The 71,695-nt window shown below is 47.9% G+C and overlaps 3 protein-coding genes and 1 non-coding gene across 4 annotated transcripts; 2 read left to right on the top strand and 2 right to left on the bottom strand.

The window, feature by feature from the left end:
* Positions 1-14,474: 14,474 nt before the first annotated feature.
* Positions 14,475-16,431, bottom strand: LOC123100433 (F-box protein At5g49610-like). Its single transcript, XM_044522372.1, has one exon. The coding sequence runs from the start codon at positions 16,002-16,004 to the stop codon at positions 14,679-14,681; it is 1,326 nt and encodes a 441-aa protein (XP_044378307.1). The 5' UTR covers positions 16,005-16,431; the 3' UTR covers positions 14,475-14,678.
* Positions 16,432-40,172: 23,741 nt separating this feature from the next.
* LOC123098807 (G-patch domain-containing protein 1) lies at positions 40,173-44,554 on the bottom strand. Its single transcript, XM_044520882.1, has 11 exons — positions 44,321-44,554; positions 43,674-43,758; positions 43,475-43,554; positions 43,331-43,352; positions 43,153-43,246; positions 43,017-43,083; positions 42,787-42,877; positions 42,075-42,232; positions 40,952-41,230; positions 40,757-40,870; positions 40,173-40,597 (listed from the first exon to the last, which is right to left on the bottom strand). The coding sequence occupies exons 1-11, from the start codon at positions 44,396-44,398 to the stop codon at positions 40,541-40,543; spliced, it is 1,125 nt and encodes a 374-aa protein (XP_044376817.1). The 5' UTR covers positions 44,399-44,554; the 3' UTR covers positions 40,173-40,540.
* A 171-nt stretch (positions 44,555-44,725) lies between these two features.
* On the top strand, positions 44,726-44,797 carry TRNAH-GUG (transfer RNA histidin (anticodon GUG)). Its single transcript has one exon. It is a non-coding gene; the product is annotated as a tRNA-His (tRNA).
* An 8,267-nt stretch (positions 44,798-53,064) lies between these two features.
* LOC100415846 (beta-carotene 3-hydroxylase, chloroplastic) lies at positions 53,065-55,155 on the top strand. The gene is made up of 6 exons (XM_044522371.1): positions 53,065-53,678; positions 53,794-53,853; positions 53,976-54,182; positions 54,434-54,559; positions 54,637-54,693; positions 54,802-55,155. Exons 1-6 carry the CDS (start codon positions 53,325-53,327, stop codon positions 54,889-54,891), a joined length of 894 nt encoding a protein of 297 aa, XP_044378306.1. The 5' UTR covers positions 53,065-53,324; the 3' UTR covers positions 54,892-55,155.
* Positions 55,156-71,695: the final 16,540 nt, after the last annotated feature.

The raw sequence follows: 71,695 nt of genomic DNA, 5'->3' as shown, positions 1-71,695 counted from the left end.
GCGCACTGGGGTTGCCCTGTGCGCCAGATGGCTATGGCTCCAACGCACAGACGCTTCGCGTCCCTGGAGTCAGCTTCACCCCCCCCCCCCACGACCCAATGGCCGTGCAGATTTTCAGAGCCTCCACCACCTGGGAAGTGCGAGATGGGCGTTCATGCAAGTTCTGGACAGACCCCTGGATCGAGGGCAAGTCCATCTCTGAGATTGCGCCCCTGGTTTTCTCTATGGTCTCTCGACGGCATCGCCGCGTCCGGACGGTGGCTGAGGGCCTTCCCGGGCGTGCGTGGGTGCAAGACATCGCCGGCGCGCTCGGCCCCGCCGCCCTTGTCCAGTACATTGACCTCTGGCGCGCTCTTCAAACCAGGACCCTCGCGGCCGGGCACGACGAGCTGCGCTGGAGGTGGACAGACTCCGGCGCCTACTCGGCCAAGACCTGCTACCGTGCGCTCTTCCACGGCTCTATCTCGGATGCATCTTGGAAGCTTACCTGGAAGACATGGGCCCCCCTCCGCATCAAAGCCTTCATCTGGCTGGCCCTACAGGATCGGTGCTGGACGGCTGATCGCCTCGCCCGCCGTGGGTTGCCTCATAACGACCGGTGCGTGCTCTGCGACCAGGCCACAGAGGACATGCACCATCTATTCGCTGCTTGTCCCTTCTCCCGCCAAATTTGGCACGAGGTTCTATCTTGGTGCAGATCAACCGCTACGATCCCGGACTCGGACACGCCCTTTGTGGATTGGTGGATCGACGCGTGCTCCACATTGCCCGCTGCTCTACGCAAGGGACTAAACTCCATCATTGCCCTCACCGCCTGGGCTCTCTGGAAACACCAGAATGGGTGTGTCTTCGACCAGCTGCACCCCTCCATCGCTAGCTTGCTTCGGTCTATTCAGGAAGACGCTCGCCTATGGGCTAGCGCCGGCGCCAACGGCTTGGCGACGATGATCTCTGAGAGATAGGCTCTAGCTTGTTGTATCGGGGATGAGCAGCCCTTACCCCAACTGCTCCTGCTACTTGAGCCCGCACCAACTTGTGTACGCGTGGCCGTTGTAGCATACACCCTCTGTATTTTTCACCCTTCCTATCAATGCAATGATACGCAATCTTTGCGTATTCGCGAAAAAAAACAATTACAATTGTAATGAAAAATATTCGATTTGCCATGGTTAAAAATCTGATTACATAATTTGCCATGTCCGCTGAAAGAATTTGCCATGTTTCCGACAACATAATTTGCCATCATAAACATCAATTTTTTCATGATTAAAAATCTGACAACATATTTATATGAAAATCCAAAATAAAATTATATTGAAAATCACACTTTGTGCTTCGTCTGCCGATGATTAAAAATTGCATTAAACGAACATCAAACAAAGGAGACGCATGCAAATGTGTGTTGGAAATATGCCCTAGAGGCAATAATAAATGGTTATTATTATATTTCTTTGTTCATGTTATTGTCTATTATTCATGCTATAATTGTGTTATCCGGAAATCGTAATACATGTGTGAATACATAGACCACAACGTGTCCCTAGTAAGCCTCTAGTTGACTGGCTCGTTGATCAACGGATAGTCATGGTTTCCTGACTATGGACATTGGATGTCATTGATAACGGGATCACATCATTAGGAGAATGATGTGATGGACAAGACCCAATCCTAAGCATAGCATAAAAGATCGTGTAGTTTCGTTTGCTAGAGCTTTTCCAATGTCAAGTATCTTTTCCTTAGACCATGAGATCGTGCAACTCCCGGATACCGTAAGAGTGCTTTGGGTGTGCCAAACGTCACAACGTAACTGGGTGACTATAAAGGTGCACTACGGGTATCTCCAAAAGTGTCTGTTGGGTTGGCACGGATCGAGACTGGGATTTGTCACTCCGTATGACAGAGAGGTATGTCTGGGCCCACTCGGTAATGCATCATCATAATGAGCTCTATGTGACTAAGGCGTTAGTCACGGGATCATGCATTACGGTACGAGTAAAGAGACTTGTCGGTAACGAGATTGAACAAGGTATTGGGATACCGACGATCGAATCTCGGGCAAGTAACATACCGATTGACAAAGGGAATTGCATACGGGATTGATTGAATCCTCGACATCGTGGTTCATCCGATGAGATCATCGTGGAACATGTGGGAGCCAACATGGGTATCCAGATCCCGCTGTTGGTTATTGACCGGAGAGGCGTCTCGGTCATGTCTGCATGTCTCCCGAACCCGTAGGGTCTACACACTTAAGGTTCGGTAACGCTAGGGTTGTAGAGATATGTGTATGCGGAAACCCGAAAGTTGTTCGGAGTCCCGGATGAGATCCCGGACGTCACGAGGAGTTCTGGAATGGTCCGGAGGTGAATAATTATATATAGGAAGTAAAGTTTCGGCCACCGGGAAAGTTTCGGGGGTTACCGGTATTGTACCGGGACCACAGGAAGGGTCCCGGGGGTCCACCGGGTGGGGCCACCTATCCCGGAGGGCCCCGTGGGCTGAAGTGGGAAGGGAACCAGCCCCTAGTGGGCTGGGCGCCCCCCCCCATGCGCCTAGGGTTGGAAACCCTAGGGTGGGGGGGCTTCCCACTTGCCTTGGGGGGCAAGGCACCCCCCTTGGCCGCCGCCCCCCACCCTAGATGGGTTTGGCCGGCGCCCCCCTCCCAGGGGGCCTATATAAAGGGGGGGAGGGAGGGCAGCAACATCTCAGCCTTGGGCGCCTCCCTCCTCCCCTGCTACACCTCTCCCTCTCGCAGAAGCTCAGCGAAGCCCTGCCGAGACCCGCTACATCCACCACCACGCCGTTGTGCTGCTGGATCTCCATCAACCTCTCCTTCCCCCTTGCTGGATCAAGGAGGAGACGTCGCTGCACCGTACGTGTGTTGAACGCGGAGGTGCCGTCCGTTCGGCACTCGGTCATCGGTGATTTGGATCACGGCGAGTACGACTCCGTCATCCACGTTCATTGGAACGCTTCCGGTCGCGATCTACAAGGGTATGTAGATGCACTCCTTTCCCCTCGTTGCTAGTATACTCCATAGATGCATCTTGGTGAGCGTAGGAAAATTTTAAATTATGCTACGATTTCCAACAGTGGCATCATGAGCCAGGCCTATGCGTAGTTACTATGCACGAGTAGAACACAAAGAAGTTGTGGGCGTTGATGTTGCCAATTCTTCTTGCCGCTGCTAGTCGTTTCTTGTTTCGGCGGCATTGTAGGATGAAGCGGCCCGGACCGACCTTACACGTACGCTTACGTGAGACAGGTTCCACCGACTGACATGCACTAGATGCATAAGGTGGCTAGCGGGTGTCTGTCTCTCCTACTTTAGTCGGAACGGATTCGATGAAAAGGGTCCTTATGAAGGGTAAATAGAAATTGGCAAATCACGTTGTGGTCATACGTAGGTAAGAAACGTTCTTGCTAGAAACCTACAAACCACGTAAAAACTTGCAACAACTATTAGAGGATGTCTAACTTGTTTTTGCAGCAAGTGCTATGTGATGTGATATGGCCAGAAGATGTGATGAATGATATATGTGATGTATGAGATTGATCATATTCTTGTAATAGGAATCACGACTTGCATGTCGATGAGTATGACAACCGGCAGGAGCCATAGGAGTTGTCTTTATTATTTTGCATGACCTGCGTGTCATTGAATAAACGCCATGTAAATTACTTTACTTTGTTGCTAAACGCGTTAGCCATAGAAGTAGAAGTAATCGTTGGCGTGACGACTTCATGAAGACACAATGATGGAGATCATGGTGTCATGCCGGTGACGAAGATGATCATGGTGCCCCGAAGATGGAGATCAAAGGAGCATGATGATATTGGCCATATCATGTCACTATTTGATTGCATGTGATGTTTATCATGTTTTTGCATCTTATTTGCTTAGAGCGACGGTAGTAAGTAAGATGATCCCTTATGATAATTTCAAGAAAGTGTTCACCCTAACTGTGCACCGTTGCGAAGGTTCGTTGTTTCGAAGCACCACGTGATGATCGGGTGTGATAGATTCTAACGTTCGCATACAACGGGTGTTGACGAGCCTAGCTTGTACAGACATGGCCTCAGAACACACGCAATACACTTAGGTTGACTTGACGAGCCTAGCATGTACAGACATGGCCTCGGAACACGGAGGACCGAAAGGTCGAGCATGAGTCGTATAGAAGATACGATCAACATGGAGATGTTCACCGATCTTGACTAGTCCGTCTCACATGATGATCGGACACGACCTAGTTAACTCGGATCATGTTTCACTTAGATGACTAGAGGGATGTCTATCTGAGTGGGAGTTCATTGAGTAATTTGATTAGATGAACTTAATTATCATGAACTTAGTCTAAAATCTTTACACTATGTCTTGTAGATCAAATGGCCAACGTTGTCCTCAATTTCAACGCGTTCCTAGAGAAAACCAAGCTGAAAGATGATGGCAGCAACTATACGGACTAGGTCCGGAACCTGAGGCTCATCCTCATAGTAGCCAAGAAAGATTATGTCTTAGAAGCACCGCTAGGTGAAGCACCAATCCCAGAGAACCAAGACGTTATGAACGCTTGGCAGCAGCGTGCTGATGATTACTTCCTCGTTCAGAGCGGCATGCTTTACAGCTTAGAACCGGGTCTCCAAAAGCGTTTTGAGAAACATGGAGCATATGAGATGTTCGAGGAGCTGAAACTGGTTTTTCAAGCTCATGCCCGGGTCGAGAGATATGAAGTCTCCGACAAGTTCTTCAGCTGTAAAATGGAGGAGAACAGTTCTGTTAGTGAGCACATACTCAGAATGTCTGGGTTGCACAACCGCTTGTCTCAGCTGGGAGTTAATCTCCCGGATGACGCGGTCATTGACAGAATCCTCCAGTCGCTTCCACCAAGCTACAAGAGCTTTGTGATGAACTACAATATGCAGGGGATGGAAAAGACCATTCCCGAAGTATATTCAATGCTGAAATCAGCTGAGGGGGAGATCAGAAAAGAACATCAAGTGTTGATGGTGAATAAAACCACTAAGTTCAAGAAGGGCAAGGGTAAGAAGAACTTCAAGAAGTACGGCAAGGGAGTTGCCGCGCCCGGTAAACCAGTTACCGGGAAGAAGTCAAAGAATGGACCCAAGCCCGAGACTGAGTGCTTTTATTGCAAGGGAAGTGGTCACTGGAAGCGGAATTGCCCCAAATACTTAGCGGACAAGAAGAAGGCCGGCAACACCCAAGGTATATGTGATATACAAGTAATTGATGTGTACCTTACCACTACTCGTAGTAGCTCCTGGGTATTTGATACCGGTGCGGTTGCTCATATTTGTAACTCAAAACAGGAACTACGGAATAAACGGAGACTGGCGAAGGACGAGGTGACGATGCGCGTCGGGAATGGTTCCAAGGTCGATGTGATCGCCGTCGGCACGCTACCTCTGCATCTACCCACGGGATTAGTTTTAAACCTCAATAATTGTTATTTAGTGCCAGCTTTGAGCATGAACATTGTATCTGGATCTCGTTTAATTCGAGATGGCTACTCATTTAAATCCGAGAATAATGGTTGTTCTATTTATTTGAGAGATATGTTTTATGGTCATGCCCCGCTGGTCAATGGTTTATTTTTGATGAATCTCGAACGTGATGTTACACATGTTCATAGTATGAATACCAAAAGATGTAAAGTTGATAACGATAGTCCCACATACTTGTGGCACTGCCGCCTTGGTCACATTGGTGTCAAGCGCATGAAGAAGCTCCATGCAGATGGACTTTTGGAGTCTCTTGATTACGAATCATTTGACATGTGCGAACCATGCCTCATGGGTAAGATGACCAAGACTCCGTTCTCCGGAACAATGGAGCGAGCAACCAACTTGTTGGAAATCATACATACCGATGTGTGCGGTCCAATGAGTGTTGAGGCTCGCGGAGGATATCGTTATGTTCTCACTCTCACTGATGACTTAAGTAGATATGGGTATGTCTACCTAATGAAACACAAGTCTGAAACCTTTGAAAAGTTCAAGGAATTTCAGAGTGAGGTTGAGAATCAACGTGACAGGAAAATAAAATTCTTACGATCAGATCATGGTGGAGAATATTTAAGTCACGAATTTGGTGCACACTTAAGGAAATGTGGAATAGTTTCACAACTCACGCCGCCTGGAACACCTCAGAGAAATGGTGTGTCCGAACGTCGTAATCGCACTCTATTGGATATGGTGCGATCTATGATGTCTCTTACCGATTTACCGCTCTCATTTTGGGGCTATGCTTTAGAGACTGCCGCATTCACTTTAAATAGGGCTCCGTCGAAATCCGTTGAGACGACACCGTATGAATTATGGTTTGGGAAGAAACCTAAGCTGTCGTTTCTAAAAGTTTGGGGATGCGATGCTTATGTCAAGAAACTTCAACCTGAAAAGCTCGAACCCAAGTCGGAGAAATGCGTCTTCATAGGATACCCTAAGGAAACCATTGGGTATACCTTCTACCTCAGATCCGAAGGCAAGATCTTCGTTGCCAAGAACGGGTCCTTTCTGGAGAAGGAGTTTTTCTCGAAAGAATTGAGTGGGAGGAAAGTGGAACTTGATGAGGTGATAGTCACCCCTTCCGAACCGGAAAGTAGCGCAGCGCGGGAAGATGTTCCTGTGGTGCCTACACCGACTGGGGAGGAAGTTAATGATGATGATCATGAAGCTTCGGATCAAGTTACTACTGAACTTCGTAGGTCCACAAGGACACGTTCCGCACCAGAGTGGTACGGCAACCCTGTCCTGGAAATCATGTTGTTGGACAACGGTGAACCTTCAAACTATGAAGAAGCGATGGCGGGCCCGGATTCCGAGAAATGGCTAGAAGCCATGAAATCCGAGATAGGATCCATGTATGAAAACGAAGTATGGACTTTGACTGACTTGCCCGATGATCGGCGAGCCATAGAAAACAAATGGATCTTTAAGAAGAAGACGGACGCGGATGGTAATGTGACCATCTACAAAGCTCGACTTGTCGCTAAGGGTTATCGACAAGTTCAAGGGGTTGACTACGATGAGACTTTCTCACCCGTAGCGAAGCTGAAGTCCGTCCGAATCATGTTAGCAATTGCCGCATACTATGATTATGAGATATGGCAGATGGACGTCAAAACGGCATTCCTTAACGGCTTCCTTAACGAAGAGTTGTATATGATGCAGCCGGAAGGTTTTGTCGATCCTAAGAATGCTAACAAAGTATGCAAGCTCCAGCGCTCAATCTATGGGCTGGTGCAAGCATCTCGGAGTTGGAACATTCGCTTTGATCAGATGATCAAAGCGTTTGGGTTTACACAGACTTATGGAGAAGCCTGTGTTTACAAGAAAGTGAGTGGGAGCTCTGTAGCATTTCTCATATTATATGTGGATGACATATTATTGATGGGAAATGATATAGAATTCTTGGAAAGTATAAAGGCCTATTTGAATAAGTGTTTTTCAATGAAGGACCTTGGAGAAGCTGCTTATATATTAGGCATCAAGATCTATAGAGATAGATCAAGACGCCTCATTGGTCTTTCAAAGAGTACATACCTTGACAAGATATTGAAGAAGTTCAATATGGATCAGTCCAAGAAGGGGTTCTTGCCTGTATTGCAAGGTGTGCAATTGAGCACGACTCAATGCCCGACCACGGCAGAAGATATAGAAAAGATGAGTGTCATCCCCTATGCCTCGGCCATAGGGTCTATTATGTATGCCATGCTGTGTACCAGACCTGATGTAAACCTTGCCGTAAGTTTGGTAGGAAGGTACCAAAGTAATCCCGGCATGGAACACTGGACAGCGGTCAAGAATATCCTAAAGTACCTGAAAAGGACTAAGGATATGTTTCTCGTTTATGGAGGTGACGAAGAGCTCGTCGTAAAGGGTTACGTCGACGCTAGCTTCGACACAGATCTGGATGACTCGAAGTCACAAACCGAATATGTGTATATTTTGAATGGAGGAGCAGTAAGCTGGTGCAGTTGCAAGCAAAGCGTCGTGGCGGGATCTACATGTGAAGCGGAGTACATGGCAGCCTCGGAGGCAGCACAGGAAGCAGTCTAGATGAAGGAGTTCATTACCGACCTAGGGGTGATTCCCAATGCGTCGGGCCCGATGACTCTCTTCTGTGACAACACTGGAGCTATTGCCCTTGCGAAGGAGCCCAGATTTCACAGGAAGACCAGGCATATCAAGCGTCGATTCAACTCCATTCGTGAAAGTGTTCAAAATGGAGACATAGATATTTGTAAAGTACATACGGACCTGAATGTAGCAGATCCGTTGACTAAACCTCTCCCTAGAGCAAAACATGATCAACACCAGGACGCAATGGGTGTTCGATTCATCACAATGTAACTAGATTATTGACTCTAGTGCAAGTGGGAGACTGTTGGAAATATGCCCTAGAGGCAATAATAAATGGTTATTATTATATTTCTTTGTTCATGTTATTGTCTATTATTCATGCTATAATTGTGTTATCCGGAAATCGTAATACATGTGTGAATACATAGACCACAACGTGTCCCTAGTAAGCCTCTAGTTGACTGGCTCGTTGATCAACGGATAGTCATGGTTTCCTGACTATGGACATTGGATGTCATTGATAACGGGATCACATCATTAGGAGAATGATGTGATGGACAAGACCCAATCCTAAGCATAGCATAAAAGATCGTGTAGTTTCGTTTGCTAGAGCTTTTCCAATGTCAAGTATCTTTTCCTTAGACCATGAGATCGTGCAACTCCCGGATACCGTAAGAGTGCTTTGGGTGTGCCAAACGTCACAACGTAACTGGGTGACTATAAAGGTGCACTACGGGTATCCCCTCCATCGCTAGCTTGCTTCGGTCTATTCAGGAAGACGCTCGCCTATGGGCTAGCGCCGGCGCCAACGGCTTGGCGACGATGATCTCTGAGAGATAGGCTCTAGCTTGTTGTATCGGGGATGAGCAGCCCTTACCCCAACTGCTCCTGCTACTTGAGCCCGCACCAACTTGTGTACGCGTGGCCGTTGTAGCATACACCCTCTGTATTTTTCACCCCTCCTATCAATGCAATGATACGCAATCTTTGCGTATTCGCGAAAAAAAACAATTACAATTGTAATGAAAAATATTCGATTTGCCATGGTTAAAAATCTGATTACATAATTTGCCATGTCCGCTGAAAGAATTTGCCATGTTTCCGACAACATAATTTGCCATCATAAACATCAATTTTTTCATGATTAAAAATCTGACAACATATTTATATGAAAATCCAAAATAAAATTATATTGAAAATCACACTTTGTGCTTCGTCTGCCGATGATTAAAAATTGCATTAAACGAACATCAAACAAAGGAGACGCATGCAAATGTGTGTTGGAAATATGCCCTAGAGGCAATAATAAATGGTTATTATTATATTTCTTTGTTCATGTTATTGTCTATTATTCATGCTATAATTGTGTTATCCGGAAATCGTAATACATGTGTGAATACATAGACCACAACGTGTCCCTAGTAAGCCTCTAGTTGACTGGCTCGTTGATCAACGGATAGTCATGGTTTCCTGACTATGGACATTGGATGTCATTGATAACGGGATCACATCATTAGGAGAATGATGTGATGGACAAGACCCAATCCTAAGCATAGCATAAAAGATCGTGTAGTTTCGTTTGCTAGAGCTTTTCCAATGTCAAGTATCTTTTCCTTAGACCATGAGATCGTGCAACTCCCGGATACCGTAAGAGTGCTTTGGGTGTGCCAAACGTCAAAACGTAACTGGGTGACTATAAAGGTGCACTACGGGTATCCCCGAAAGTGTCTGTTGGGTTGGCACGGATCGAGACTGGGATTTGTCACTCCGTATGACGGAGAGGTATCTCGGGCCTTCTCGGTAATGCATCATCATAATGAGCTCTATGTGACTAAGGCGTTAGTCACGGGATCATGCATTACGGTACGAGTAAAGAGACTTGCCGGTAACGAGATTGAACAAGGTATTGGGATACCGACGATCGAATCTCGGGCAAGTAACATACCGATTGACAAAGGGAATTGCATACGGGATTGATTGAATCCTCGACATCGTGGTTCATCCGATGAGATCATCGTGGAACATGTGAGAGCCAACATGGGTATACAGATCCCGCTGTTGGTTATTGACCGGAGAGGCGTCTCGGTCATGTCTGCATGTCTCCCGAACCCGTAGGGTCTACACACTTAAGGTTCGGTAACACTAGGGTTGTAGAGATATGTGTATGCGGAAACCCGAAAGTTGTTCAGAGTCCCGGATGAGATCCCGGACGTCACGAGGAGTTCCGGAATGGTCCGGAGGTGAAGAATTATATATAGGAAGTAAAGTTTCGGCCACCGAGAAAGTTTCGGGGGTTACCGGTATTGTACCGGGACCACCGGAAGGGTCCCGGGGGTCCACCGGGTGGGGCCACCTATCCCGGAGGGCCCCGTGGGCTGAAGTGGGAAGGGAACCAGCCCCTAGTGGGCTGGGCGCCCCCCATGGGCCTCCCCCCATGCGCCTAGGGTTGGAAACCCTAGGGTGGGGGGGGGCTTCCCACTTTCCTTGGGGGGCAAGGCACCCCCCTTGGCCGCCGCCCCCACCCTAGATGGGTTTGGCCGGCGCCCCCCCTCCCAGGGGGCCTATATAAAGGGGGGAGGGAGGGCAGCAACATCTCAGCCTTGGGCGCCTCCCTCCTCCCCTGCTACACCTCTCCCTCTCGCAGAAGCTCGGCGAAGCCCTGCCGAGACCCGCTACATCCACCACCACGCCGTTGTGCTGCTGGATCTCCATCAACCTCTCCTTCCCCCTTGCTGGATCAAGAAGGAGGAGACGTCGCTGCACCGTACGTGTGTTGAACGCGGAGGTGCCGTCCGTTCGGCACTCGGTCATCGGTGATTTGGATCACGGCGAGTACGACTCCGTCATCCACGTTCATTGGAATGCTTCCGCTCGCGATCTACAAGGGTATGTAGATGCACTCATTTCCCCTCGTTGCTAGTATACTCCATAGATGCATCTTGGTGAGCGTAGGAAAATTTTAAAATTATGCTACGATTTCCAACAATGTGCTCATTGTACAAGATTTTACAGATAGTAATAATCATTCGCCTCTTGAGACGGGGTCTAGAAATGACAGAAGAAACAGCGGTTGAAGCATCACCCCATGCAGTATAGGTTTGCAATCCATCACCACCGGTCTAGAGAGCTAGAGAAACCGGTCCATGCCACCGAACATCACTAAGGAAGACATCGATGTCACTGCACCAATGGCCGGTCAATTTCTATCTTCGACAAACAAACCAATTGCCAAGATAAGAGAGCCAATAGATATGGTGACACAAACTCATTGATGCCAGATCGGACATCGTCGAGGTAGGAAGAGGCCGGATATACCTTATTCCAACATGTCATCGTCTCCACCACATCGCCGATGCTGTCGGGAAAACAAAAACATAAAGAAAAAATGGACACGTCCACACTCCTCTTGCGTGAGGGAGACCTTTGGTGGTGGTGGCAGCTAGGGTTGGTAAACAGTGCTCTCGCGATGCCTTCACTGCTCACCCATCTAGTTCTCCTTAGGATCGATTTGACGAGGTTTATAAAAACAATGAGATGGTAAATGTCTCCAATTTCGGGTATGGGGAAGGACCCCTTCGAGACAGCTCTCCCACTAGGAATTATTTTTTAAAGAACCAGAGCCCTCTTGATCCCTAATCTTCTACAAGAGTGATGTACATCCAATGTGGATACGTGAGAGAAGTGCTGAGGAGCCGCAAATACTATGTTGAATAGCGTTATGCCGGTGTAGAGTGCACAACCACACCCAAGCAACGACGGTTGTATTCTTGGTTGCGTTGGTTGAGTGTCAGTCGCACGCAGGAGGTCAATGTTGGCGACTCCTTGAATAAACACGTTTGGTTCCTGATTTGTATTAGTATCATCGGCTCACACCCTGGTCGCAAGGGCGACACAGTGGTGAAAGACGAGCATAGGAGAGAGGGACATATGATGGCTACAAATCGGGAAAGGTGCTCGTCATCAATGGTTATTGTACATAAGGCAGGGGCGGAGCTTCATTGGGGCCGAACCGGGCCATGGCCCGCCCATGATTTTTGTGATTTTTATATACATATGCACTGAACCAGTCCATCACTTTGCACTACAAATCGAGCCAAGCCTCCAAGGTCTCGCACGAGTGCACAGGAGCAGTTGCCGCTAGCCGGCCAGGACTACGTCAGCACCGTTGGCAGCTCAAGCAGGCGCAAATATCGCGGCGTGCAGCCAACCACCATCCCATATCCACACAGATCGCACAGCCTCCTCGCAGCTAAATGCACACATGGAAGACTATGCGCGTGCCACCTCTCGACCTTGTCATCCGCTGCCACCTCCTGTGTTGTACTGCCACGACGCCGCCCTTCCGGGGCTGCTTGCTTCTTGATGCCTGCTTCACGGCTCTGCGCGAGCTCGCCATGGTGCCACCCGCCCTTTTCTTCGGGCTTCAGCCTATGCGTCGGCCAGTCATGTCCCTGGCCCTTGGGATCATGTCGTTGTACCATCCAGATGCCTCCGACCCCTACCTCACTGCTGCAGTCCGTTGTGTTACCAACCAGGATTGCCAGTTTGCTGACAACGCTGAGCAGATCTCGATGTTCACCTCTTGACAATGGTGCCACTAGTAATTTTTAATTACTCCATGGGTAGTGTGTTTATGTTGTCCATTGGTTAAACTAATAATAATTAATGCATTTTTTACCAATTTATATGTGGAAATAGACTATAAAGAGATATTTTTTATTTGAGAATTCACACCTAATGCTTATTTTTTTTGTTAACTGTGTTTGAGTGTATGAAGATCAATGAAACAAGTTTGTGTAGTAAGTTAGAAGAGTGTATGAAGATCACTGAAACAAAGAAGATGACTATCTTGCCGGTAACTTGTTTGTATATAGGCTGGAAATTGAGTGAGAACAAAAGGTACAGTAGTGACTAATGCCTAAAATTTTATGCTCTTCTTTACCTTGGCCTACCGAACTTTTTCTTTGAAATTTTGCCATTGAGAGAAGGTACGACGCCTGCTGCATTGATCCATTGCCAGTTTGTCTATGACATGCCATTGAATCTTCTCGTCTAAGGTGGCCAATCTTCTTCCTCTTGGCCAAGATACCAGATGGGAGGCAACACAAAGTCCATGGTGTGGTGCTATGGAAGTTTGTCCATCCAAGTAATGTTGTCTCCATGGACGACGAGACAGGGTTATTGAGGGAGCTGCTAGGGACCCAATAGCAATCTTCATCCGCTTATTGGGTTACTTTTTTTACAAAAAAAATTCATGGATCAATTTACTATGATCCTGTTTTGAGATGTTGTGTACAATCAACTTTCGGGATTAAGGTTGTGTTTGCTTTGGGGTATGTTTGGATGGTTGTAGGTATCCCCGACCAACTGGTTAGGATAGTCATTTTTTCCTTTTGATTGGCTGGGTAAGATGAATCAATATTTTGTTTGGTTGGAAGGATGTGAAAGGTGGTTGGGGATAACTATTTGAGTGTTTGGTTTAAGGGGTGAGGAGCGGATACAGGTTGTGATGACCTTTTGATTGAGGTAATAAAATTACCCCTCGACCATGATAAATTTCTAAGTTGAACTAAACTTCAACTTCATGTTTTTACAAAACATACCAACAACTATAATAAGGTGTGGTCCCTCAAGGCGTTTCTTCCGTTATAAAAAAACAAGAGATATCAAATAGCCTTTTCAGTTAGTTGTTGAATCTACCATTCAACATGAATATTTTTCTTTCTTTATTGAAATTGGTGATGGTGTGGCATAAGATGACGATGGCAAGTGATGGAGACAAAAAAGTTGTGGTGATCCTGGTTGGTGTGAGCGTGCATTTCCCATCCATATCTCTCAGTGGCAGTGGTGGAGCTTGCGCTAAAATCATTGGGGGGGGGGGGGGGGGGGCATTGGCTGCGTGGCAAACAAAATCAATATATGCTGATTTTTAGTGAAAAATGGTCCAAAACAATGATATATACACAATCTTTCTTTGAGTTGGGGGGGCACCTCCTAGGTTGGCCCCATGAAGCTCCGCCACTGCTCAATGGTGCTCTAAATTTTCATAAATTTTCAGTTACACGATGATCCATCGTGGGTGTCTCATAGATTTGGTTTTCTTCTACTATTTTCTAATTAAGAACGACCAGGAAATTATCTGGTACAAAACAAATAAAATAACAAGTTTGTATGGTTTCAAAAACATGTAGCTAAATGAATAAAATAACAAGTTTCTGAAAAAGCGTAGGCGCCTAAGATTTTGGAAATGAATGACTAATAATCAAATAAGCAGTCACAACCATTTGTATCGCTTTTCTATTGGTTCTCTTCTCGGTCTCCCCAACTAGGGGCAACCTTAAACCAAACAACAGAACGTCACCTATCTTTCACATGATTGTACAACAACAAAGACTACAATTGTGGAAACCACATAGCAGTAGTGTGGACGCACCAAAGTACCAAAGCTTCAACATTGCAAAATGTGTGTGAGAGCACTCTGGCTAAGAAGTGTACATCATAGAGAGGTCGGGCCTTCCTCGAACAAAATGAAAGCGGTTCAAGGCTAGAAGCGATGTCGTATGGAGGACAATTGATCAAGCATGCTCAGCAAATCGATGCACTGGAGCAAGGCTCTCTTCAAATAAACTAAATCTTGAACTTGGAGTGACGCCTTCAAGTGATGCGTGTGTCTCCTCGATTGAAAGAATGGTCTCTAGAGATTCAGAGCTAAGGTCATAGGTGTGAGCCTTCTTCCGAAACTCATCGTACATTATGTGCTCGCTAGTAATGATGATTATCTTCTTCCCTAACCTGCCATTGCCGCTAGTGGAACCGATAACTCTCATAACCTCCGGCCGACATAGATCTCTCGCCACACGCCCGAACAAATGAACGGCATGATACAGTGACCAAGCACCGGAGCTACGGTCCGACAATTTCCAGATCTCCAAAATGCAACCACCGGTATTACCATCATATCGAAGGTCTCGGACCATACATAGTTGGTTATCCATCTGCACAAGATGCCCTTCTAATTCCGCGTTGCGATAGGGGATGCTCTCTGGATCTGATGCCAATAAGGGTGCGGGCGATGTCCAGAACGGCGGCGGTCCGATGAAACTGAAGGTTTCGTCTGCAAGAGAAAATGATATCACAGCAGCCCTTGGCCTTTTGGAGGAGAGAGGGTGGAGCGACCAGTGTAGGGAGCCGTTTGCAAACACAGGCGGTAGATTGTGAAATTGTGCATCACTAACAGCAGCACCCGCGAACCTGCGCAATCCAAGGGGCACTCCTCCGCCGGCGGGCGGCCTCCAGCTATCCATAGGAGAACCACCACCTACGTGGTCTCCATGTGTGTACACCTCACACCTGACGGACTCGATGTCATCGTGTGTCCCTCCGATTAGCCTGACCACCTTGTACCTTCTTGTCCGGGCATCAAACCCCAGCCCGGCAGATGCATGCCTGAACCCGCGAGGGAAAGGTGGGAGACGTGTGACGGCTCGTGTGGCCGCGTTGCAGATGTAGTAGGCCGGCGCGACGGCGTCGAACAGAAGGTTGAGGCCATGGCAGGGTGCCGGCATGAGCAGCTGCATCGAGTCGCCGCAGGCAGAGTCGAGGGTGAAGAGCTTCAGGTCATCTTCGGGGCCTGCTGACAGGGAGACTGAGCACACCTCCGTCGAGGAGTCGGACGTTGCTGTGGGCGAGACGAAGAGCAGCTTGGGCGGCGCTGCCTTGGGGGTCGCCATGTGGAGGCCGCGGAACTGCTCCGTGGAGAAGAGCGCCGCCCAGGAGCGGCAGACGGCCCGGAAGCGGAGGAGGGATTTGGCGGGGAGCCGCAGCAGCACCTCCATGATCATCTCGTCCGGGAGCCAACCACCGCCGGATACATCGGCCATCATCCTCTTGCTGCTACTCATCGTGTACGTACGTATCCCAAAGGGCTCAACTCGAATCGATCAATTGGTCGGCAATAAAATCATCACACGGTGGACGACCTCGATGATCATTTGATATATATTTTCAGTAAATAATCATAGAAACTGACTATTTCTCCGCACGCAGTAACAATCATGGACTTCTGCAAATCGATCTGGTAGTTGATGCGAACGGGCTAGGGTTTGCTTCCGTACCGTACCACCGGTAGGAATCGATTACGGATCGACCTTCAATCTCGCAGCCCCCTCGCCTGGAGCAGGAGGGCAAAGACTCGATTTTCTACTCTGACTGGGATGGAGTTGGACGAACGGAAAATTTTGCCGGGGGAAGACGATGGCAGCAGCGAGACGAGATGAACAGGTGATTAGCTTTTGCGACACGGACGATCGACACCCCTCCTTCGTGTCAGACAAGAGTTCCTAGCGAGACCTCGTCTCAGATACGGTAAGTCCTATTTGACGCCCGTTGGCGTCAAACGGGCGTCAAATAGTTGAGGCCACGCCCGCAGGCGAGGTGAGCTGGGCCGGGCCAGTAGGCGGTTCCTTGCGCTGCTGCTGCTTCTCTTTTTCGTCTTTTTTCTTCCTTTCTTTTTCTCTTGCTTTTTCGGGTTTTACCCTTTTTCTTCCGGGTTTGGTTTTTCTCGCAATGATTTAAAAAACATTTTTCTGTTCAAAAGGATCCCTAGCACCTCGACACTGCGGCAGCGAGCGAGATGGAAGAGGATGGTGACCTGGATGCCTGCGAGAAGAGCCGACGAATGGAGCACGGTTTGTCCAGCAACACCGGCGGATAAACCACGGCGGATCTAGTAAGTAGACTGATGGAGGTTCAGCTTTCTCAACAACCCGATGAATTACGCTGAAAGTTACTAGGTCTGGAGTATTTACAGTTAGATGTTATCAATTCAAGCTCGATTCCTAGTTCCAAACATGTTTGGGCTGTCAAAGTCCCTTTGAAAATCAAAGTGTTTATGTGGTTTGTCCATAAACAAGTTATTTTAACCAAGGACAACTTGACAAAGCGTAATTGGACAGGACCTACTAGGTGTAGTTTCTGTGATCGGGATGAGACGATCAAACACCTTTTTCTTGATTGCCCGCTAGCCAAAGTTTTATGACGGACGGTCCATATTGCTTTTAATATTACTCCACCGAGTTCTGTCAACACGTTATTTGGAACGTGGCTTAACGGGATAGAGCCCGAATTAGCGAGACATATTCGCGTAGGAGTCTGTGCCTTGTTGTGGGCACTCTGGAATTGCAGAAATGATTTGGTTTTCAACAGGACAACACGCATTCATTTTTTGCAGGTTATTTTCCGAGCCACGGCGTTGATCCGTTCGTGTTCGCTACTCACTCCGACGGAGGCCATGCAACGTTTGGTTACTGGATCTATTCGCTGGGAGATGGTAGCTCGGGATATCTTCAACCGGTTTGGATGGCGGTCATGTAATAGGATAGGCAATTAGTTTACCTATCTCTCTTTTGCCAGCCGGTTGTGGCGTCCTTTATTTGGCTAGTTTGTCTTCTAGCCCTTTTAGCTCTGTGTGAGCTCCTTTTTATTTTCATTTGAAGACTTTAAGACCTTGTTGGAACCTATTTATTTGTTCAATAAGATGGCCGTATGCATTGTTCTGATGCAGAGGCCGGGGAATCCCCCCTTTTCGAAAAAAAAAACCACGACGGATCTGGATATAGACATAGAGGAGTGAAAGGAGGAGACGGACGAGGGGGAAACCTCGATGGAGGAGACCACGGAGGAGTCCATCGGCGATCGTGGAGGACAACCGGGTGGAAATCAGTCACGGATATGGAGTTGGAGGAGATGGAACAGTACCGTGAGAACCGGATATATCTAGTGCGCAGCCGATCCGGCGACTTCGAAGATAGGAGTCAGGATACTATTTCTATCCTATGTGATTTTCATCTTTCAGATTGTATAATCAAACATCACATTATATAACTATTTACAGCCAGCTGAATCAAATACTTATTCTCCAAGAGAATATCACATGGAAATCAACATTTGGTGAAACCAGTGAAAACCACACATAAAAGATGTTTTGAAGTTTTGAAAAAATCTTAGAAAAATATGAGAGGATGATGTTCTATTAACATGCGAAATTCCAAGTTCAAACACATTAATGGAAGTGAGCTATATATGAAAATAACAAAATTATCATTGAATAGTGCCGAACAGTAACATTACTATTCATTGTTGAATTCGTTTTTACATACCTCACGTCTCGTAATATGTTTCAACTTAGAATTTTGCATGGCAATAAAATATGGCCCTCTTAACATCCTGTGTTTTTTAGATTTTTTAAAAACTTTCAAATATGGTTTCCATGAAAAAAATTGAATGTTGATTTCCATGTAATATTCTTCCTTATTCTCCCTCCATGGAACAACTAGAAACCCATCAACCAGTCAATAAGATGATTCATGGGCTTGATCGGATAGAAGCATTTGTTACAAGACCTGATCAGATCAAGATTTAGGTATATGACGTGCATTTTGCTTGTTTGGTGCATGCAGCTACTTTTACATTAGAACCCATGCCACGAATGCCCGGTGTATTCAGCACCCTGCAGATCTACTCGATCAAAGTCATGAAGCTGCGGCGCGGCCTTCTCTCATTTCCCTTGGAGGTGTATGGCGATGTCGCGCCCGAGACAGCGTGGACCGTAACCGTAACCTTCTCTTCGGCCGTTCAAGGGAAAATTGTCAGATCATCCCCCAAGATGTACGTGTCTTCCTCTTCCTCTTTTACTCATCCCCCAGTTACATTGCATTCGATTTGCTACGGCCCAGTCACAAATAGTTACTAATTAAGTCGCCCCCAAACGATTATTATGCTTGCATTGCAGGATCCATTCTTGCCGCTCACTGGCCCATCGCGCACAATCATCTACGTTGACCCCGTCTCTTTCGAGATTGGACTCAAGGTGAAGGGTGACACTAGAGAGGCTAATAGAGCACTAATCACTCCCCTTCCACATGTGTATGTTTTGGAGGCTGCTGTGGTTGGTGGAGGGTCAGAGGGCACGCAAGCACTAATCATCAGGGATAAGGTGCAGGTCCCTCCCCTTCCACCTGTGTATGTTTCACCGAGGAAGGAGTATAAAAGAACGAAGACAGTAAAGGATAACCAGGAGCCGGACAGCTCGGAATCAGCTATGGACCAAGGAGATGATGACATGACACGATCCAAGAACATATCGGCGACCTCCAGGATGGAGGATCGCCGGAAGCAATGAAAACCCTGTTGGAGATCGTTGCAGAAATTAAAAAATTTCTACGCATCACCAAGAACAATCTATGGAGTCTTCTAGCAACGAGAGGGAAAAGAGTGCATCTACATACCCTTGTAGATCGCGAGCGGAAGCGTTCAAGTGAACGGGGTTGATGTAGTCGTACTCGTCGTGATCCAAATCACCGATGACCGAGCGCCGAACGGACGGCACCTCCGCGTTCAACACACGTACGGTTAGGGAAGACGTCTCCTCCTTCTTGATCCAGCAAGGGGGAGGGAGAGGTTGATGGAGATTCAGCAGCACGACGGCGTGGTGGTGGAAGCAGCGGGGATCTCGGCAGGGCTTCGCCAAGCTCAGCGAGAAGGAGAGGTGTCACGGGAGGGAGAGGGAGGCGCCAGGGCTTGGGGTGCTGCTCCCATGCGCCTCCCCACTATATATAGGGGTGGAAGGGGCTGGTTTCTTGCCCTCCAAGTCCATTGGGGCGTTGTCAAAGGTGGGGGAAAGAAATCCCATCATTTCCCTTCCCCACCGATTGTTATCCCCCTTTTTAGGGATCTTGATCTTATCCCTTCGGGATATGATCTTATTCCTTCTAAGGTGGGATCTTGGTGCGCCTTGACCAGGGGTGTGGGGCCTTGCCCCCACTACCCACGTTCATGTGGATCCCCCATGCAGGTGGGCCCCACTTCGGAACCTTCTAGAACCTTCCCGGTACAATACTGAAAAATCCCGAACATTTTCCGGTGGCCAAAATAGGACTTCCCATATATAAATCTTTACCTCCGGACCATTCCGGAACTCCTCGTGACGTCCGGAATCTCATCCGGGACTCCGAACAACTTTCGGTTAACCGCATACTAATATCTCTACAACTCTAGCATCACCGAACCTTAAGTGTGTAGACCCTACCGGTTCTGGAGACATGCAGACATGACCGAGAAGACTCTCCGGTCAATAACCAACAGCGGGATCTGGATACCCATGTTGGCTCCCACATGTTCCACGATGATCTCATCGGATGAACCACGATGTCGAGGATTCAATCAATCTCGTATACAATTTCCTTTGTCAATCGGTACGTTACTTACCCGAGATTCGATCGTCGGTATCCCAATACCTTGTTCAATCTCGTTACCGGCAAGTCACTTTACTCGTACCGTAATGCATGATCCCGTGACCAAACACTTGGTCACATTGAGCTCATTATGATGATGCATTACCGAGTGGGCCCAGAGATACCTCTCCGTCATACGGAGTGACAAATCCCAGTCTCGATTCGTTCCAACCCAACAGACACTTTCGGAGATACCCGTAGTGCACCTTTATAGCCACCTAGTTACGTTGTGACGTTTGGCACACCCAAAGCACTCCTATGGTATCCGGGAGTTGCACAATCTCATGGTCTAAGGAAATGATACTTGACATTTGGAAAAGCTCTAGCAAACGAACTACACGATCTTGTGCTATGCTTAGGATTGGGTCTTGTCCATCACATCATTCTCCTAATGATGTGATCCCGTTATCAATGACATCTAATGTCCATAGTCAGGAAACCATGACTATCTGTTGATCAACGAGCTAGTCAACTAGAGGCTCACTAGGGACATGTTGAGGTCTATGTATTCACACATGTATTACGATTTCCGGATAACACAATTATAGCATGAACATTAGACAATTATCATGAACAAGGAAATATAATAATAACCATTTTGTTATTGCCTCCAGGGCATATTTCCAACAAACCCTAGCATGGAACTGTCGTGGTCTGTTTTCGACCACGGCAGTTCGTGAACTCTTGGATACCCAAGAGCATTTGAAAGTCGATGTGATCTTTTTGTCAGAATCACATTTGAATAATGAAAAGGCGGAGTCTGTGAGAGTTAAGCTAGGTTTTGAGCGGTTCCACCTAGTGCACAGTGATGGGCGGGCTGGAGGTCTTGTACTCTTCTATAATTTAATAAATGAAGTGATTTTGAATTACTCTTCGGATAATTTTACAGATGGTATTGTGATGAATGGGAATGCCCCATCTTGGCGGCTTACAGGGTTTTATGGAGAACCTAGTTGGGAGAGGAAACATTTCTCTTGAAATTATTTGAGGGACATCCATGCAAGTAATACTGGACCGTGGATGATTATTGGGGATTATTGGGGATTTCAATGAAATCACAAACATGAGTGAAAAAGAAGGAGGCAATGCTAGGCCTGAACAATATATGAATTAGCTGGGCTAGCTAAGTTCTCCCCTCCTGATGTATGGTTGGATCCCCCCCCCCCCCCCCGGGAAGTCTTACCGTTGATTGTCTCTGATGCTACTATTGTAGCAACTTAATAAAGAGGAGGTTTATGTGTCAAAAAAAGAGCACTAATCACTCAAGTCTTAGTCCTTTTGATACGCAATGGTTCAACAAATTTTGAGTTATCTATGCAAAACAACCACACTTGGGACTAGGGTAATCATTTAGTACCAGATTCAAGCCAGGGCACAAGAAACCACCAGAATTGCGCCTAATGCGTAACGCGGAGCACTGATGCTGGGATTTGGCCGCGAAAACAGTTTTTCTCACCATTGGGCACACCTGTCGGGCTGATGTGACGAAGACCAAAAATTTGACCAACTGATGTGGCAAATAAGACTTGGTCCCCACCTGTCATTGACTAGAAGGTCGTCTCCTTCATATCAATGTTTCGATGGGGCATTCCATCGAGCACCTTCTGGGCGACAAGAGAGCGGCTTCCGGAGAGCAGCCCCGTGCTTCCCGCGCCCTGAGCACTCGCCTGCTGGCCGCAGACGTCGCCATGGGTGCTCTGCTCTCGGGAAGAACGGAGATCATCGCCGGCCCCCAAGTGTTGTGCATGGTCCCGAGCATCTCGATGAACTCCAACCGCGCCATGGCGACATCCCTCGCGAGCGCACCAGCGAGCCAGCACGAGCAGCGCGGCGAGGCCCTTGGTGAGCTGTGCATCGTGTCAGCCTGGAACTTGATGAAGCCGGGGGCGTTCCACCTCCGGCGCGGCGTGGACCCTGACCTGGGAGACGCGGGTGGAGGTGGGGGACGGGGGACGCCATGGGTAGCGGCGATGTAGCAGTCTGGGCGACGGGCCGAAGAGGCGCGCGGCGCGGCCGCCACCGCCGAATAGAAAAGAAGATAGAGGGGGTGGAGGTGGTGGCGGCGGACGCCATGGGTGGCGGTGAGGCAGCAGTTTGGGCAACGAGCTATATGGGCACGCGGCGTGGCCGCCGCCGGCTGGCCCTACCCGCGCCTCCTCCCTTTTCTCCCTAAGAAATATGCCGGTGCGTTGCAACGGCAGAAAAATATATACCACTGAACAAATATGTGCTTATTTATCAATCATTCAAAACAAAAAATGATCGTACTAATGAACTTAGAACAAATGATCAAGTACCTTAAGTTCTAAATAGAATAAAGCTCCTTGGCATGCAATGTTTGGTTGTTTGTATGTGTATTTTTCGGTCTTTTGATGGAGGCGTTTTATTAGTAGTATCGGAAGTCTGCTTTGCATTGTCATTTTTTCTTCTGCTCCCAGGCCCTTTATAGATTCTTGTTGGAATCTTAATACAACATCAGAAACTGCTATTGTCAATCAGAAAAAAAAATACACAAAAGAATAAAATTAATTTTGCAATTGAAAACATTTAGGTTAGTGACCAACCTACTATCGATTGCGTCGGTGATGTTCCAGTCGAGAGCCACCCACCCGCCACAAATCCAGGTCATCTGATCGCACACCTTGCCATTCTTCCACATGCGGTCACCTATATCTAGTGAAAACACATGAATTAATATTCAACCAAAATGAACATCAATATTTTACCTACATGCACATTTATGCTTGCATGCATGTTTGGTGACTGAAGATGTTACTCTTATACAGCGATATGAAATACAGCCAAAAAGAATTCATGTTAGCAAAAAAATTGGTACATAAGTCAGCGTGAAACATGAGAATTAATATTACACCCATATGCAGTGAAGTTGTCACCATTTATTCCGCTAAAAACAATGTGTCGTGCTGGACCGAAGATCCAACTCAGTTATAGGACATTTTTTTTCATGTCATTTTGAACGAATAACAAATTGAAACTGCACATGAAAAAATAAATCAAATCAAGAATAGCATGCAAGCTTTTTTATGATAAAAATAGGTGCAAGATAGGGGTACCTTGCACCACTCGCAGCTGTTTATGCGAAAATCATTCAGATGATCTAGAAGATAAAACTGAAGCAATACAAAAGAGAAATCATGTGCAGATGGGTTAAGAACAGACGGACCTCGCAATAATAATACACTGGAGATAATAGATGGATCTAGCTAGCTGGCACAATAAGACGACGTAGAGGCTCTTGATGGACAGTATGCTGACAAGAGAACCATGCAACTGGACATAATAGCTACCGCTCGGTCCCATAATGTAGTACGTAAATACGATCTCAGACTAATATACTTTACAGCTGCATGCAGCTGAAGCTGAACTCATGGCATACTGCCATCCACACGCCGAACAAAACCAGGCAGTCAGGCACTCAGGCACATCATCCCATCCACGGGGATCACGGCCATGGTGTGGCGCCGCAACCACGTGCGCCTCCAAGAGGACCGTCGTGGCCTCCTCCGCTGCGCGCTTTCCTCCGGCTGCGCCTTCTCGTCCTTCTCGTCTACGGACGCAATGCTCGCTCACCACTGCGTTTAAAGCGGCAGAGGAGCTCGGCCTCGCCTACAGCCTGTGCGCGAACTGCCGCACGAAGCGGGACACGGCTTCATCACGAAGACGCCTCCGGGCGTGGCATGAAACGCGTCGCGGACGTACTCCAAGAACCGGACGACCTCGACGCTGCCAGATGCATGTGGGCTGCCCGAGGACCTCGACATCGAGGTATGTGCGGCTCTTGTTGGCTGCAAGAAACACGAACGTGCGCCTACCATCGTAGGTGTGATGGTGCCACCGGTGGTGCTCCGGCGCGTGGTTGATGCAGACGGCCGCTAGCACACGGGCCGCCGACGGAGCATCACATGGCTCGAAAGTTGAAGGCGTGCTTTGATCGAAGTCAAATTTAACCGATCGATTCCGTTGTTCTGCTCTGATTTATAATATAATCTCTTCGGAGTTGTAGAGAAGTAGGATTGGGATTTTTTTCTTTAGGAAAAAAAGGAGCGATTTATACAGAAATCTCTTGGGGGTTGTAGAGAAATTAGGACTGGGCTTTCTCCTACGAGCCCTATGCAGCAGCACCGTGACCCAGCTACCCAGGTGGGTTCGTTAGCCCAAAAAGCCCAATGATCTAAACGTTTTTAGTTAACCGATGACTTACGAAACTGGACGGCGAGGTGGACGGACGAAAAACGGATGAAATTATGGTGGAAAGAAGCAATAGCCCCTTTATTATTAGGTAGAGATAGAGAGATAGAGATAGAGATGGGCACCTCCCGTCAATACGTCCGCGCGCTTGCCTTCAGACCAACTGTCGCAGGGGAGGGAAGATACGAGGAAGAAGAAGAAATAGGAGAAAGAAGATGGGTGGCTGATTGGTGGGTCCCCCGTCCACCTCAGCGGGTCAAATATTGACTTGGATTAGTCCTCGCCACGTCAGCCTGACAGGTGGGCCCAATAGGTCAGAACGACTGTTTTCGTGAGCAAATTTGACAATCAGTGCTCCGTGTTACACATTAGGTGCAATTCTGGTGGTTTTTTGTGCCCTAGCACAAATCTGATACTAAGTTGTTGCCCTAGCCCCAAATGTGGTGGTTTTGCGTAAATAACTCACAAACTTTGCACCGTATAGCTGAACTTTCAGCTACTTCCTGAAACGGTCCAGGTCACCATCATGAGTGTTCGTGTTCGTAACAGATCATGTTGGCCTTGTTAATACGGTGGACGTGTCGTTTGCTGCAACGACACCTCGCTTGAAGAAGCCATGATGCTTGATTCTTCATACGGGGATAGAATGTCGGTGGATTAAGATGGTTATTTTGATCTGTCGAGGCGTGTTGTTTCGGTGCAAATATATGGGTACCTGGCGGTTGACTTCGAGACCCACTCGCCATCCGGCGATGGGAGAGAAGTCGTTGATGTACATTCCATTCGATTCATGACCAGGAAATGCGGGAGGAGTAAGGGTTGTGTCGCCTGAACAACGGCTTGGCTGTGGAGTTGTTGTCGCTTGGTCCCTCGTTGTCCCGTCCAAGTCATATATGCGGCGGTGAGAAATCATTATCTGTTTAGTCGTTAATCTAAAAAAAATTGTTAATGTTTTACCATGGTGTCTGGGACTCTCGTTGTGCTTTTTTTAATAAATATAACTCCCTCTCTTTATTAGCTTTTGATAACTATTACATCGTTCAACGAAAGAGGGTTAGCTTTGGTGTAGCATCATCTATCCAAACAGACAAAGGAAAACTCATAGCCATTCTAGCCAACTCATGAGCAACTGCATTTGCTATCCTATTACATTGATCAAAATAAGTACATGGAAACTCGCAAGCCAGATTATAACAATCATGAAAGATAGTAGCCACTATTCCCAAAGAATGACCTCCATTGTTCATTGTCTTTAACATCTCGATATTACCAGAGTTTGACATCAATTTGTTGCAACCCATGGTTATAACCCCCACCTTAGAGCCATCCCTTCAGCAGAGAGGGCATCTTAACATGTATCGATTTTCCAGTTGCCCGCAACTATAAAGTTTCCGGAGTTGTCCCGTAAAACAGCACCTGCCGAGGGCTTCAACCATCCATCCACCTTAGGTGTTGCCTTGAGCGCCAAAGAAGCAACATAATTAGCAGTAATAGCTCGGATAGATGATACCATCTGCTTTGCATTTTATGTTACTTCACCGTGAACAACTCTCCTCCTCTCCCACCAAATGTACCACGGAGTAATGGCCACTAACTCATGAATAATTAACCTGGCTGAGGAGCTCAAATTCTTGTGCTGGAGTTTGGACCAGAAAATCAAGAACCAGTTCTCCTGCTCTATCAGTACCACATGCTTTATCGATAATTTCTTCAAGCCCTAATAGACGCCAAACCTCTGAAGCTCTCCTTCATCTAAAAAGGAGGTGTCTGACATCTTCCGCTCCTATGTTGCACACCGGGCATCAGTAGCGGAGCTAGCGAGGGATTACTGGGGAAGCAAATAGCAAAATATAATTTTCTAGAGGGGCAAAATACTCTATTTCTCTTAATTTGTGTCATCCAAAACAGTGTTTCTTCACAAAATATCTAGGGGCTGGGAGGGGGGCATGGCCCTGCAACTCAACACATAGCTCCGCCAGTGCCGGCCATTGTCCTAAGACCTTGATATGCTGAATTGCCAAGTTAACATGGCAGGGCCCTACAGCTCAACACATAGCTCCGCCAATGCCGGCCATTGTCCTAAGGCCTTGATATGCTGAATTGTCAAGTTAACACGGCAGGGAAGAGTCCCTCTAAGTGTTCCCCAAAGGAAAACTTAACTTTGGCAGAGCAGTGTAATTTCCAGATTTTGTCTCAAATTCCATTGGGACCCATAGACTCCACTCCATTAGTAAGCCTCAATTTTCTGTTGTGCTGATGATTTCACTCGAGAGCGGATAGAGAACACACCATTTTTGTTAAAACTCCATGCAACAAAACCGTCCATCTCATTTGTGGGTTGTTCCCTCCCACTGATCACTTGATCACTTGTTTACCGCATGCTCCCTGCTAAATCAACGAAGCCGGCAAAACTTGATCTTTCAAAAAATATTGTGGGAACTGGAATAGCCATAACATGTTGAACATCCGCAGGCGAAAATGTCTCATTCACTAACTCCTCGCCACATTGCCCCGTTACCGGGTCGATAAGGTCACATACTTTTGAGATGATACCATGCCCACGGGGGGTAATAATTTTCCGGTCCGCTATACTTGGCACCCATGCATCAGACCAGATGTTTATTTTCTCACCATTTCCCACCCTCTAGATGTGTCCATGCTTACGTGTATTTACCCATATCTGGGTGGCTGTGTGTAACACCCCGGATGTAACTTTCCATATTGGTAACTCCAACTCTTGCCATTTTCGGCTATGTGTTATGATATTCCCTTCGTGGTCGGGTTTTGTCTTTTGTTTTGCATTTTTTCCATGTCATGCATTTTATATCATGTCATCATGTGCATTGCATTTGCATACGTGTTCGTCTCATGCATCCGAGCATTTTCCCCGTTGTCCGTTTTGCAATCCGGCGCTCCCATCGCCTCCGGCGCACCCCTCTTGTTTTCTTTCGTGAGCGGGTGTCAAACATTCTCGGAATGGACCGAGGCTTGTCAAGTGGCCCTAGTATACCACCGGGAGACCACCGGCCAAGTTTCGTTCCATTTGGAGGTCGTTTGGTACTCCAACGGTTAACCGGGTAACCGGAGATGCCTTCTGTGTGTTGCAGCAAAACCCCCTCTCTAAACAGCCCAAAACCCACCAAACTCTCTTCCATGCTGTAGGTCGTTCGATCACGATCGTGTGGGCGAAAACCGCACCTCATTTGGACTCTCCTAACTCCCTCTAGCTATATATATGCACCTCTCCCGAAATACATTCGCAGTCCAACCCTAAAAATCGCCCTCCGGCGCCGCCGGACGTGTCCGTACGTCGCCGGACAGATCCGCCGCCGCTCCCGGCCAATCCGGCACTGCAACGTCGCCCTCCTCTCTCTCCCCGCACCGCCGGCCGGCCGGGCCCGAGGCCGGCCGGCCCACGCCGCGACCGGGCCCTGAGCCGCCCGCAGCCGCCGCCGCCTGCCTCCCGCGCCGGCCTGCCCCGCCGCCTCGCCGCGCCGCCGCCCGATCGCCGGTCGCCTCCTCTCCTTCGGCCGCCGCCCTCTCCCTCCTTCCTCTCCCTCCGGTCGAGCGCCGTCGTCTCCTCCCGCAGCTCCAGTGCCGGCGACGAGCCCGAGCTCCCTCGAGCCGATCTCGGTCTGTTTTGACCGAAGGTTGACTTTTCCCGAGACCCCGAAATCTTCTAAGTCTTTAATTTCACCTGATGTTGTTTTCTGCCATGTCCAGTAATTTCACCAAGTCTGCGAACCTGTTATCTTTTACACTTTTGCCAAGATTGTTTGAGCTGTTATGTTGTGATCTAGCCGTAGCTCAGTGTTCATCTTTTGTCAAGCATCTCCTGTAGATTGCTGCCATACACTTTGTTGATACGTTGGAGTGCTGTAGCATTGTTACTTGTTGCATTCTAAGTGCTATCTTGCTGTTAATCGCAGATTCGTGTCATTCTTGTTTTGCTTGCCATTTGCAAACCGTGCATCCGTTTCCGGTGATCTTTATATCGATTTCGACCGAAATCATCTCATCTTTCCAGTGGCATGCTTGGTTTGCCAAGTTACTGCCTTGTTCATCATTTTCCTCCCGGAGCACGCATACGCATCGCATATCATATCGTGCATATCATTCATGTATTGCATCATGTTGCTTGTGCATTTCCCGTGATTGATTGTGGTTCCATTGCTCGTGTTCTTGTATTGGGTAGAGCCGGGAGACGAGTTCGTGAACGAGGAACCTGTTGAGTACGCTTACGAGGATCAAGCTTTCGACAACTCTGAGAACCTTGCAGGCAAGATGACCACCCCTCGAATCACTTCTATCTTTGCTTTGCTAGATGTTCGCTCTATTGCCATGGTGCACTACCTACCACTTGCTATATCATGCCTCCCATATTGCCATGTCAGCCTCTAACAATCCTTTCCTAGCAAACCGTTGTTTGGCAAAGTTACCGCTTTTGCTCAGCCCTTCTTATAGCGTTGCTAGTTGCAGGTGAAGTTGAAGTTTGGTTCCATGTTGGAACATGGATATGTTGGGATATCACAATATCTCTTATTTAATTAATGCATCTATATATTTGGTAAAGGGTGGAAGGCTCGGCCTTATGCCTGGTGTTTTGTTCCACTCTTGCCGCCCTAGTTTCTGTCATACCGGTATTATGTTCCTTGAGTTTGTGTTCCTTACGCGGTTGGGTGATTTATGGGACCCCCTTGACAGTTCGCCTTGAATAAAACTCCTCCAGCAAGGCCCAACCTTGGTTTTACCATTTGCCACCTAAGCCTTTTCCCCCGGGTTTTCGCGAACCCGAGGGTCATCTTTATTTAAACCCCCGGGCCAGTGTTCCTCTGAGTGCTGGTCCAAACTAGAGCCACTTGCAGCGCCACCTTGGGGAAACTCGAGGATTGGTTTTAGTTATACGTAGTGTTCATCCGGTGTGCCCTGAGAACGAGATATGTGCAGCTCCTATCGGGATTTGTCGGCACATTCGGGCGGCTTTGCTGGTCTTGTTTTACCTTTGTCGAAATGTCTTGTAGACCGGGATTCCGAGACTGATCGGGTCTTTCCGGGAGAAGGTTTATCCTTCGTTGACCATGAGAGCTTATGATGGGATAAGTTGGGACACCCCTGCAGGGTATTATCTTTCGAAAGCCGTGCCCGCGGTTGTGAGGCCGATGGGAATTTGTTAATGTCCGGTTGTAGAGAACTTGTCACTTGACCCAATTAAAATACATCAACCGTGTGTGTAGCCGTGATGGTCTCTTCTCGGCGGAGTCCGGGAGGTGAACACGGTTTGAGTTATGAATGACGTAAGTAGGAGTTCAGGATCACTTCTTGGTCATTACTAGATGGCGACCGTTCCGTTGCTTCTCTTCTCGCTCTCTTTTGCGTATGTTAGCCACCATATATGCTTAGTGCATGCTGCAGCTCCACCTCATTACACCATCTTTTCCTATAAGCTTAAATAGTTTTGATCTCGCGGGTGTGAGATTGCTGAGTCCTCGTGACTCACAGATTCTACCAAAACAGTTGCAGGTGCCGACGATGCCAGTGCAGATGATGGGATCGACCTCAAGTGGGAGTTCGATGAGGAACGTGGTCGTTACTATGTGTCTTTTCCTGATGATCAGTAGTGGAGCGCAGTTGGGACGATCGGGGATCTAGCATTTGGGGTTATCTTATTTTCATTTGGATCTTGACCGTAGTCGGTCTATGTGTGTATTTTGGATGATGTATGAATTATATTTATGTATTGTGTGAAGTGGCGATTGTAAGCCAACTCTTTATCCCATTCTTGTTCATTACATGGGATTGTGTGAAGATGACCCTTCTTGCGACAAAACCACACTGCGGTTATGCCTCTAAGTCGTGCCTCGACACGTGGGAGATATAGCCGCATCGTGGGCGTTACAAGTTGGTAACCAGAGCCATCCCCGACTTAGGAGCCCCCTGCTTGATCGAATCGCTGGCGTTGTTGAGTCTAGAACAAAATGTTTTGAGTCTTAGGATTATATATATCGGAGAGTAGGATTCTTTTTACTCCTCAGTCCCTTCGTCGCTCTGGTGAGGTCTCCTGACGTAGAAGTTTTGACTCTTCTCTCCTCAAATTTCACTAAAAAAAATTTAGGATCACGCGGGTATCTTGGAATCGTTCCGATGGTTTTGTGACGAGAACATTGTTCTTGGTGCCTCCTGACATTTAGGGGTTGTGGCAGTGTCCCGGGGAGTTGAGCTCCGAGGTGTTGTCGTCACAATTTTATCGTTGCAGTTCTGGAATACCTGAGTTTCGCCGACATCGAAATCTCTTTTATGCAGTTGTTGGTGAGATCACCTCGATGCCACCCAGTACTGGGGCGAGAGTTCGGGAGTATTGCCATAACTCGTATAACGGATGTTTTTCGAAGGTTGAGGTAAATGATTTCCGAAGGTTTCTTGGTTATGTGTTGACGGATGGATACAGCTGGATCTAGGGATTGCTAGTTTGGGTGATATATTTTGTGTCCCCTGTATCCCCAACACCAGATTGCATAACCAGAAAGTTTCGGGAGTTTATAAGTGGGAATTCAAGTAGCTCTTAGGATATCTTTCCGACAGACGCATGATATGGGATTGGGGTTCGACGTCTAGTGGTCCGCCTGTACACGGTTGGTTTTACAGTGGTCTCGTAGTGTCTTAAAGAGTCCTTGGCTATGCCGACTCGGGGACGCTTCGTATGTCATGTGCACAGCCTTGTACATGATGGTGTTGTACGATCGAGCCCGTGTGGGCCCCACCACGAAAACTTCGGACGAAATCTCTATCATATGTTTGTTCCGGCTTATTCTGCAAGCCAATACTTTGTTTTGTTTTGAATTGTGGTATTCGAGTTGCTTCGAAGTCATATGTTGATTTCCATACCTTGTTCTAAGTGGCTCCTCAACTTATGGAAGTGTGATGATTTACTATGGAATTCATTCGTTCATCCTCGTTCGAATGTTTATTGTGAAGACTATATGTTGCAATTTCTATCCGTTGATTCTACTTATCTATTTGTCTATCAAGATGCTAACGGATGTCACCCTCTTCAGGATGGCTCCGCCAACGCGTCAGAATCCGGATCGCAATGAAGGGAGTCAAGCGAACCCTCCGCCACCACCTCCGCCTCCGGAGGCATGGCAAGCTATCGTGGCAGCCACCAACGCCAATGCTCAGATGATTCTGCAACTCTTGCAAGAACGCACCCAAGGGCAAGGCAATCAAGGAAATCAAGGCCAAGGCAACAATCAGCCTCACTTCGCTACCCTCAATCAGTTTCTCGCAAATCAGCCCAAGTATTTCAGCTACTGTGCGGAGGCCACGGATGCCGATGATTGGCTCGTGGACATCAACAAGCATTTTGAATGTAGCAATGTCAGGCCTGAGGACTATGTCAAGTTTGCTTCTTTTCAGCTCAAGGACCAAGCTGCTGATTGGTATCAACAATACAAAGATTCCAGAGGAGGTCGTGTGATCACTTGGACTGACTTCTGTCGGGACTTCAAAGCGCACCACATTCCACAAAGTGTTGTTGAGAGCAAGCGTGAGGAGTTCCGCAATTCAAGCAAGGCAACATGTCAGTGTATCAATTCAACATCCAGTTTCAGAAACTTGCTCGCTTCGCTAAACAAGACGTTCCTGATGAAAAGAGCATGATCTATCACTTCAGAGGTGGCCTTAGAGAGGATCTGCAGTTAGCTCTCGTTCTTGTTGAGACTACTCAGTTTGATCAATTCTATAACATGGCACTGAAGCAAGAGGCTGCTCAGCTCAAGTGTGAGGCTTCTAAGAAGAGAGTCAGAGACGCAGTTCAGTCTTCTTCTTCCTCACTTGTGGCAGCTAAGCAACAGAAGTTCTGGTTGCCTCCTCCTCCGTTTTGTCAGCCTTACCAGCAGAAGAACAAAAGTGGCCATGGTTCTTCCAACTCTTCCAACTCTGGCTATCAGAACAAGTCTCAGAATCAAGCTCCAAAGTCCAATGCTCCTTATCATCGTCCACTCTCAGAGGTGACTTGCAACAAGTGTCAGCAGAAAGGTCACTATGCTAACAAGTGCTTCAACCAAAGGCGCCTTCCGCCTCCTCCTCCTGTCAGATCTTCCAGCAATGCAGTGGTCAAGCATAATCCAAAGTCTGCAAAGGTGAACATGATGAATGCAGCTCAAGCGGAGGAATCTACTGATGTGATTATGGGTAATCTTCCTGTTAATGATATTCCTGCAAAAGTTCTTTTTGATACTGGTGCATCGCTTTCTTTCATATCAAGACCTTTTGTTGCCAAGCATGAGTTTGTGACGGAAAAGATTCCTATCCCGTTGAAGGTTGTGTCTCCGGGCAAGCAAATGACATCTAATAATTGTGTCCCGGATATTTCCATCAAGATGGGAAACTATGAATTTCTGTCTTCTCCAGTTGTTCTTGGTGACTCGGATATTGATCTAATTCTCGGGATGGACTGGCTTTCTAAGCACAAGGCTCAACTTGATTGTGCTGCCAGGGAAATTCAATTGACACACTCTTCTGAGGAGGTGATTATTTATGCCGCTCGTGATGAAACCATTCGGTTATTTTCTCTCAATGATAAGGGCGAATTGGATGCCATCTCTCAGATTCCAGTCGTTTGTGAGTATCAAGATGTCTTTCCAGAAGAGCTTCCGGGTATGCCTCCTCACCGGCCAGTTGAGTTCGTTATCGATCTTGAGCCAGGCACTGAACCCGTTTGCAAGCGTCCATACAAGCTTGGACCCAGGAGCTGAAGGAATTGAAGAAACAGCTCGATGAACAAGAGCGTCTGGGTTTGATCAGACCGAGTTCTTCTCCATGGGGTTGTGGTGTTCTTTTTGTAAAGAAGAAGGATGGCACGGACCGACTTTGTGTCGACTACCGTCCATTGAACAAGAAGACAATCAAGAACAAGTATCCACTTCCCAACATCAATGAGCTATTCCAGCAACTCAAAGGTGCTAAAGTATTCTCCAAGCTTGACCTTCGTATGGGTTATCATCAGATTCGCATTCGTGAAGAAGATATTCCCAAGACAGCATTCAGAACAAGCTTTGGTTCTTATGAATATACTGTCGTGTCTTTCGGCCTTGTCAATGCTCCTCCAACATTCTCTCGGATGATGAATTTCATCTTCAACCCCTATACCAATGAATTCGTCCTGGTGTATCTCGATGATATATTGGTCTTCTCCAAGAATAAGAAGGATCATGCCAAACATTTGCGATTGGTGCTCGACAAGCTCAGAGAGTATCAATTCTATGCGAAGTTCTCTAAATGTGAGTTTTGGCTTGATGAAGTTCTTTACCTTGGTCACATCATCTCTGCCAAGGGCATCGCTGTTAACCCCGAGAAGGTGTCCGCAATTGTGAATTGGGAACCTCCTCAGAATGTCAAGCAGCTCCGCAGTTTTCTTGGTCTTGCAAGCTATTGCCGAAGATTCGTTGAGAATTTCTCTAAGATTGCAAAGCCTCTTTCCAACCTCCTCCAGAAGCATGTGAAGTATGTCTGGTCTCCTGAGTGTGACGTTGCTTTCAACACTCTCAAAGAGAAACTAGTCACAGCTCCTGTCTTGACTCCTCCTGATGAATCCAAGCCATTTGAAGTTTTCTGTGATGCTTCTCTCCAAGGTCTCGGTGCTGTGTTAATGCAAGAGAAGAAAGTTGTGGCCTATACCTCTCGTCAGTTGAAGCCCAATGAGAAGAACTACCCCACTCACGATCTTGAGTTGGCGGCAGTTGTCCATGCATTAATAACGTGGAGACATCTCTTGTTGGGAAGACAAGTGGACATTTTCACCGATCACAAGAGTCTCAAGTACATCTTCACTCAGCCCAACCTCAACCTCAGGCAGACTCGATGGGTCGAAATGATTCAAGAGTACAATCCGAGTATTGAATATACTCCAGGCAAGGCCAATGTCATTGCAGATGCTTTAAGCAGGAAGGCTTATTGCAACAGCTTAATTCTCAAGCCATTCCAACCGGATCTTTGTGAAGCTTTCCGCAAGCTGAATCTCCAAGTTGTTCCTCAAGGCTTTCTTGCCAACCTCATAGTCTCTCCTACTTTGGAAGATCAAATTCGTGAGGCACAACTCCTGATACCATGGTGAAGAAGGTGAAACGTGGTATCGACAAGGGTCTTTCCAAATACAAGTGCTATCGCATTGATGACAGAGACACTTTATTCTTCGAGGACCGGTTTGTGGTTCCTAAAGGTCATCTAAGGAAAGTCATTATGAACGAGGCGCGCAATTCTCTTCTTTCCATTCATCCTGGAAGTACGAAGATGCACCATGACCTCAAGCAGTCGTATTGGTGGACTCGAATGAAGCGAGAAATTGCTCAATTCGTGAATGAATGTGATGTATGTCGAAGAGTGAAAGCAGAACACGAACGACCAGCTGGTCTCCTTCAACCTCTTGCTATCCCAGAATGGAAGTTTGATCATATCGAAATGGACTTCGTGACTGGTTTTCCAAAGTCCAAGCGCGGAAATGATGCTATCTTCGTTGTCATTGACAAGCTTTCTAAAGTGGCTCATTTCCTTCCAATCAAAGAATCCATCACAGCAGCTCAGTTGGCAGAGCTATACACCTCCAGAATTGTCTCTTTGCACGGCATTCCACAATTGATTTCTTCAGATCGTGGAAGCATATTCACCTCTAAGTTCTGGGACTCCTTCCAGAAGGCCATGGGCACAAACATTCGCTTCAGCACAGCTTTCCATCCTCAAACTAGTGGCCAAGTCGAGCGAGTCAATCAAATTCTTGAAGATATGCTCAGGGCTTGTGTCATTTCCTTTGGCATGAAATGGGAAGATTGTCTTCCATATGCTGAATTCTCCTACAACAACAGCTTCCAAGCAAGTTCGGGCAAGGCCCCATTCGAGATTCTCTATGGCAGAAAGTGTCGTACTCCTCTCAATTGGTTAGAGACTGGTGAACGCCAACTTCTTGGCAATGGCTTAATCACAGAAGCTGAAGAAATGTGCAAAGTCATCCGTGATAATCTCAAAGCCGCGCAATCGCGCCAGAAGAGTTACTATGATAGTAAGCACCGTGATGTGGCTTTCGAGATCGGAGACCATGTCTACCTCCGCGTCTCTCCAATGAAAGGCACTCGTCGCTTCGGTATCAAAGGGAAGCTTGCCCCTAGATACGTGGGTCCTTTCAAGATCATTGGCAAAAGAGGCGACCTCGCTTATCAACTTCAGCTTCCTTCCAACTTCACGAACGTGCACGACGTGTTCCACGTGTCACAGCTCCGCAAGTGCTTCAAGACGCCTGAGCGCACTATCAACTTCGAAGAGATTGACCTTCAAGAAGATTTGTCTTATCATGAGCACCCCGTTGCTATTCTTGAAGAAACTGAGCGCAAGACTCGCAACAAGTCAATCAAATTCCTGAAAGTGAAGTGGTCGCACCATTCCGACCGGGAAGCCACCTGGGAACGCGAGGACCATCTCCGTTCCGAATATCCGGAGTTCTTTCAGTCCTAGATCTCGGGACGAGATCCTCTCGTAGTGGTGGAGTGTTGTAACACCCCGGATGTAACTTTCCATATTGGTAACTCCAACTCTTGCCATTTACTTAGCAGAACTTGGAGATTTGTTATTTTTGTATCTTTAAATTTGTGCATCTTATGGGCATAAGCTCTACACGTGTCTTGTTGTATGCCATGCCATATTTCCAGTATTTTTGTGATCTCTGTGGTGACTAACACAAGCATGCAAACTAGGCTCCGTAATGTTTCTGATTTCAGGGACTTAGTAATTTCTGTAAGTCCTTGTCTGCTGTTATTTTGTTGCCATGTAAACTTGGTGCTACAGAGAGATCCATGCATATTTTGGAGATGTTCAGTAAGGATGTTTTGTAGATATTGTTGTAATTGATCCATTCCTGCCTTTGTCTGCAATTATGGGGTGCCATAGCATGACTCAATCTTGCTCTACTTTTGCTATAAAATATTTCTGGCAGATTGTTTACGTGTTATTCAATTTTACCAAGCTTATTGTAGTTGATCCATACATGCTATGTATTTGCTCTTGCCATGGATAGCTTCATAAACATGCCATCTTGCTGTAGCTATACTTGTTTTGTCATGCATTGCTTTTTGGTGAGTGCATCAAGCTCACCAAGAGGCCTTCATATTATTGTTTCTGCCATGCTCTGTTTTCTGCTAAGTCCGAAACCTGTTAACGAAACTTGCTACGTTTGCATTGTTGCCATCATATCTTCTGGTCCTTTTTGGCTTATGGTCAGTAAGGGCCTTTTGTCATATGCATTTAATAGAATACTGTCATGCCTTGTTTTGCCATGTTAAGTTCTTGTAGCATGTTGATTTCGTGCTCTGAACATTGCTACCTGATGCTGTTTTCTGCCATGTCCAGTAATTTCACCAAGTCTGCGAACCTGTTATCTTTTACACTTTTGCCATGCTTGTTTGAGCTGTTATGTTGTGATCTAGCCGTAGCTCAGTGTTCATCTTTTGTCAAGCATCTCCTGTAGATTGCTACCATACACTTTGTTGATACGTTGGAGTGTTGTAGCATTGTTACTTGTTGCATTCTAAGTGCTATCTTGCTGTTAATCGCAGATTCGTGTCATTCTTGTTTTGCTTGCCATTTGCAAACCGTGCATCCGTTTCCGGTGATCTTTATATCGATTTCGACCGAAATCATCTCATCTTTCCAGTGGCATGCTTGGTTTGCCAAGTTACTGCCTTATTCATCATTTTCCTCCCGGAGCACGCATACGCATCGCATATCATATCGTGCATATCATTCATGTATTGCATCATGTTGCTTGTGCATTTCCCGTGATTGATTGTGGTTCCATTGCTCGTGTTCTTGTATTGGGTAGAGCCGGGAGACGAGTTCGTGAACGAGGAACCTGTTGAGTACGCTTACGAGGATCAAGCTTTCGACAACTCTGAGAACCTTGCAGGCAAGATGACCACCCCTCGAATCACTTCTATCTTTGCTTTGCTAGATGTTCGCTCTATTGCCATGGTGCACTACCTACCACTTGCTATATCATGCCTCCCATATTGCCATGTCAGCCTCTAACAATCCTTTCCTAGCAAACCGTTGTTTGGCAAAGTTACCGCTTTTGCTCAGCCCTTCTTATAGCGTTGCTAGTTGCAGGTGAAGTTGAAGTTTGGTTCCATGTTGGAACATGGATATGTTGGGATATCACAATATCTCTTATTTAATTAATGCATCTATATATTTGGTAAAGGGTGGAAGGCTCGGCCTTATGCCTGGTGTTTTGTTCCACTCTTGCCGCCCTAGTTTCTGTCATACCGGTATTATGTTCCTTGAGTTTGCGTTCCTTACGCGGTTGGGTGATTTATGGGACCCCCTTGACAGTTCGCCTTGAATAAAACTCCTCCAGCAAGGCCCAACCTTGGTTTTACCATTTGCCACCTAAGCCTTTTCCCCCGGATTTTCGCGAGCCCGAGGGTCATCTTTATTTAAACCCCCGGGCCAGTGTTCCTCTGAGTGCTGGTCCAAACTAGAGCCACTTGCAGCGCCACCTTCGGGAAACTCGAGGATTGGTTTTAGTTGTACGTAGTGTTCATCCGGTGTGCCCTGAGAACGAGATATGTGCAGCTCCTATCGGGATTTGTCGGCACATTCGGGCGGCTTTGCTGGTCTTGTTTTACCTTTGTCGAAATGTCTTGTAGACCGGGATTCCGAGACTGATCGGGTCTTTTCGGGAGAAGGTTTATCCTTCGTTGACCGTGAGAGCTTATGATGGGCTAAGTTGGGACACCCCTGCAGGGTATTATCTTTCGAAAGCCGTGCCCGCGGTTATGAGGCAGATGGAAATTTGTTTATGTCCGGTTGTAGAGAACTTGTCACTTGACCCAATTAAAATACATCAACCGTGTGTGTAGCCGTGATGGTCTCTTCTCGGCGGAGTCCGGGAGGTGAACACGGTTTGAGTTATGAATGACGTAAGTAGGAGTTCAGGATCACTTCTTGGTCATTACTAGATGGGGACCGTTCCGTTGCTTCTCTTCTCGCTCTCTTTTGCGTATGTTAGCCATCATATATGCTTAGTGCATGCTGCAGCTCCACCTCATTACACCATCTTTTCCTATAAGCTTAAATAGTCTTGATCTCGCGAGTGTGAGATTGCTGAGTCCTCGTGACTCACAGATTATACCAAAACAGTTGCAGGTGCCGACGATGCCAGTGCAGATGATGGGATCGACCTCAAGTGGGAGTTCGATGAGGAACGTGGTCGTTACTATGTGTCTTTTCCCAATGATCAGTAGTGGAGCCCAGTTGGGACGATCGGGGATCTAGCATTTGGGGTTATCTTATTTTCATTTGGATCTTGACCGTAGTCGGTCTATGTGTGTATTTTGGATGATGTATGAATTATATTTATGTATTGTGTGAAGTGGCGATTGTAAGCCAACTCTTTATCCCATTCTTGTTCATTACATGGGATTGTGTGAAGATGACCCTTCTTGCGACAAAACCACAATGCGGTTATGCCTCTAAGTCGTGCCTCGACACGTGAGAGATATAGCCGCATCGTGGGCGTTACACTGTGCTTAATAGATCATGTCATGTGAACTGTTCTTGGTATTACAAGTTATATTATGTTTATGTTATGTAAAGCATCCATGCTATTTATGTATTGAGTGGTCAGTAGTTTGTTCGAAATGCTCAACCATTTATCTGTACAAATGGTCTTTCACGTACTCTCCAGTCTCTGGGTGTCGTTGCGGCACAAAGCTAGGGCGCCAAGGATCGCTCCATTGCAGTCCAACCATGAATGACTTATATTAGTTGTGTATCCAAGTGATCAACTTGAATCCAGTAACAGAGGGCATCGCTTTGCCTCCATTCCCTTGCACTTTGTACACCAAAGTCATATCTATGCTAGGGCCTCTTTGATTCGCAGGATTCTAGAAATGCAAGAATAAGAAAAACACAGGAACAGAGTGTCACCTCCTTTTGTACCCTATAAAATTTTGGAAGTGTTTGATAGCACAGGAAAAACAAAGGAATTCAACAAAGAGGTTTGAGTGGATGAAAAGTTCCCAACAAAATGAATACTATGGAAAAACTCCTAAGGATTTCAATCCTACGAATCAAACGACTATCCTAGGAAAGAAATACTAAGGATCCAAATCCTCCAAAAATCAAACAAAATTCCTTTGTATCAAAGGAGCCCTAAAGGGTAGATGTGGAGATCAATGATTTCACAATGCACAAACATGATTGATTCAAAATGCGATTCACTCAATCCTGAAGATTCAGACAGCACAGTGAAAACGCGCAAGAAGAATCAACTATTTGCAGAAAGATGAGGTGTATCAAGGTTCAACAAGGTTTAGAACTCTATGCTTTGTCAGGATTAACTGAACAAATATCCCTATAACTGCCTACAGGTTGTTGGCTAAATGAACACCGATGCCGAGCTGGGGAAAAAAATAGTTGATGATCATATGCATGTGGAAACTTATGGAGCAAAGTTTGTTTGGAGACTTATATGAGATGCCGAGCTGGGGGGAAAATAGATGATGATCATATGCATGTGGAAACTTATGGAGCAAAGTGAGTTTGGAGACTTATATGAGCGAGTTCTAAACCCGAGACAGCCAATGCACAATAGGCATAACCATCCTCTAAATACAAGTCTACACCCAACAAAAAAAAATTACAAACACCTATAGATGCATCAGCTACATGGATATTACGATACAGATGACTCAGCACACACTTCCAAATTTCCAGCAGCTGGCAAGATTTGCAAAATTTTGGCCCCCGTCCCGAGGGCCTATGACTCCTTACATCTATACCGTGCCACTTGGTGCACAGCCTGTATGTATACTCGTCTGAAGCAACAATCGACAAATATATGACTGCAGGAGCCACACAAAATCATATTGTGTCCCGTAGGCTTCGTATTTGCTTCATGATACAAGATGCACCCTTTTGCCCTCCAGATTGAATTTCTTGCTTCCCTGGAGCTGGAAAATTCGACAAGAAAAGTGAATCAGATGTAAGCAACGGCAACAAAAGCTTAGATGAGAATAGCGGTACTTCCAAATGGATTTGCATGAGCAAGACAAGCTTAATCTACATGTATCAATAGGGCCTGCCAAACGACAATGTGAAGCATTATATACCTTCCTCTTCAAGAATGAAAGAGCTTCACGTCTACAGGAGAAGTCGGAGAAAATAGTTGATTGTGCTTCAACAGCTTCCTTAAGCTCCTTCAATTTCATGGACTGAGATGGAGCCTGGAAAGAATAACAAATAATGAACATCATCAACAGCTTCCATAAGCTTCGGTGCTTCACAAAGAAGAAATGAGATTCTACCTGACGAAGAATTTTTTTGCAAAGCTTCTTGAACTTGGTTTTAGGTTTAGCATCCACGCAAACTTCTTTTACAGTTTTCACATGTACTTCATTTACTTTAGCATCACTGGCAGATCCTTCCTCGTCTTCATCTTCTTCCACTTCTGATAATTCAGACTGGGTTGAGTTTTCCTCATCACTATCACCAAGAGAGGTTTTGTTCCCCTTCCAACGCTGGCCACCAACTTTCATCGGCAGGTCCTTGATGCCAAGACCCTGCTTTCCAGATGTAGCTTTGTCCTGCAGAGAGATCATTTTGTAAATAATGGATATATTGGGAATTGAGGTACAAATGCTGATTTGTTTATTAACGGTGGGCTACACCCGCTTGTTATATACCACAGGTCGTGCTTTGAGAATCGGCTATCATGTGTCTGTACTATGCATCATTATAAAGCATGTGATACACTATTCATATATTGCCTCTACAAATATAGTATTTCACTGTATGTTAGGTAGGCATGCAAATTTGGAACCTTGAAGGTACCCTCAGACCCTCTTTAGTTCAACAAAATGAGATCAATTTTCAGAATTCACTTCATTTCTGAAACTTTAGTTCATTTGGTTGCAGTAAGTTGGGTCGGAGGGTACCCTAAAGGTTCCAAATTTGCATCCCTGATGTTAGGCGTTGAAAATGAAATTAATGATTTGAGTGGCAGTTGAATCTAGGCCTCATTGACCTTTGTTTTGGACATTTAGACAACGTAGGGTTGACTTTCTTAAGGTGTGAAATGAAATGTCATAAAATGAAGATGACGACTACGTGAATCTTGAAGCATGAACCACCGTTACATGTAGGGTGGTATAGCACACCAGGGGCGGCCAGGGAATTATATCAGTTTGTATGAAATTAGATCAGGCAAATTGCGTAACCATGCAAAATTTCATCCACAGAAATTCAATGCTTCAAGTGAGAATGTATGTACGTAATCTCAGCCAAATGAAATTAATTGGCAAACAAGGTACTTAGATGCAGTTGACAAGATACCTATAAGGGGCGGTACTTAAACTTTCAAGGTCGATTTTAGAAACAACAGAGCTGACAGTAAGACATCAGGGAACCTTATGGGCCGTGCATACTAACCTGAACAAGGTTGTACAGATTTTCTTGATCATCTTCCCCAAACATCTGACGGACATTAGAATTATCTTTTTTATTCTTGCGAGATTTTGCTCCTAAAAAGCCTCCTGATACATATCCAAACTTGTGCCCCCACCAGTTCACATCTTCAGCTTGGGATACTGAATCAACATAAGTTGACACTGAAAGTTACTAAAACCTCAATGAAGTTCTTATAGCACATTTTCAGAACAGTTCAGCAATAAGAAATGAACAATAGTACACTAATTTAAATTCAAGAAAAATGTGCTTTTTTTTGGTTAAGCAGCGGAATAGAAGGATAGTCGCTGGCACATAGACTTCCTTTCTAACCAAGTTCATCAACAGTATAATCAGCAAATCTCACAACAGTAAACAGATAATTAACTTATATGCAGTGCACACACCAATCTAAAAAAATTGGAGTATTTTGCAGTTGTTCTAAGTATAGCAGTAGAAACCTAACGACCAGGCTTCTATATAATTTGAAAACATGCAAATTATCGATAACCAGACCCAAACTAGCAAGCATTCTGGAATCTTTAGAGTTTAATCAAATACGCACCCTTTAATTCTAACTTCCAATTTTCAAGCACCTCCGGAAGAATAAATTATAGGGCGATAGCTAATTCAATGCATTCCAATCATGTCCAGAAAAAAAAAATAGTGAAAGGACATATGCAGATGAGTTGCCAACCTGCACCCTGGCCGATGGTGATATCAGGCTCTTCCATACATGATGGTTGAACTTCCTGATCCACCTCGCAATCATTTTCCTTCTTCCGAACCTGTTCCAACACAATGTTTCAATCTTATAAGATATTACAGGTTAACCACATGGTACACACTCTGAAGGAGGAAATAAATATTCATCGACACTAAGTAGATTGCCTGACAGAATCAACATTCAAGAAAAGAATCACTCACAAGTATGCCTTCAAGATCAACTGCTGAATAACCCCTCACACTTTTCCCCCTCTCCCTTTTCTTATATCTGTAAGACATAATGGTGTGATGACAAGAAAATATAAATCAAAGGACCGAAATTAGGGGCGAGACCAACCTTCCTTGAGGCCGGGTAACTTTAGCGACTTCATCTTTTGCAGGTTTATCTTTCTTGGGTGTACTGTCAGGTGAACTGCTTACATCCTCAATTTCTGTAGAAACAATTAACAAGATTAAACAATAACTAACAAAACAGATTATAAAAAGAGAACATACATGCAGATTTTTCATGCTACCTTTAGCAGGAGTTGTGGATTGCTGTCAGCACAGAGAGTGGCCATTACCAAATGACAAAGAAAAAGATAAAAGGACATGATCAGACACTTGAATCTTCATTCATTCATATAAGCAGCAGAGAAAAGAATTGCTATACACCATACCACTTTCAGTTTCTTTAGTATATCATCGAACTGGGTGGTATCATACGCCCATTTATTCTGAGGATTGTCCACACCAACACCTGCGTAGGAGAACAGACTCGGATTTCAGCGACCCCACCCATGGCCAATCAGACAAACATGCTTCTTTACTCAACAAATGGTTAAATCGAGCAGTATTTCTACAAAGAGCTAAGCATACCTAGTGTGTCCTGCTTTTGTTTCACTCTGACATGCCCCTTTATACCCTGCTTGTCTTTCCCGAGGCCTTCACCTTCTTCCCATCCCTACCACACAAGAAGAAGAAAACTAGTCATGGAGAGATCAGTAAAATATACCATTTCTAAATGAACGCACAGTCACCATCAGTACAACTTGACAAACGTATCTGATTAGGGAGAGATTGCATAAATGCCAAATGCCAATTTATCCATACCCCTCATAGGGGTTTGCTAAGAAAAATCTCACGAATTTAGATAAATCATACTCTTTGTGCAGTTGCAGCACACTGAGATAGCATAAATTTTAGCTTCTCCCTATGAGAAGACACATTCGCTATATTTGCAACTTTGAATATAGCAATCCAAGAACAATATCTTAAGTTTTATCTCCGTAACATTAACGAAAGTTGCTATCTACACGAACAGGCTGACCAATAGCAACTCCTGGAAAGTTTAACTGTAAACTAGCCTACATATAAGCAACTCAAATGAATTACTGAATGCTAAGCTGCTCTATGTAGTCTACCTTACCACCTCGAGTCCAGGCGTAACAAACATTCATAATTTGCACATTTTCTGATCGTCAATTTCCCCGTGGAGGTGATCGGGTCAGGGAACGCGTACGTACCATTTGCTTCATGAGGCGGAAGGCGGCGGACTGCCGAGCGACCCCGACGTAGCACGTGGGTGCCTCCGGCGCGGCCATGGCGCCTGGGCTGCGCTGCGCGGGTTCGTCGCCGCCGCCGGTACGGTTGGGTCGGGGGTGGAGTTGCCCGGACGGAGGAGAGTAGAGGAAACCCTAAGAATGCGGGGTGGAGGGGTTTTGAGCCGGTGTCTCTCGCCTGGAGATTCGCGCTCCGCGGTTGGTGGGGCTTGACCGTCGTCGGTCCGTCCTGGGCTTGGTAATGACCAATCCAGCCCAGATGGACTGTCTTGGGCTTGGATCCGTACAGCAGTGGAAGTTTCTTATTTTGAAACGTTATCTGGAGGTCATACACTACAAATAAGATGATTCCTCTTTGCAAACATCAAAGTGGCTGTAGTTTAGTGGTGAGAATTCCACGTTGTGGCCGTGGAGACCTGGGCTCGAATCCCAGCAGCCACACTTACCCTTTTTGTTTTGTTTTTTTGATTTTGCTGAAATTTGTGCACGTTCAAGGGTGATTCATCTGCCTACCTCTTCAGATAACAGCAGTGTACATGGATGGGTTTCTTGCACGTCAACATGCCTATCAGATGTCCCCGCAAAAAAAAAAAACATGCCTATCAGATGGGACTATCACGCACATTCTCGGTCAGAAGTCAGACTTACTCCAACTTGCAGAAAAAAAGGAAGAAGAAGAAGAAGAAGTCAGACTACTCCAGTGATCATTCGCTGTCACCAGCTACACATTCTTTGACCTGTGCACCCAGGCAGCTGGAATCCGCATGCAGTTCTCATGCGCCGTCGGCAAATGGACTGCACCATCATCAGTGCCCAAAATCGCCATTGGACTGTGCTACGTACATTCTTTTTTTGCGCCGTCCCTTTCACGACTCTGATCCATCCACGTATACATCACCCATGACCGCAGCTTGCCGGTGCGAGATATTATTTGCTCGCAGCCAGCGTTAGGCAGAAAAGTGCTGCATGACAGACAGGAGAAACGTGGTGACTCACTCAACTCTCCAACAGTGACCTCCACATACGTACCCGGGCTCACACGGATCAGCAGCAGAAGATTAGGTGCCCCATAGCACCGAAGAAACGGGTCGGCTACGTGGTACGTGGAGCGCATGCGGCGCACCGCAGGTCCAAATCATCCAAAAGCTACTCAATCAATCAATATATCCGAGCCCGACGACGATCATCGTGCATCAACCTACGCGCGCTACGTGCCTCCCTAGAATTAGGCGATACGTTATCGACCCCGGCCGCGTGGACGTACGTGTCGCCGGCTCCGAGCAAACGCGGCGCCGCACCGGCAAACCCCACCAGGGAGGGCACCATGGCGTCGGTCCCGGTCGCCGTCGCCGTCGCCGTCGCGCACCATGGGATTTAATCGGAGCAAACAGCAACCCATCGCACATCACGTCACCCGCCATTATCATCTTCCACGGTGCCGCCGTGTGTGCATGCCGGTCAACAGGTGCCTGGTGATTAATTAAGAAGGAGCGGGCAAGCGAGCTGGCCGTACGTGTCGCATGACAAGGTGATGGTCGTTAACTTAATTCGACAATATTAGCACGCACGCATGTCATTTTCATCTACTAGTTAGTAGTACTACTACTAAGCTAGCCCGCGAGAGAACGATCAATGAATAAAGCAGTAGGGTACGTAACCGGCTAAACAGGCAACAGCTGCGGCCTGCGGGGATGGAAAGAGAGGGTGGACTGGCCGGTCGGCGAGTGGGGTGGAGTGGCGTAGTGGGGCGGCCACTAGCACCAAACGATCGATCGCCGGGCAAACGCGTACGAACCCGCCGTTTCGCCACGTACCACCGGCCGGCCTGTCCCGTCATCGATCATACTCCCGTCTGTCATTTTCTACACTGTACATAAGATTTGCCTGTAGTCAAACTTTGTAAAATTTAACCAACTTTACAATAAAAAATATCGGCATCTATGATACAAAATCGATATCATTTGGTGCACCATGGGTTTAATTTTTATATTGCATAAATTTAATATTACAAATGTTAATATTTTTAAATATAAATGCGGTCAGATCTTATATGCGAAGACAGAAACCTATCGAACAGGAGAGGCCCCTGCGTCGTCCCAGGGCGACTCAGGCGGCATCCACCATGGTCGCCGCTAGCGCACCCCTCCCCAGCTCCCTCCCTTGTCGTCGCTGTGGGCCTGGGTCGCAGGGGCAAAGCCTCTCGCACTACACGGCGGCGGCGGGGCGGCTTCTTCCCTTCCTTTCCTCCCTCGTTGCCTTGGCTATGGGCGCCTTGCCGGTCCGCTCCGCGGCGACGCTGGTGTTGCCTGGTCTTTGGCTGGCCGGAGGATGATCTACGCCCTGGGACGCGGGTAGCGCAGCTAGCGGGGCTGTTGCTCGAGCATCGATGGCCGCTGCTGGCTATTCTGCCTGATCTGGACAGGGTGTAGGGTCTCGTCAGATCTCACCTTCCAGATGGCATCGACGGACGGCACAGGCGGTCGACCTCGTACACACGCAGCGTGGCTTCATGGTGCTGTTTGGTGACATCTGGAAGTGCTCCGCAGGCGGGTGTGCCACCACTCCCTAGCAGCGTGGAGGCCGGCTATGGTGGTTGATGGCGGCGGATCTGGGTTCCCAGCCTAGATCTGTTCCCCACCGGCGGGGGTCCTAGGGTTACTCTAGTGTAAGACGGTGTTCTGCTTGATGTCGGTCCTCACTGATCTGGCCGTTGGCGAGTTCCGGAAGGCTCCGCCAGGGATCTTCATTGGGTGCTTGACGCCTGCAGATTGCTAGATCGGATGGGATTCGGTCGTGTGCGCCCCTATTTCAGCCCATGTGGCTTCAGGAGGGCGTGACGCAAAGCTTCATTGTCAGTTGACATTATGGGATATGTCAGTTTTTCAATTTTCATGATGAAGACAGTGGCGGAGAATGTCATGGTGGCTGAGGTATGAGGCCTAGTAATGGTAGATCTAGTCTTCGAGACGATGAGAACTTTGCTTGGTGATTCATGACTCGTAGCAGCGGCACCGACAAGTGGCGGCGACAACACATGAGAAGTACAAAGTTTTAGCTTTCATGGTGTAAACCCAAGGTCTGGACTTAATTGGTTGTGCCTGTCGGTGGCCTTGTTGAAGGCATTGTTTTGAGAGCATGACTTTTCTTCAGGGTGAAAACCTAAAATCTATGATTGGGGGACGATGGCGCTTGTGCACTGTTTCCTTCTTGGAGGCGTCGCTTTTGGAGAAGACTTTGGGTGTTATCTTGGTGGTGGTTCGTGTTGCTGTTACAAGGAATTGATCACTGTAGCGTGATCTTTCTTTTTTTCTTATTTACTTTGTTTTTGGGCTATGTGCATCCGTAATGTCTTTAGGACATTTCGTTGTTGCAGAGGCTGGGTGTAATTGGCATCTTCGTGATATTAAGATATATTCCCTTTTTCAACAAAAAATATGCGAAGTAAACTGACCTAAGGAAATACGTAGACATCTGACCGAGTTCTTCCCCACAAAGGAAAGTTATCACGTTGATCCTTAGGAAAGTTCTCGCTTTTCTTTCTTCCTCTCGAAGGAAGGAGAGGCGATCAAGCCGCGGGGATAGTCTCCTTCGTCACCGCCCCCCGGTGGCTCCCCTCCGCCAATTACCTCGATCGTCGGTGGTGAGGGAGTCACCGGATCCACGTGTGCAGATCGTTCTAGGCCCTAGTAGCTAAGTTTTTTAGGTGTTCATCGCCTTGGCTTCGGCAGCGTCGATGGTGGCATTGAACAAATAATCTTCATATCCTTCCTCGATGAGGCGATCAACTCTATGGTTGGGGATGAATTTGGAGACCAGTTTGTTCAAGTAAGGATGGTGTGTCGATGGCGGCATCCACGTGGTGAACGTGTGTCCTCAGGTTCCCCCGTTGCGACGACGTCTACTCCAGCGTCGGCGCGGAGCTTGAGAGGTAATCCCGGCGCTGTCGTAGCAGCGGCACCGATAAGTGGCGGCAACAACACAGGAGAAGTACAAAGTCTTACCTTTCACGGTGTAAACCCAAGGTCTGGATTTAATTGGTTGTGCCTGTCGGTGGCCTTGTTGAAGGCATTGTTTTGAGAGGATGACTTTTCTTCAGGGTGAAAACCTAAAATCTATGATTGGGCGACGATGGCGCTTGTGCACTGTTTCCTTCTTGGAGGCGTCGCTTTTGGAGAAGATTTTGGGTGTTATCTTGGTGGTGGTTCGTGCTGCTGTTACAAGGAATTGATCACTGTAGCATGATCTTTCTTTATTTTGGGATATGTGCATCCGTAATGTCTTTAGGACATTTCGTTGTTGCAGAGGCCGGGTGTAATTGGTTTCTCGTGATATTAATATATATTCCCTTTTTCAACAAAAAATATGCGAAGTAAACTGACCTAAGGAAATACGTAGACATCTGACTGAGTTCTTCCCCCACAAAGGAAAGTTATCACGTTGATCCTTAGGAAAGTTCTCGCTTTTCTTTCTTCCTCTCGAAGGAAGGAGAGGCGATCAAGCCGCTGGGATAGTCTCCTCCGTCGTCGCCCTCCGGTGGCTCCCCTCCGCCGATTACCTCGATAGTCGGTGGTGAGGGAGGCGTTGAATCCACGTGTGCAGATCGTTCTAGGCCCTAGTAGCTTAGTTTTTAGGTGTTCATCGCCTTGGCTTCGGCAGCGTCGATGGTGGCGCTGAATAAAGAATCTTCATATACTTCGCCGATGAGGCGATCGACTCTATGGTTGGGGATGAATTTGGAGACCAGTTTGTTCAAGTAAGGATGGTGTGTCGGTGGTGGCATCCACGTGGTGGACGTGTGTCCTCAGGTTCCCCCGTTGCGACGATGTCTACTCCAGCGTCGGCGCGGAGCTCGAGAGGTAATCCAGAAGCGGATGCAAATTATGATCTGCATCGGCGGCATCTGGAAGATGGTGGATCGTGTGATTGGCTCGTGGTTCGTGGATGGTAGGTGTGATTTCCTCCTTAGACGTCTTAGTCATGTGGGGATGCAAGATCTGGACTTGGATGATGTGTCTGGGGTGCTGCCCCAGCCTGATCTATTCAACGGCAATGGCTTCGCATTTGGTGGGCCACCTTGGAGGTCCGCAAAGGTGCATATCAGCGATGGATCAGAGTCGAACTCAGGTGAGGAGGTGATCCATCTTTTTTTCCTCTGGTGGCTGTTGTGGTGGCATCGGAGCTCAAGGGACGTTTGTTTGTGCGAAGACTAGCAGTTTGCTGTCTTTTTAGTTTTGCGAGGTTGATGTTTATGGCTTGTATTATGATCGTTATGATATAAATAAAATATGTATTACCATGCAATAAAAGTTCTTTCATGGAAAATAGAGTTTCACTAATCAAACACGGTGATTACAATCAGAGCTCATTGTGCTATGTATCTTCCCGACACATTTGGCAGCTAGCAAAGCATTCTTCGTTTGCAAGCGAGTGATTAGAGCATCTACAACCGGAACCCTCATATCCGCCCCAGACGTTCGGGTGGGCTGCCCGATCACTACCTTGGCAAATTCAGCCCAAACGGCCAGACTGACCGACACTTTTCATACCTGGCCCATATCAAGGGCGGATATGGGGATGCTCGGACGCGGCCTTCATGTCAGACCCAGCCCACTCTGGCCCACCCGACCTCACATGTATCCAACCCTATCCACACACCAGAGAAAACCTATCCGCAATCCACTCCACCCAACTCCCCTCCCACATTACCCACACTCCTCTCCGACGAACTCCAGCGTACACCTTCATGGCAGGCATTGGATCCGACTCCGAGATGTCCGAATTCGAGGACTGGAACCTCATCCTCGCATTCCTGAGGAACAGATGGCCGTCCACACTGCTCTCTGACGTTCTGTGGAGGAGTGCACCTGTGACATTAATCATGCATCAAACATCTACGCAGCATGCACGATCAATATAAGTGACTCACGGTATAATATCACAACACAACTCTAAAATTTAGACAAAGAAATAACATATTACAATTTTTGATAGTTTGATGATATGCGTTGAACTACATATGTTTAACGTTGCATGAGACTAGTATGAATTTGGCGATTTTGTTTGATGGATCCGATTATAGGCGTATATTTTACGGCAAGATTATGTTCATTCGACATTTCGACCTCGTCACTAGATTTAACGGAGCACGCGCCGTTGAAGGCTCATTGGACGTTACCAGCGTCACCGTCGCTGGACGGGCCGGAGCTGCAGATCTCTTCGCTGGATCCGGTAACACACGACGCTACGAAGGGACGAACCTTGGTTGGACAAAAATACGGAGAGGAAGCACAGGAGTATAGTGAAGAGAAGCTACGGCGGACACGGGCACACGTCGGCGGGTATCCGGCCGCCTGGGCGCGCGGGTACGTACGTGCCCCGCCGTCGCCTCCACGTGGTGCGGCGCCCCAGGCCACGTGCGTGCGCTGTCCTTTTCCTCGGCTTCCCTCGCCGCCGGGCTACCGGCCCCGGCCTCACCACACGACCCGCAGCGGCCAATGAACTGAACCTGCCCCTTTTCGCCACAGTGCTTCCATTCATTTGCCCCGTCCCGCTCCCTCCCCTCAAACATGCCGTAAGAGAAACTCCAATACGGCGATTTAAACGGACGCGTGTTTTGCCTGTTTTCTATTCGTTTGGGTGGATCAAGGAAACGGGCGCGTCCGCTTTTCGATTTGGATTGGCTGGTGCGCCTAACGGGAAGCAGAGCCATATTTGCTCAAGTCCAAAGAAAAAATTTATATGATAGAACACGTGGCCGAAATAAACTTAATAAAACATAATTAAACACGGTCAACCGTCGGTCAAAGTCCACTAAAACATTATTAAACAATAAAAAACTTCGGCCGCCTGCCCTAGGATTAGGCGTCCGCCTTCCCCGTGCCGCCGTCGTCGCCGGTGATGTTGATGAAGACGGGGACGGCCCAGCTCATCCGAACGCGACCTGATAGGCCGCCAGGGCATCCTTCTCTAGGGTCTGCTGCGGCGGCGGCTGCACTCCTCCTCCTCATCCCTTCCTCCTCAAGGCGTAGTGCCTCGTCGTCACGACGCAACTCCTCCTCTCGGCGCATCCGTCGCTCGCCGTCGGCCTCCTCCTCGGCGAGCCAATGCACCTTCCAACGCTCAAGGTGGGCCGCTTCCTCCTCCGGCGTCGCGGCGTAGTGGACGAGAGGCACGCTCACCCACTCGCGGAACTCGGCGGTCCACGAGTAAGACTCCTCGGGCCAAGTGGGCGGCGGCGGCGACCGCTTTCCGCATGGGCGTGGGCTCGGGCTCTGGCTTGGCCTTTGGCTCGACGAAGGGCGGCGGCGGCGGTGGTTACGTTACAAATGGTGGACCGTTGACGGTGTCCTCTGTCGCCGACAAGGCGAGGGCGTGGTCCAGCCCATCCCGATGGGCATCCTCCTTGAGCCGACTCGGGCTCCAGCGCGTGCTCCAGGGCCTCCTCGAGGGCGGCTTGGTATGCCACCTCCTCCTCCGACAAAACCTCTGGGGCGATGGGGGAACGTCGTGGTCGACGTGGACGCTGCGGCGGCGCTCCTCCTCGTGCTCTAGCGCAAACCAGCGCTCCCAGTTGGGGGAGTCTGGCGCGTAGGCACGCATCGCGTGCTGGTCCGACGTAAGGAGCTCGCGACACCAGCGAACCTCCTCGGCGTGCACGCGTGCCAAGCGCGGCACCGCTGGAATGGGGATCCGGTGCGGGTCCAGATGCCAGCCGTGTGGCAGGTTGATATCCGGATACTGCAGGGGGCGGCGGTACTGCCAGTGCCACCGCGCCTGGTGGACTGGTATATACAGCCGCTCCCGCTTCCGCGATGGCGAGCCGCGTCTAGCCACGGAGGAGGAAGCGCGCGGGAAGAGCTCGTGTCGGAGCTGAACCTCTCCTTTCCCCTTCCCGCTGAAGAAGCCCATGGCTAGTGGCTGGCTGGCTAGGGTTTCAGCCTGGCTGAATAGGGTTTTTTGGTCGCCGGCGAGGAAGCAAGCGTGGCCAGATGTGGACGGGAAGATGGAAGTGGATGAGGCCGGCCCCGCCGCACGCTTCCTTTAAAAAGGACGAGCACGCGGCAATTCCACACACTGCCAGGTGGGCCCGGGGTAGGTGCTGGTGTTAAATACGACCACAGGTGATTGTTGAGCGGCTCGGACAACGAGGGGACATGCGGCGCGTCCGCTTCATGTCCGCGCCGGTGCATTTGTTGGGCCTGAGACTATCCACAATGGGAGTAACATAGGTAGGAACATCACACATATCTAGATAGAATAGATGATGTGGCAAGCAATAAATGAAGAAAGTGAGGCATGTGGTAACATAGCTAGTTACTACTAGTATGAGTAACATCACACATATCAAGGCAAGATGAGTCTATAACCTAATAAATGAAGTGTTGCATGTTACCACACATATGTTACTCCCCCATTAGTCTATGTTACTACTCTATGTTACTACCCATTGTGGCTAGTCTGAAATGCATCGGTGCGGACACAAAGCGAACGCGTTTTGGGTTTAGCTCGGCGTGCTGGGCATTTTTTTTCCGCGACGACCTAAACGGACATGTGCGGACGAAAGGGCCCGCGCCACTGGAGTTGCTCTAACGGGCAGGAGTAGGCCCCGTCCCGTTCCGTTCCGTTCCGTGTAACTTTTGTTCGTACTCTTGTCTTGTGTGTGCTATAAAAACCGCGGCCCTTCCGGCGCAGCAGCCGCGCTCCTCCGCCCCCCGCGCATCTCCGTCCGTTTACCCACAAGTTGACCCCCGCCCAGTCACCGCGACGACGGCCGTCCCCGGCCCACGCGCGCCTCTCGTTCCCAGAGCCCGAGGCGGACCACAAGCCAGCGCGCGCTCCCGCCCGGCCCGACGACACCAGCCTACGAGCGAGCCACCGCCATTCCCGGCCTGCGAAACCCAGGACCGTCTCGTCTGACCACTCCTCCGTTCGCCGCCAGTGATTCCCCTTTCACTCGCCGCCTGATCCCATGGCCGTCGCGAGGCTGGTGGCCGCGCCATTCCCCCTCGCCGCCGCCCGCGCCCGCGTCCCGCCGGCGCGGCTTCCGTTCGCGCCGCTCTCTGCGCGGCCCCTCTCCCGGCGCGCCGCCGCGCCCGCCCTGCGCGTGGCGTCGGACGGCAACGGCGGCCTCGTCCCCGCCCGCCCGGGCCAGGAGGCGCCGGAGGACGCGGCGACGGCGCCTGCGAGGGGCGCCGTGTCGGAGCGCGCGGCGAGGAAGGAGTCGGAGCGGCGGACGTACCTGGTGGCCGCGCTCATGTCCAGCCTCGGCATCACCTCCATGGCCGCCGCCGCCGTCTACTACCGCTTCGCCTGGCAAATGGAGGTACCCTTTCCTCCCTTCTCGTCCGGCAACTCGCATCCATGGCAATTCCACTTCCCCAAATTTCGTCGCTTCTTTACCGTCTCGTCCGTTCACACTCCTTTCCTTTCACCGCCAGGGCGGCGAGATTCCGGTGACGGAGATGCTGGGCACCTTGGCACTCTCGGTGGGCGCGGCGGTGAGTGCTTGCTTACACGTGACACACGGCGCACCCACCCACACACCAGTACAGCAGCAGCGAACAGAATTCGTCGTGTCGACGTGCATTTCCGTTGAAAATAAACCGTACGGCGTGCGCAGGTGGGGATGGAGTTCTGGGCGCGGTGGGCGCACCGGGCGCTGTGGCACGCGTCGCTGTGGGACATGCACGAGTCGCACCACCTCCCCCGCGACGGGCCCTTCGAGCTCAACGACGTGTTCGCCATCGTCAACGCCGTCCCGGCCATGGCCCTCCTCGCCTTCGGCTTCTTCAACCGCGGCCTCCTCCCCGGCCTCTGCTTCGGCGCCGTGAGTACCACCGCTCCCTCCCCTTCCTCGATTTACCTGCTGCGCTCAAAGAAGAAGACAAACGATTGCCAGCAGCACTTTGTGGTGTCGCGCTGTGATCGCGACGGCGGCATGTCGTCGGCGGCGCCCATGCGCGGCACCCATCCGCCGCGGTGTCGTTGGCGGATTTCATATACGTAGTATTTTTTGCCTCGCATGGGAACAAATTTTGTGCGTATCTCAGCCAGCGCTGACGTGACGGTGCCCTGCAGGGTCTCGGGATCACGCTGTTCGGGATGGCCTACATGTTCTTCCACGACGGCCTGGTCCACCGCCGCTTCCCCGTGGGCCCCATCGAGAACGTGCCCTACTTCCGGCGAGTCGCCGCCGCGCACCAGGTCCGCCCTTCTGCACCCAACCGAACCAAACTGTATCCGAGTTTCGGTTCTGAGCTCTGACCCTTTATGATCTGCAGATCCATCACATGGACAAGTTCGACAGCGTGCCATACGGGCTGTTCCTCGGCCCCAAGGTGAGCAGCAGATCAGCCACTCTGGTCCAGTGTTGTTGATCCATGGCAGGATTTGCTTGGAAATCGGGATCGGTCGATCGCTCGTGGTTGATGGTTTTGCAACTGCAGGAGCTGGAGGAGGTGGGAGGGACGGAGGAGCTGGAGAAGGAGGTGCAGAGGAGGATCAAGAGGAGGCAGAAATCAGACGCCATGCAATGAGGATGCATGCTAGCTGGAGTACTTAACTCTTTTTTGTTTTTGATAACATGCCAGCTCTTGCCTGCCTTGCGATATATAGTATATGCAGATTTTTTTTCCTCTTCTTCTGATTGGGATTAGATTTTGTGTCACTAGTTTAGTAGCCAGAAACGGAGGCGACGTGCGTCAGGTCGGTCCGTGGAGCACACTGGTATTAGAAAATGTTGTGCTGGTATTATGTGTAGTACTGTGTCTATTACTATTGTTATCTTGCGGTATCGTGCTGCTGACTGTAGTGAGACACTAATATACAGTAGTACTACCAGTAAAAACCTGTGTGTATTAATTATCGACGCCATGAGTGCGCGCTATTTAACAGGTCCGCGTGAGTGGCCCAGGCCAGGCAGCAACCTAACGCTGGGGCTCACGGCTGGTAATACGGTTACCGGCCGTGTCCCGATGGAACACCCGAACATGCGACGTCGGAGGCGGAACATGCAAAGCGGGCCAATTATACGATGGTGATACTGTTGGTCCCTCACACTCAGCATTCAAACTCAAAGATACTGTTGGTCCCTGGAGTGATCAGGGAACTCCGACGGGGCCTTTTCAGATCAGGTCGTGTTGTTTCTCCATTTCAATGATCTGCGCCGGCCCGGGTCTGCATGTTACCCGGTCGTTGTGCGTTGCCCGGGCGGGGCTGTGTGCCCGGGGGACGCATGTGGCCGGGATCCTCCTCCTCGCGATACGCTAGCCGGTGTGCCGGGGGTCAATGCATGGTGCTATAAAACTACGCGATCCCGTTTTGATTTGATACTGTATATTACGTCCCAAAACTAGCCCATGTGCCCGTGCTTTGCAACGGAAGATAAAATAATACTCCCTTCGTTCCTAAATATTTGTCTTTCTAGAGGTTTCAACAAATGACTACATACAGAACAAAATGAGTGAATCTATACTCTAAAAATATGTCTATATACATCCGTATGTGGTAACCATTTGAAATCTCTAAAAGGACAAATATTTAGGAACATAGGGAGTATGTATTTAAAGTCAATGAGATTATATGTGCAAGCAAAACCCTGTATGCACATGAAAAAGGAACATTTAGCTTCCCGGTTTCGCCGCGTGTGCAAGAATCCATCAAGGGTGATTCCTCAGATTCCCCTTGATGTTATGGACACACGGATACCGTGATCTTCACCTCAGTCCTTTGTTGAAGTCGGGTTGACCCAAGGGGTACCCATGAGAGTTATTGAAGTCGGGTTGACCATGAGGGTACCCGCGAGATAATGACGTGACATGACTGGCAGGCAGAGACCGCTCCAGGAGAGGGATGGGCCTGGCCCTTGTCGTAAGTCCGTAAGACGGGGCGACAGGATCACTAATCGTCTCTGCGAGCTCCCAATAGACTAACGGTTTGGATATATGATCTGAGTAGGCCTCTGGCCTTTTACACGCTGACCACCACGTCGGAATAAGTATGGGCGCTCGGCATTGTACGATTCTCCCGAAAACTCTTAGACATCAGCAGTTGAGCGGCGCGCGCCCGGTTGGACATAACCACCCGCGCTTGTATAAGGAGGTGGGTCTGCTCCAGGCCGCGTACGCAACGCGCATGAGTGCTTAGGACAATTGGGCCATGACCCCTTCGCACTTAGGATGTAGACCGCGCGTGCCGGCCTCTCTATTGAGCCTAGGTAGGAGTACAACGTGTCGATCAGCCGAGGCCGGGCATGACCCGGAAAAGTGTGTCCGGCCAGAGTTAATCGAGCGTGATGGGTAAGTTGGTGCATCCCTGCAGGGAAGTAATCTATTCGAACAACCGTGTACATGGTAACGGACGCTCGGAGTTGTATCCCGATCTACTACAACAAGAACTGGATACTTGTGATACTAAATGGATATGATAGCTCCGGGATCGCTTTCTCGCAGGGAGTCGAGGAAGGATATCTGGGCATGGCTAATATGCACTTGTTACTATATGTTATGTTACTCTACTCTCGTCTGTTGCTGCAAGAGGCTGCAAGATGTTAGTCTTCGTTAGGCTAGGCCTTCCCTTCTATTCTGGCATTTCTGCAGTATAGTCCACAGATACAGCCCCTTCCCATTGATACCGATGCATACTTAGCATAGATCTGATGTAAGTCTTGCGAGTACTTTGGATGAGTACTCACGGTTTGCTTTCCTACCTTTTCCCCCTCTACCCAATTGCTGTGATCAGATGATGGAGCCCAGGAGCCAGCTGAACCGGCCGATGACTACTACTACATGGAGACTGAGGACCAAGAGTAGTTAGGAGGCCTGCGCCTTTTCGATCTAGTTGTTGTTATTTTGCTAGCCTTCTTAAGACAAACTTGTTTATCTTATGTCTGTACTCAGATGTTGTTGTTTCCGCTAACTTATGTGTTCGAGCCTTCGTGGCCCTAGCTTGTAATATAAGTTGTATGATTTTAATTTGTGTCTAGAGTTGTGTTGTGATATATTCCCATTAGTCTCTGATCTTGATCGTGCGCGATTACGTGTATGATTAGTGCATGATTGAGTCGGGGGCGTCACAACTGGCTGACGCCGACGGCATCCGTGGACGTCGTTCTCCTCCCTACAGGCTCCGTCGCTGTGTTGCCACTCCTTTCATGATGCTCCAGGTGAAAACTTGATTTTCAGGATCAGACCGTGGCGGCTATCCGTGGTCATGCCCTTCTTGTAGGCATCGCCTTGCAGTCCTCGCTCCGGCGTTGTCTGTCTCACCTCTCCTCGGTGGATCGCTCATCTTGGTGGTGGTCTCCATCGGCCTAAGCGGTTCTTGTTCGCTCATCTTTAGGTTGCTTGGTAGTCGTTGGGGAGGTGTGTTGGTGCCCGACACCTTTCTATCTTGCCTTGGGCGTGTCCGTTGTGTGCGGTGGTGGAGTAAGTTCGTATCGATTTGCTCGAATGTTGTGATGGTTGCTTTATATATAAAGCGATGGAAACCCTTTTTCTTCACGTGCGTGAGTTCAACAAGGTAAAGGAGAGAAAGCTAAGGGCATCTTGAACGCCGACGCTCAAACCGCCCGCATACGTCTGATACGTCTCCAACGTATCTATAATTTTCGATTGTTCCATGCTGTTATATTATCAATCTTGGATGTTTTATAACCATTTTATAGTCATTTTATATCATTTTTTGGTACTAACCTATTGACATAGTGCCAAGTGCCAGTTGCTGTTTTCTGCAAGTTTTTTACATCGCATGAAATCAATATCAGACGGAGTTCGAATGCAATGAAACTTCACGGAGATTTTTTATGGACCAGAAGACACATAATGGGCCCTGGCTGCGCCTGGGGGGTGCTCTGAGGAGAGCACAACCCACCAGGGCGCGCCAGGAGGCCCAAGCGCGCCCTGGTGGGTTGTGCCCACCTCGGGTGCCCCCGGACCGCCTCTTTGCTCTATAAATACCCCAATATTCCCAAAACCCTAGGGGAGTCGACGAAATATTGATCCAGCTGCCGCAGAGTCCAGAACCACCAGATCCAATCCAGACACCATCACAGATGGGGTTCATGAAGGAAATATGCCCTAGAGGCAATAATAAAGTTGTTATTTATATTTCCTTATATCATGATAAATGTTTCTTATTCATGCTAGAATTGTATTAAACGGAAACTTAGTACCTGTCTGAATACATAGACAAACAGAGTGTCCCTAGTATGCCTCTACTTGACTAGCTCGTTAGTCAAAGATGGTTAAGTTTATTAACCATAGACATGTGTTGTCAATGAACGGGATCACATCATTAGAGAATGATGTGATGGACAAGACCCATCAGTTAGCTTAGCATAATGATCGTTTAGTTTTATTGCTATTGATTTCTTCATGACTTATACATATTCCTCTAACTATGAGATTATGCAACTCCCGAATACCGGAGGAACACTTTGTGTGCTATCAAACGTCACAACATAACTGGGTGATTATAAAGATGCTCTACAGGTGTCTCCGATGGTGTTTGTTGAGTTGGTATAGATCGAGATTAGGATTTGTCACTCTGAGTATCGGAGAGGTATCTCTGGGCCCTCTCGGTAATGCACATCACTATAAGCCTTGCAAGCAATGTTACTAATGAGTTAGTTATGGGATGATGCATTACGGAACGAGTAAAGAGACTTGCCGGTAATGAGATTGAACTAGGTATGATGATACCGACAATCGAATCTCGGGCAAGTAACATACCGATGACAAAGGGAATGATGTATGTTGTTATGCGGTTTGACCGATAAAGATCTTCGTAGAATATGTAGGAACCAATATGAGCATCCAGGTTCCGCTATTGGTTATTGACCGGAGATATGTCTCAGTCATGTCTACATAGTTCTCGAACCCGTAGGGTCCGCACGCTTAACATTCGATGATGATTTGTATTATGAGTTATGTGATTTGATGACCGAAGTTTGTTCGGAGTCCCGAATGAGATCATGGACATGAAAGGAGTCTCGAAATGGTCAAGAGGTAAAAATTGATATATTGGAAGGTTATATACGGACATCGGAATGGTTCCGATAAGGTTCGGGGATTTATCGGAGTACCGGGAGGCTATCGGAACCCCCCGGGAAAGTTATTGGGCCTAATGGGCCATAGTGGTAGAGAGGAGGCAGGCCACAGGAGGTGGGGCGTGCCCCCCTTGGCCCAATCCGAATTGGACAAGGGGAGGGGGCGCGCCCCCCGCTTTCCTTCTCCCTCTCCCTCGTTTCCCCTTTCCCCCTCTCCGTTGGAAGGAAGGGGGGGGGGGCGAATCCTACTAGGTTCCTAGTAGGACTCCCCCCTGGCGCGCCTCCCCCTTGGCCGGCCTCCTCCTCCCCCTCCTTTATATACGTGGGCAGGGGGCACCCCAAAGCACAACAAACAATCTCTTAGCCGTGTGCGGTGCCCCCCTCCACAGTTTAACACCTCGGTCATATCGTCGTAGTGCTTAGGCGAAGCCCTGCGCTGGTAACTTCATCATCACCGTCGCCACGCCGTCGTGCTGACAAAACTCTCCCTCGTCCTCAACTGGATCAAGAGCTCGAGGGACGTCATCGTGTTGAACGTGTGCTGAACACGGAGGTGCCGTACGTTCGGTACTTGGATCGGTTGGATCGTGAAGATGTTCGACTACATCAACCGCGTTACTAAACACTTCTGCTTTCGGTCTACGAGGGTACGTGGACACACTCTCCCGTCTCGTTGCTATGCTTCTCCTAGATAGATCTTGCGTGATCGTAGGATTTTTTTTGAATTAATACGTTCCCCAATAGTGGCATCCGAGTCAGGTCTATGCTTAGATGTTATATGCACGAGTAGAAAACAAAGAGTTGTGGGCGATAATAGTCATACTGCTTACCACCAACGTCTTACTTTGATTTGGCGGTATTGTTGGGTGAAGCGGCCCGGACCGACATTACATGACCGCATTCATGAGACTGGTTCTACCGACGTGCTTCGCACATAGGTGGCTAGCGGGTGTCTGTTTCTCAAAGTTTAGTTGAATCGAGTTTGACTACGGCCGGTCCTTGTTGAAGGTTAAAACAGCACACTTGACGAAATACGTTGTGGTTTTGATGCGTGGTAAGAACGGTTCTTGCTAGAAGCCCGTAGCAGCCAAGTAAACCTAAAGGAAATATGCCCTAGAGGCAATAATAAAGTTGTTATTTATATTTCCTTATATCATGATAAATGTTTATTATTCATGCTAGAATTGTATTAACCGGAAACTTAGTACATGTGTGAATACATAGACAAATAGAGTGTCACTAGTATGCCTCTACTTGACTAGCTCGTTGAATCAAAGATGGTTAAGTTTCCTAGCCATAGATATGAGTTGTCATTTGATTAACGGGATCACATCATTAGAGAATGATGTGATTGACTTGACCCATTCCGTTAGCTTAGCACTTGATCGTTTAGTATGTTGCTATTGCTTTCTTCATGACTTATAAATGTTCCTATGACTATGAGATTATGCAACTCCCGAATACCGGAGGAACACTTTGTGTGCTACCAAACGTCACAACGTAACTAGGTGATTATAAAGGTGCTCTATAGGTGTCTCCTATGGTACTTGTTGAGTTGGCATAGATCGAGATTAGGATTTGTCACTCCGATTGTCGGAGAGGTATCTCTGGGCCCTCTCGGTAATGCACATCACTATAAGCCTTGCAAGCAACGTGACTAATGAGTTAGTTGCGGGATGATGCATTATGGAACGAGTAAAGAGACTTACCATTAATGAGATTGAACTAGGTATTGAGATACCGACGATCGAATCTCGGGCAAGTAACATACCGATGACAAAGGGAACAACGTATGTTGTTATGCGGTTTGACCAATAAAGATCTTCGTAGAATATGTGGGAGCCAATATGAACATCCAGGTTCCGCTATTGGTTATTGACCGGAGATGAGTCTCGGTCATGTCTACATAGTTCTCGAACCCGTAGGGTCCGCACGCTTAAAGTTCAGTGACGATCGGTATTATGAGTTTATGTGTTTTGATGTACCGAAGATAGTTCGGAGTCCCGGATGTGATCACGGACATGACGAGGAGTCTCGAAATGGTCGAGACATAAAGATTGATATATTGGATGACTATATTCGGACACCGGATGAGTTCCGGGGGTCACTGGATAATTATCGGAGTGCTGCGGGGTTATCGGAACCCCCGGGGGAACTAATGGGCCAACATGGGCCTTGTGTGAGAGAGGAGGGGGCCTTAGGGCTGGCCGCGTGCCCCCCCTTGAGGAGTCCGAATTGGACAAGGAGGGGGGCGGCACCCCCTCTTTCCCTCCCTCTCTCCCTCTCCTTCCTTCCCCCTTCCCCCTTCCCCCTCCTAGTTGGACTAGGAAAGGGGGAGTACTACTCCTACTAGGAGGAGGACTCCTCCCCTCCTTGGCGCGCCCTAGGGCCGACCGGCCTCCCCCCTTGCTGCTTTATATAAGAGGGCAGGGGGCACCCTAGAACACACAAGTTGATCATTGATCTCTTAGCCGTGTGCGGTGCCCCCCTCCACCATAATCCACCTCGGTCATATCGTTGCAGTGCTTAGGCGAAGCCCTGCGCCGGTAGCTTCATCATCACCATCACCACACCGTCGTGCTGACGAATCTCTCCCTCGACACTCAGCTGGATCGAGAGTTCGTGGGACGTCACCAAGCCGAACGTGTGCAGATCACGAGGGTACGTGGACTACACTCTCCCCTCTCGTTGCTATGCATCACCATGATCTTGCGTGTGCGTAGGAAAATTTTGAAATTACTGCGTTCCCCAATAGTGGCATCCGAGCCAGGTCTATGCGTAGATGTTATATGCACAAGTAGAATACAAAGAGTTGTGGGCGATAATAGTCATACTGCTTACCAGCATGTCATACTTTGATTCGGCGGTATTGTTGGATGAAGCAGCCCAGACCGACATTACATGACCGCGTTCATGAGACTGGTTCTACCGCCGCGCTTCGCACATAGGTGGCTAGTGTTGCGGATCGTAACAGAAATTTAAAATTTTCTACGCATCACCAAGATCAATCTATGGAATCATCTAGCAACGAGAGAGAGAGAGAGAGGAGTGCATCTACATACCCTTGTAGATCGCGAGCGGAAGCGTTCAAGAGAACGGGGTTGATGGAGTCGTACTCGTCGTGATCCAAATCACCGATGATCCTAGCGCCGAACGGACGGCACCTCCGCGTTCAACACACGTACGGAGCGGAGACGTCTCCTCCTTCTTGATCCAGCAAGGGGGAAGGAGAAGTTGATGGAGATCCAGCAGCACGACGGCGTGGTGGTGGAAGCAGCGGGATTCCAGCAGGGCTTCGCCAAGCGCTACTGGAGGAGGAAGAGGTGTCACGGGAGGGAGAGGGAGGCGCCAGGGCTTAGGGTGCGGCTGCCCTCCCTCCCCTCCACTATATATAGGGGCTAGGAGGGCGCATGCCCCCTTTGGAGATCCCATCTAGAGGAGGGGGCGGCCCCTCGGGGGGGCAACGCCCCCCTTAGGGTTTCCAACCGGGGGGCGCATGCCCCCTCGGGGGCAACGGCCCCCTAGGGTTTCCAACCCTAGGCACCTTGGGCCCTTGGGTGGGGCGCACCTGCCCAGCAGGGGCTGGTTCCCACGCCACTTCAGCCCATGGGGCCCTCCGGGATAGGTGGCCCCACCCGGTGGTCCCGGTACAATACCGGTGACCCCCGAAACTCTCCCGGTGGCCGAAACTGGACTTCCTATATATAAATCTTTACCTCCAGACCATTCCGGAACTCCTCGTGACGTCCGGGATCTCATTCGGGACTCCGAACAACTTTCTGTTAACCGCATACTAATATCTCTACAACTCTAGCGTCACCGAACCTTAAGTGTGTAGACCCTACGGGTTCGGGAGACACGTAGACATGACCGAGACAACTCTCCGGTCAATAACCAACATCGGGATCTGGATACCCATGTTGGCTCCCACATGCTCCACGATAATCTCATCGGATGAACCACGATGTCGAGGATTCAATCAATCCCGTATACAATTCCCTTTGTCAATCGGTACGTTACTTGCCCGAGATTCGATCGTTGGTATCCCAATACCTCGTTCAATCTCGTTACCGGCAAGTCACTTTACTCGTTCCGTAATGCATGATCCCATGACCAACTACTTAGTCACATTGAGCTCATTATGATGATGCATTACCAAGTGGGTCCAGAGATACCTCTCCGTCATACGGAGTGACAAATCCCAGTCTCGATCCGTGCCAACCCAACAGACACTTTCGGAGATACCTGTAGTGCACCTTTATAGCCACCCAATTACGTTGTGACGTTTGGTACACCCAAAGCATTCGTACGGTATCCGGGAGTTGCACAATCTCATGGTCTAAGGAAATGATACTTGACATTAGAAAAGCTTTAGCAAACGAACTACACGATCTAGTGCTATGCTTAGGATTGGGTCTTGTCCATCACATCATTCTCCTAATGATGTGATCCCGTTATCAATGACATCCAATGCCCATGGTCAGGAAACCGTAACCATCTATTGATCAACGAGCTAGTCAACTAGAGGCTCACTAGGGACATGTTATAGTCTATGTATTCACACATGTATTACGATTTCCGGATAACACAATTATAGCATGAACAATAGACAATTATCATGAACAAGGAAATATAATAATAACCATTTTATTATTGCCTCTAGGGCATATTTCCAACAGTCTCCCACTTGCACTAGAGTCAATAATCTAGTTACATTGTGATGAATCGTACACCCATAGAGTTCTGGTGTTGATCATGTTTCGCCCGTGGAAGAGGTTTAGTCAACGTATCTGCGACATTCAAATCCGTATGCACTTTACAAATATCTATGTCTCCATTTTGAACATTTTCATGAATGGAGTTGAAGCGACGCTTGATGTGCCTGGTCTTCTTGTGAAACCTGGGCTCCTTGGCAAGGGCAATAGCTCCAGAGCTGTCACAGAAGAGAGTCATCGGCCCCGACGCATTGGGGATAACTCCTAGGTCGGCAATGAACTCCTTCATCCATATTGCTTCATGTGCTGCCTCCGAGGCTGCCATGTACTCCGCTTCACACGTAGATCCCTCCACGACGCTTTGCTTGCAACTGCACCAGCTGACAGCCCCACCATTCAAAATATACACGTATCCGGTTTGTGACTTAGAGTCATCCAGATCTGTGTCGAAGCTAGCATCGACGTAACCCTTTATGATGAGCTCTTCGTCACCTCCATAAACGAGAAACATATCCTTAGTCCTCTTCAGGTACTTCAGGATGTTCTTGACCGCTGTCCAATGTTCCATGCCGGGATTACTTTGGTACCTTCCTACCAAACTTACGGCAAGGTTTACATCAGGTCTGGTACACATCATGGCATACATAATAGACCCTATGGCCGAGGCATAGGGGATGACACTCATCTTTTCTCTATCTTCTGCCGTGGTCGGGCATTGAGCCGCGCTCAATCTCACACCTTGCAATACAGGCAAGAACCCCTTCTTGGATTGATCCATATTGAACTTCTTCAATATCTTATCAAGGTATGTGCTTTGTGAAAGACCTATGAGGCGTCTCGATCTATCTCTATAGATCTTGATGCCTAATATGTAAGCAGCTTCTCCAAGGTCCTTCATTGAAAAACACTTATTCAAGTAGGCCTTTATGCTTTCCAAGAATTCTATATCATTTCCCATCAATAGTATGTCATCCACATATAATATGAGAAATGCTACAGAGCTCCCACTCACTTTCTTGTAAACACAGGCTTCTCCATAAGTCTGTGTAAACCCAAACGCTTTGATCATCTCATCAAAGCGAATGTTCCAACTCTGAGATGCTTGCACCAGCCCATAGATTGAGCGCTGGAGCTTGCATACCTTGTCAGCATTCTTACGATCGACAAAACCTTCCGGCTGCATCATATACAATTCTTCCTTAAGGAAGCCGTTAAGGAATGCCGTTTTGACGTCCATTTGCCATATCTCATAATCGTAAAATGCGGCAATTGCTAACATGATTCGGACGGACTTCAACTTTGCTACGGATGAGAAGGTCTCATCGTAGTCAACCCCTTGAACTTGCCGATAACCCTTAGCGACAAGTCGAGCTTTATAGATGGTAACATTACCATCCGCGTCCGTCTTCTTCTTAAAGATCCATTTATTTTCTATCGCTCGCCGATCATCGGGCAAGTCTGTCAAAGTCCATACTTTGTTTTCATACATGGATCCTATCTCGGATTGCATGGCTTCATGCCATTTGCTGGAATCTGGGCCCGCCATCGCTTCTTCATAGTTCGAAGGTTCACCGTTGTCTAACAACATGATTTCCAGGACAGGTTTGCCGTACCACTCTGGTGCGGAACGTGTCCTTGTGGACCTATGAAGTTCAGTGGTAACTTGATCATGAACGTCATCATTAACTTCCTCTCTAGTCAGTGCAGGCACCACAGAAACATTTTCTTGTGCTACGCTACTCTCTGGTTCGAGAAGAGTCATCTCATCAAGTTCCACTTTCCTCCCACTTACTTCTTTCGAGAGAAACTCTTTCTCCAGAAAGGACCCGTTCTTAGCAACGAAGATCTTGCCTTCGGATCTGAGGTAGAAGGTATACCCAATGGTTTCCTTAGGGTATCCTATGAAGACGCATTTTTCCGAATTGGGTTTGAGCTTTTCAGGTTGAAGTTTCTTGACATAAGCATCGCATCCCCAAACTTTTAGAAACGACAGCTTAGGTTTCTTCCCAAACCATAATTCATACGGTGTCGTCTCAACGGATTTCGATGGAGCCCTATTTAAAGTGAATGCGGCAGTCTCTAAAGCATAACCCCAAAATGATAGCGGTAGATCGGTAAGAGACATCATAGATCGCACCATATCCAATAGAGTGCGATTACGACGTTCGGACACACCATTACGCTGAGGTGTTCCAGGCGGCGTGAGTTGTGAAGCAATTCCACATTTCCTTAAGTGTGTGCCAAATTCGTGACTCAAATATTCCCCTCCACGGTCTGATCGTAAGAACTTTATTTTCCTATCACGTTGATTCTCTACCTCACTCTGAAATTCCTTGAACTTTTCGAAGGTGTCAGACTTGTGTTTCATCAAGTAGACATACCCATATCTACTTAAGTCATCAGTGAGGGTGAGAACACAACGATAGCCACCGCGAGCCTCAACGCTCATTGGACTGCACACATCAGTATGTATGATTTCCAATAAGTTGGTTGCTCGCTCCATTGTTCCGGAGAACGGAGTCTTGGTCATTTTGCCCATGAGGCATGGTTCACACGTGTCAAATGATTCATAATCAAGAGACTCCAAAAGTCCATCTGCATGGAGTTTCTTCATGCGTTTGACACCAATGTGACCAAGTCGGCAGTGCCACAAGTATGTGGGACTATCATTATCAACCTTACATTTCTTGGCATTCACACTATGAACATGTGTAACATCACGTTCGAGATTCATTAAGAATAAACCATTGACCAGCGGGGCATGACCATAAAACATATCTCTCATATAAATAGAACAACCATTATTCTCAGATTTAAATGAGTAGCCATCTCGCATTAAACGAGATCCAGATACAATGTTCATGCTCAAAGCTGGCACTAAATAACAATTATTGAGGTTTAAAACTAATCCCGTAGGTAAATGTAGAGGTAGCGTGCCGACGGCGATCACATCGACCTTGGAACCATTCCCGACGCGCATCGTCACCTCGTCCTTCGCCAGTCTCCGTTTATTCCGCAGCTCCTGTTTTGAGTTACAAATATGAGCAACGGCACCGGTATCAAATACCCAGGAGCTACTACGAGTACTGGTAACGTACATATCAATAACATGTATATCACATATACCTTTGGTGTTGCTGGCCTTCTTGTCCGCTAAGTACTTGGGGCAGTTCCGCTTCCAGTGACCGTTTCCCTTGCAATAAAAGCACTCAGTCTCAGGCTTGGGTCCATTCTTTGTCTTCCTCCTGGCAACTTGCTTACCGGGCGCGGTAACTCCCTTGCCGTCCTTCTTGAAGCTCTTTTTACCCTTGCCCTTCTTGAACTTAGTGGTTTTATTCACCATCAACACTTGATGTTCCTTTTTGATCTCCACCTCCGCTGATTTCAGCATCGAATATACCTCAGGAATGGTTTTCTCCATCCCCTGCATATTGAAGTTCATCACAAAGCTCTTGTAGCTAGGTGGAAGCGACTGATGGATTGTGTGAATGACCGCATCATCCGGGAGATTAACTCCCAGCTGAGACAAGCGGTTGTGCAACCCAGACATTTTGAGTATGTGTTCGCTGACAGAACTATTCTCCTCCATCTTACAACTGTAGAACTTGTCGGAGACTTTATATCTCTCGACCCGGGCATGAGCTTGGAAAACCATTTTCAGCTCTTGGAACATCTCATATGCTCCGTGCTGCTCGAAACGCTTTTGGAGCCCCGGTTCTAAGATGTAAAGCATGCCGCACTGAACCAGGGAGTAATCATCAACACGAGTTTGCCAGGCGTTCATAACGTCTTGGTTTGCTGGGACGGGTGCTTCACCTAGCGGTGCTTCAAGGACATATGCTTTCTTGGCAGCTATGAGGATGATCCTCAAGTTCCGGACCCAGTCCGTATAGTTGCTACCATTGTCTTTCAGCTTGGTTTTCTCTAGGAACGCGTTGAAGTTGAGGTTGACATTAGCGTGGGCCATTTGATCTACAAGACATATTGTAAAGGTTTTAGACTAAGTTCATGATAATTAAGTTCATCTAATCAAATTATTAATGAAAACCCACTCAGACAGACATCCCTCTAGTCATCTAAGTGATACATGATCCGAGTCAACTAGGCCGTGTCCGATCATCACGTGAGACGGACTAGTCATCATCGGTGAACATCTTCATGTTGATCGTATCTGCTATACGACTCATGTTCGACCTTTCGGTCTCTTGTGTTCCGAGGCCATGTCTGTACATGCTAGGCTTGTCAAGTCAACCTAAGTGTATTGTGTGTGTAAATCTGGCTTACACCCGTTGTATGCGAACGTTAGAACCTATCACACCCGATCATCATGTGGTGCTTCGGAACAACGAACCTTCGCAACGGTGCACAGTTAGGGGGAACACTTTCTTGAAATTTTAACGAGGGATCATCTTATTTATGCTACCGTCGTTCTAAGCAAATAAGATGTAAAACATGATAAACATCACATGCAATCAAATAGTGACATGATATGGCCAATATCATTTTGCTCCTTTTTATCTCCTCGGGGCGCCATGATCATCATCGTCACCGGCATGACACCATGATCTCCATCATCATGATCTCCATCATCGTGTCTTCATGAAGTTGTCTCGCCAACTATTACTTCTACTACTATAGCTAACGGTTAGCAATAAAGTAAAGTAATTACATGACGTTCCAGTTGACACGCAGGTCATAAATAAATTAAGACAACTCCTATGGCTCCTGCCGGTTGTCATACTCATCGACATGCAAGTCGTGATTCCTATTACAAGAACATGATCAATCTCATACATCACATATATCATTCATCACATCCTTCTGGCCATATCACATCACATGACACTTGTTGCAAAAACAAGTTAGACGTCCTCTAATTGTTTTGCAAGTTTTTACGTGGCTGCTATAGGTTTCTAGCAAGAACGTTTCTTACCTACGCCAAAACCACAACGTGATATGCCAATTTCTATTTACCCTTCATAAGGACCCTTTTCATCGAATCCGATCCGACTAAAGTGGGAGAGACAGACACCCGCTAGCCACCTTATGCAACTAGTGCATGTCAGTCGGTGGAACTTGTCTCACGTAAGCGTACGTGTAAGTTCGGTCCAGGCCGCTTCATCCCACGATGCCGCCGAATCAAGATAAGACTAGTAACGGCAAGTAAATTGACAAAATCGACGCCCACAACAACTTGTGTTCTACTCGTGCATAGAAACTACGCATAGACCTAGCTCATGATGCCACTGTTGGGGATCGTAGCAGAAATTAAAAATTTCTACGCATCACCAAGATCAATCTATGGAGTCATCTAGCAACAAGAGAGAGGAGAGTGCATCTTCATACCCTTGTAGATCGCGAGCGGAAGCGTTCAAGAGAACGGGGTTGATGGAGTCGTACTCGTCGTGATCCAAATCACCGATGATCCTAGCGCCGAACGGACGGCACCTCCGCGTTCAACACACGTACGGAGCGGAGACGTCTCCTCCTTCTTGATCCAGCAAGGGGGAAGGAGAAGTTGATGGAGATCCAGCAGCACGACGGCGTGGTGGTGGAAGCAGCGGGATTCCAGCAGGGCTTCGCCAAGCGCTACTGGAGGAGGAAGAGGTGTCACGGGAGGGAGAGGGAGGCGCCAGGGCTTAGGGTGCGGCTGCCCTCCCTCCCCTCCACTATATATAGGGGCTAGGGGGCGCATGCCCCCTTGGAGATCCCATCTAGAGGGGGGGGCGGCCCCTCGGGGGGGGGCAACGGCCCCCTTAGGGTTTCCAACCAGGGGGCGCATGCCCCCTCGGGGGCAACGGCCCCCTAGGGTTTCCAACCCTAGGCGCCTTGGGCCCTTGGGTGGGGCGCACCAGCCCACCAGGGGCTGGTTTCCCATGCCACTTCAGCCCATGGGGCCCTCCGGGATAGGTGGCCCCACCCGGTGGACCCCCGGGACCCTTCCGGTGGTCCCGGTACAATACCGGTGACCCCTGAAACTCTCCCGGTGGCCGAAACTGGACTTCCTATATATAAATCTTTACCTCCGGACCATTCCGGAACTCCTCGTGACGTCCGGGATCTCATCCGGGACTCCGAACAACTTTCGGTTAACCGCATACTAATATCTCTACAACTCTAGCGTCACTGAACCTTAAGTGTGTAGACCCTACGGGTTCGGGAGACACGTAGACATGACCGAGACAACTCTCTGGTCAATAACCAACAGCGGGATCTGGATACCCATGTTGGCTCCCACATGCTCCACGATAATCTCATCGGATGAACCACGATGTCGAGGATTCAATCAATCCCGTATACAATTCCCTTTGTCAATCGGTATGTTACTTGCCCGAGATTCGATCGTCGGTATCCCAATACCTCGTTCAATCTCGTTACCGGCAAGTCACTTTACTCGTTCCGTAATGCATGATCCTGTGACTAACTACTTAGTCACATTGAGCTCATTATGATGATGCATTACCGAGGGGGCCCAGAGATACCTCTCCGTCATACGGAGTGACAAATCCCAGTCTCGATCCGTGCCAACCCAACAGACACTTTCGGAGATACCTGTAGTGCACCTTTATAGCCACCCAGTTACGTTGTGACATTTGGTACACCCAAAGCATTCCTACGGTATCCGGGAGTTGCACGATCTCATGGTCTAAGGAAATGATACTTGACATTAGAAAAGCTTTAGCAAACGAACTTACACGATCTAGTGCTATGCTTAGGATTGGGTCTTGTCCATCACATCATTCTCCTAATGATGTGATCCCGTTATCAATGACATCCAATGCCCATGGTCAGGAAACCGTAACCATCTATTGATCAACGAGCTAGTCAACTAGAGGCTCACTAGGGACATGTTATAGTCTATGTATTCACACATGTATTATGATTTCCGGATAACACAATTATAGCATGAAAGATAGACAATTATCATGAACAAGGAAATATAATAATAACCATTTTATTATTGCCTCTAGGGCATATTTCCAACAGCTAGTGGGTGCCTGTTTCTCCAGCTTTAGTTGAATCGAGTTTGACTACGCCCGGTCCTTGTTGAAGGTTAAAACAACACACTTGATGAAAAATCGTTGTGGTTTTGATGCGTAGGTAAGAACGGTTCTTGCTAGAAGCCCGTAGCAGCCATGTAAAACTTGCAACAACAAAGTAGAGGAGGTCTAACTTGTTTTTGCAGGGCATGTTTGTAACACCCTTAGTGTCATGCTACAGTAACCCTCTGTGGTTAAGTTAATCACTTTGCTAAGCAGTGCTTGATCACCTTTGACTCAAATATCATTTGAAATCCCACTTTGGAATCTAATTCAAATTGCAAGTGAAATTTGAAGTTGCACAAAAGTTGCTACAAAATAGTTCATCTTTTAGCCAAAATTCCATAACAAATGATTGTTAAGGAAAACAACATCACCTCCAAGCCAAGATGGACTACAACAATTAAGACAGTGCCATTCCAGCACTTTAAAATGCTATTCCAATTATGAAAATTCCAAATGGATTCAAATAATTCCCAAGCTTATGGTGGAAGTGCACCATTGACCCTAGTATTTGTTTTCACCAGTGGCACATTTT

Source organism: Triticum aestivum, chromosome 4D (genome assembly GCF_018294505.1).
Source record: "Triticum aestivum cultivar Chinese Spring chromosome 4D, IWGSC CS RefSeq v2.1, whole genome shotgun sequence".
Lineage (NCBI taxonomy): Eukaryota > Viridiplantae > Streptophyta > Magnoliopsida > Poales > Poaceae > Triticum > Triticum aestivum.
This window is presented reverse-complemented; position numbering and strand designations above follow the sequence as displayed.

Coding starts and splice junctions, on each gene's coding strand:
- LOC123100433 (XM_044522372.1), bottom strand. CDS start 16,004: ATGAGTAGCAGCAAGAGGATGATGGCCGATGTATCCGGCGGTGGTTGG.
- LOC123098807 (XM_044520882.1), bottom strand. CDS start 44,398: ATGGCCGCGCCGGAGGCACCCACGTGCTACGTCGGGGTCGCTCGGCAG. Junction 42,878..43,016: donor TTGATCTTGAAGGCATACTT/GTGAGTGATTCT, acceptor GTGTTGGAACAG/GTTCGGAAGAAGGAAAATGA. Junction 40,598..40,756: donor TTTCATTCTTGAAGAGGAAG/GTATATAATGCT, acceptor CGAATTTTCCAG/CTCCAGGGAAGCAAGAAATT.
- LOC100415846 (XM_044522371.1), top strand. CDS start 53,325: ATGGCCGTCGCGAGGCTGGTGGCCGCGCCATTCCCCCTCGCCGCCGCC. Junction 53,679..53,793: donor GCTTCGCCTGGCAAATGGAG/GTACCCTTTCCT, acceptor TTTCACCGCCAG/GGCGGCGAGATTCCGGTGAC. Junction 53,854..53,975: donor CACTCTCGGTGGGCGCGGCG/GTGAGTGCTTGC, acceptor CGGCGTGCGCAG/GTGGGGATGGAGTTCTGGGC.